At 41.7% G+C, this 72,089-nt stretch overlaps 2 protein-coding genes across 2 annotated transcripts; both read right to left on the reverse strand.

Annotated features, from left to right (window-relative positions):
* Nucleotides 1-7,760: 7,760 nt before the first annotated feature.
* Nucleotides 7,761-41,030, reverse strand: CPZ (carboxypeptidase Z). Its single transcript, XM_061468033.1, has 11 exons — nucleotides 40,690-41,030; nucleotides 28,625-28,648; nucleotides 27,375-27,749; nucleotides 25,811-26,023; nucleotides 23,481-23,677; nucleotides 22,367-22,528; nucleotides 17,701-17,859; nucleotides 14,035-14,170; nucleotides 12,823-12,962; nucleotides 10,093-10,192; nucleotides 7,761-8,330 (listed from the first exon to the last, which is right to left on the reverse strand). Exons 1-11 carry the CDS (start codon nucleotides 40,775-40,777, stop codon nucleotides 7,975-7,977), a joined length of 1,950 nt encoding a protein of 649 aa, XP_061324017.1. The 5' UTR covers nucleotides 40,778-41,030; the 3' UTR covers nucleotides 7,761-7,974.
* A 16,693-nt stretch (nucleotides 41,031-57,723) lies between these two features.
* On the reverse strand, nucleotides 57,724-64,627 carry GPR78 (G protein-coupled receptor 78). Its single transcript, XM_061468045.1, has 3 exons — nucleotides 63,663-64,627; nucleotides 63,113-63,226; nucleotides 57,724-59,220 (listed from the first exon to the last, which is right to left on the reverse strand). The coding sequence occupies exons 1-3, from the start codon at nucleotides 64,328-64,330 to the stop codon at nucleotides 58,983-58,985; spliced, it is 1,020 nt and encodes a 339-aa protein (XP_061324029.1). The 5' UTR covers nucleotides 64,331-64,627; the 3' UTR covers nucleotides 57,724-58,982.
* Nucleotides 64,628-72,089: the final 7,462 nt, after the last annotated feature.

The raw sequence follows: 72,089 nt of genomic DNA on the forward strand, positions 1-72,089 counted from the left end.
GTTGGAACTAGATGATCTTTAGGTTCTTTCCAACCCTTACTATTCTATGATATCCCCCCTCCCCCCCCCACTGCAGGAGAACAGGAGCAGAAAGGATGCTAGCACCAACAGGAGGAAAGCAGAAAAGCCCATGACCTTTACTCCACCCCAATATGTGTCCTTAATGAAATATAAGACAAACTTATCACACAGGCTGGTGCAGCCTGAAAAAATTCTCACAGTCTAGGGGGCCAATACACAGTATCTATTCCTTGTCCACCCTTTGTCAAAATCCAATAGCCCATTCCTACTCAAGAAAGCATTCAAACTTATATTTAATGAGGGACAAATGGCCAGCTCCCACCAAAGGGTTTTTTACATCACAGTTTCTGAAAGTTGCTCCTAGTCTCAGCAACAGGGTGTAGCTTTATTTAGATAGTAGGCTACAACATAACCTCAATGAAAGTAAGCATTAAAATGTCTGCAACCTGTAGAAATCACTGCCTCAGAGTAGACACGAAGTACTTGACAAGAGTTTAACAGAAGAGTTGACATTAAATAGCTCATGAAGACACACACTACTATATGTTAAGCGGCTATTTTAAAGGAGATACTATCTTTTATATATCAGAACTATATGCCTTTATTTAAGCTCACAACTTAAGATTTCCACCACTATCCATTACCACGTTTCTTCCCATAAAGGAAAATTTCTAAAAAATCCCTGAGCAGACAGGTCTTTCAAATGAACTATTGTTGTGTATCATGTTGCTGTTGTTTGCCAGCAATGGATAGGCAGAGGTTGAATGAGAGGAGGGTGGAGGGAGAAGTGTGGACCTGCCTGGAAGCAAGCATATGTAATGCATGGGTGGTGTTATGAGACTGCAACCTATCCTACCTTATTGAAGCAGTAGCAAGGTAGACTTGATACTGGAATTCTCATCTGGTTTATGTAGAAAGTTACATAACTGTTAGTGACCATACCCACAAACTTAAAGGCTAAGAGCTGTGAAAAAGCAGACATTTTAGGCCTGATGATTGCCCCGTCTCTAACAGATTTATCTATCTGATGAATAAAATGAAATGGCCTTCTGGTCAGAAACGAATTTTCATATGTCTTTTACACAAGTAGGACAAATGTTTTCTTAGTGATTTCAACTGAATGTGGTGATTTATTTGCTAGAGACAGCATCCATTTTTTCAAGCAAGTTTCTCCTTTCTCCCTCTCTTAACATTAGTGAAAAAATAGAGTTTTTGTGAAAATAAACTGATTTCCAAATTACCTACTGGAGGGCAGAAGCATTGCCTTGAGCATTGCAATAGCCACACAAGAATGTCTGTTTTGCTGGCATGTCTCTCTGTTTTGTTTGCTTCCTAGTAGCCCTAACCACTAAGCATTACTGCTGCTTTAACCAGTTCAGATATCACTTTTAATTTGTTAATAATTCTGTTATTGAAGGCTTGCACCTTGTGAACTGCCTAAGTTTGGTGTTTTACATTAATAAAAGCAGCAGAACTAGCAAAATCACTTACACAGTGCTCATTTTTGGCAGAAAACTGACATATTCATATTCTGGCCACATCAATGTTTCATTCAATTTAGGTGATAAAAAATTAATAAGCTAAAATACCCTACATTTCACGACCTACCTGCTTTTAAAGTGCTTATTATTTAAATTGAAACAAAACATATTTATCAAGTCTTCAAAAATCAGAACCAATTTAAACAAACAAAATATTATGGTTTTATTCCTATTGGCTCAAATATATTTTTGACAGCAGTACAAAATAATAAGTAATAGATTATGCAATTTATAATCTATTGCTGTTAATATATTCATTGTATAAAAATGGACCCCCATGTATGTGCGCGTGCATGTGTACTGTCAGCTTCAGGGAACACCATAGAGAGGTGACCACTGGTCTGATCCAGACCAGTGTTTCCTGTGTTCCTCTCTATTAATCTGGCTGTGTCAGGAGTAGGTTTGACTTCCAGTTAGTCCAGCAAGATTTTTCCTGTGGATGTTGGTCAAAATGAGCCAGCCTGGATAACAAGTCTGTGCCAGCTTGGTTCGTGTGGGACTCAGCTAGTGTTTCAGAGTGTGTTTCAAACTCAGAAACCAGCCTTACCCATGTCTGATAATCCTTACCATTAGATGGATTTAATCCACAGTAATTCCATGCAGTCCATTTTTTTTAATTTCTCCCTTAAGTCTGTAGTATGCTTATGAGTAGACTGGGTATCGCTTTCTCTGGACTACACGAAGGATAACGTATTCTCCAAAGTTGAGTAGCAGTCATACCATCCTGTCCTCCAATACACAAGCTATGTTTCTTAGAAGTCACCTTCTCCCTGGATTATTTTCATGTATAAAAATATTTTGCCTATATTCCTTTCTTCATACACATAGGTTATCTATCTTTGTGTATGTATGTTATCTATCTCACAAATATTTACTCTTTCTACAGGGTAACAGCAGTTTGATTTTTTTGGTAGATTTATGGACTATTTTATAACTACGTTTGTGACTGGCATTAAGGTTGACTGAGACATCCACGGTATGATTTAATGTTCTTTTGAATACTGGACTATATGGTTCAAATATATATTTAGCTGAAATATTATTACAGACATAAAATGCTACTTAATGTCAATGTAAGAGCTATGCTGCTTTATTTTGGTTTAGTTAGCAGTACATTGCTTTCTACAAATATTGTTTCATACTTGTCTGTGATTTTTATCTATGAAACTTTATTTATACTATCTTTATTCCTATTAAAGATGAATAAAGCAGTGAATTCTGAAGTAATTTTTTATTAATCTAACTTACATGGGTTTCACTGGTCTACTCATCATTAATCATGTATTATTGCTATTATCTGCATTAGCTCTTATATGTGTAACTTTAATAGAAATTCTTATTTTAAAATGGATCGCTGCTGTTACACCCAAACTAATACCACTGTGCAGCTGGGGAAAGCAGGCTACAGTAAGCTGCTGTGATGTTGTGCTGCTCCCCTTCCAACCTTACCTTTATTTTCTGTAACCCTGCTCAAGTGATAACCACTAGTGATGGCTGTAATGAATGCATCTTGTTGTGATGGTTGCATCAAACTCAAAGATAAGGACACCAATTACTGTCATAGGCAAAACCAAACTAAAAACACCTTCCCCACAACCTCCTTCCCAGGCTCAGCTTCACTCCTGACTCTTCTACACCCTTCCCCCTTGAGCAGTGCAGGGCAATGGGGAATGGGGGTTATGGTCAGTCCATAACACTTCATCTCTGGTGGTCCTTCTCCTCATGCTGTTCCTTTGCTCTGGCATGGGGTCCCTCTCATGGGATACAGTCCTTCAGGAACACCTGAACTCATTTAAGCTGACTCATTTAAGCTGACCTGGACCCAGAAACAACATGGTCACCAAAAAGTGCCTACAGAGAATCCCTTCTTCTGGTGTCCACTTATGTGTGATGGGTGGCAGGAAGCAGCACACGTCCTTGCAGAGGTCTGGCTGCTCCATCAAAGAAGCCAACGTGAAGCCATTTGCAGCACAACTTGAGACTACACAACATCAGAAAAGATAAATGTCAAATGGGATCTCTCCTCTGACATGCTGTGAAGACAAAGACAGCAAGGGAAGTATACTACAACCTTCCCATCCACTCTTTTTACATTGTGGTAGCTTCAAAAGACAGATCTTGTACAGCAAAGGAAGACAGCAAAGAGTACCTCTGACATGAGCTTTGTAAGAAGGTGTATCAGCTTCAGCTCACATTTCCATCCAAGCCGCATGGACAGCTCCATTCTCTGTTGTACCTCATCTCCTGAAGGCTGAATCTTCAGTGTTTCGTTGCTGCAGGGGGGATGTCCAGCCATCACAGAGATCTCCCAGTCTGTCTGCAGGCATCACCACGGAGACAGAGACTTGTCTCACTTTGACAGCTGCTTTCATAATGGCTAAAGACATCTTATCTTCCAATTGCACTGCAATACTAGAGTGATGCACAAAAAGAAATGGCACTGGCTTGGCAAACTCTGCTTGACAGCTGGTTCACAGGACTTCAAAACAGATTGCAATATTGTTTTAGGGTGTTTCCCTTTAGATGTTAAACTGAGGCATGAAAAGGAGAACAACTGTGTAAACACAATGGAAAATGATAGCAGGAGGAGCTCCTGCTAGCAACTGATTTTGACACATTAAAGTTTTATTTTCAGGCACTTAGCTTAAGATGCCTTTCTTTTCTACCTTTAGGGAAATAAGGATGCTCCTTCCTATATGTGGGTGGCCCAAGACTGGGGCATCATTTTGTTACAGGAGCTGAAGTTGTCAACAGCTGCAAACTTTTCTGCCTTGATTTATTATAGTTATTTTTGATCTGACAAGTTTTTATAAACAAACAGACCCAAATCTTCTTTGGTATAATTCGTGCACACCAGTTGTGACTGATCTCCTGATATTTGTTGTACGTGGTGTTGACTTTTTTCTGCCATACGAATGAAAGGTGAATTGCATGCATGACATAAGCAGACCTTTCTCTTTGCTCTTTATGGTTGTAATGTTGTTAAATTTGCATGCTTTGACTGCTTGGTAAGATTCATTGCTGGCAGAGCGATGAGGTCTGGCCAGTTGGCAGGTCAGAACAGTTATTAATGAGATTGCTTTGTGCAGATGAAGTTTGGCTCCATGGTAGAGAAGCTCCCCTCTGAAACAAATGTGGAGACTAGGAAATCAATTATTAAGGAGGATGTTACAAAAACGTATATCAATATTGTTCAATATGTGGTTGGAAGGTAATTGAAAAAGATTATGTAGGCTCTGGCTTAAAAGGAGAGGGAGTCTCATGAACATGCGCTATAATTCCTGACAGCACCGTCTGGCTGCTGAACCTGTCACGCTCCAAAGCAGCACTGGAAAAAGGCCAAACCCATTCTGTAAAGCATGGTTTGAGCATGATGGAGACTGCCAGGGAACTTTGGCAGCTGGTTTTCACTTCTTCCCTATGCTCCTATGATTCTATGATTCCTTCTATTTCAGCTGTAGGATTGCATGTTTCACTGAAGCATTTCAGCCCCTCTTCAGAAAGTATTTAATATGCTTCTAACTTTATGTTCTATTAAACTTTGCACACAATCATCTTCCAGAGGGGTGCATGAGAGAGCTGATCACTGTACTTATTTTCATGTAGTAATTACAGAGCTGCCTACAGCTGCTTAAATTTCCACCAGTTACAACCGTTTTAACCTTATTACAGTTATGGGGTGGGTTGTTTTAGGGGTTTGGGGTATTTTTTTTTAAACAAAATTATATGATCTCAAACACATATTCCTTGATTGAAATAAATATTGAAGATGATTTATGTAATCCAGTCCAGTAAAAAAATTCAAGCCAATGTTTCCTTTCCTAGATAAATGTAGAACTGAATCTTTGTTAATCTCAAATTACAATGGAAGGGTGACGCTAATTTTGATTATGTTGATATTTTACTGGTTACGACCAATCCTTCCTTCCTTCTTTTCATTTCTTTCTTTCTTGCTTGTTTTCTTTCCTTACAGCACCAATAAAGGTGTCCTGAAATCTAATGTTAACTCAGATTTTTGAGAGCTACCCAAGAAATTCTGTCACTTTTCCATCTTCAAGGAACTGAAAATTGGAGATTTTATCTTACAAAAAAAGGAGTAGTACCAGAAGACTGAAGCATACTTTTTCTCAGGAGCCTCATCATTGTTTCAATGCACTTTAATATGTCCCATTTCTACAGGCTGTGGCATGTGAACCAGTGGAAGTCTGATCTTAACTTTCTCTCTGCTGGACACCTGCTTTTGTGTATGAGATGGAGAGACACAGGGAAGCTACTGTTGCACTATCATACAGGTTTAACATTAACGGTATAGGAGCACAGAATACTAGCTTTTCACACCTTTATGAACTTCCCAGAGAATAATCTCTCCCAAATCTTGCTTGCCATAGGCTATTCCAATGTGAGAATCCAGGAAAGAAGTGGATTTTCTGCATTGTCATTCTGTTTTGCGTTTTAGCAGGCTTGGGTTTACTATGATTGCTTGAAAAAAAAGTCTAAATAACCCTATGAGAACCTAGGAAATACTTATGGAAAACATCTTTCTAAGTGTGTAAGGCATTATGTGCATAAAAAGAGCAGCTAAAAGCCAGCAATTTGGCATATTGTTCTGCTTTTCTTAGCTTTACCACTGGTTGGTGGCTTTGAAAAAATAATCACAGAAAGTAGTACTACCTATTACTGGAAATAGAGTCTGGAGGTGTATCACTTGTTCACTTATCTTTGGTATATTTAGGATTCAGAGTTTATTTAACTTTGCAGGCCTGGCCAAGGAACACTTATCCATGTGCATGCAGTACATTCACTCCCACATAATTACTTTGTTAATGCTATGAAATCGTTCTTTAATTTTTACATAGTCTCCAGCCCTGGAGACAATCAAGCACATGAATAACAGACCCCTAACTTCAAATCAGATTACAACTGGGAATAAGGTACTTAGGCATATGCAGCATCTGGTCATAGAATTAAGATCGTTCATCTCTTGGGTCTTCTTAGGCTATTATAGTATGAGATATGGGCACATGGACTATGGGATTCATGCAGTTTGGGATTCTTTACCTAATATAAACAAAAAAGCTTTTAGAAATCAAAAGGCAATCCAGACAGCTAATCCAGCAGCTCCTGCAGTAAATACATCAGCTCCCAACAATCACATTCATATGCTGCATCATTTAGATCAGGAAATACTGTCAGTATATACAGTTCATTAACAACTTCAGGCCAAAAGGAAGTCTAGGCCTTTTTTTTCATCAAAAATATGGATTTTTTTTTGAATCACCCTAAAACCACATTACATCTGATGTCTGAGAGAGGACAGCATCTTGTAAAACCACTATTCAGCTAGCTTTACCCAACTATCTTGAAGGAAGTTTATGATTTCCTTGGTGTCTACGAGTTTCACTAACAAGTATGTAGATTCAAAAAGTGCATGATTTTAACAAATTTAATGTAATATGTCAGATTTTAACCTCAATTCATCACAATACTCTCCTGTATTCTTCTACATCATAGGATATGAGTATTACCAGTAGTAAAAGTATTTGTCAGTACTTTGCTGAAATACTTTTAAAATCTATTTGCTTAACAGATTAAAACCTGTTATTAACACTTAAACATCATAAAGACTGGATACTCTGACTCCCTGGAACAGAGTTTACTTCCCAAGCATTTTTCTTGATTGAATGGGCCTACTCATGATTCAAGTTTCAAAGGAGGAAGCTTGTGAAGATTTAACACTTTTAATACATGTCTCCAAATGATAATTTCTGAAAATTACCTGCAAAAATGTTGTTCTTAATACTGACCTGCCTATAAGCAGCCCATCCTACTGAACATATTACTTATTCAGATGCAGATTTATTTTCAAATTCCTAATTCCTAGTGTCTGAATCCACATAATGGATTAAAAAAGAAAATCAAAAAATCACAATGAGCTGTATTAGAAGAGTTAATGAACTGAATTAGAAGAGTTAATGAACTGAATATGCCAAAATAAAGTAAAAAGAGGAAAGAAAAGAGTTTTCTGCATGTTTCTGAAAGTTGCTTTTAGTATATAGTCATTACTGTGTTAAGACATGTACAAAAATCCCAGGAATATTTTCCTACAGGTACTTAGAATCTAATAAATAATGAATGTGATGATTAACTATATAGGCAGAAGTACAGAGCATTACCAAGGAAAAAATTGCATAAAACCTGTCCTTTGAACGGGTGTGCACCATTGTTTTTAATATATAAAACCACTTGAATATATTCAGTTGTGTGTAAAGAGAAAATGAAAGAAGTAAGCAACGCTTGAGTTAGCAATGTATTTTCAAGTTAAACAGATTTAAATATTGCCAAGAGCAGTGAGGGCATCTGGAGTTGGGTGGAAGGGCAGCAGAGCTAGGTGAGCAGAGCACCATGATGCCCCTCAGCGTTGTTTGAGAAGCCACAGAGGTTTGTGTAGGTCTAGGGAGCTGAAGTAAGACCACCACCAGGGCTTCTCCCTGCCCAGCGATGACCCACCTCGAGCTTCAGCCTGCCCATGTTGGGCATGAGGGTCATATAGTTCCAGTGGGTCATATGGGTCGTATATGTCTTCCATTGAGCGGCGGAGGAGTTTGTTGGGCCAAGTATCAATAGGTCGCAACACAAAATCTACTCGTCCAGCCTGTTTCATCTTGGTAGGCAGGGTGACCCTCTTCATCACCCGGCTGTATCCTGGTGCTTGGGCGCTGATTACATATGTCCCCGGAGGCAGGAGTCTCCAGTAGTCCCCATCAGCAGCTTAGGAAAGCGGAAGGCACAACAAAACTGAGTTTAGTTTTCAGTCTTGCATCCCTTATAGTTACATACTCACATACGCCTGCATGCACAGACAGCACAAGCATTAAGGGGGCAGGTTTTGAAAAGATTTCAGATTTTGATTTTGATTTTGAAAGAAGTTCAGATGAAAGCTCTTGAATAACAACAAGACTCAACCTGTGAAAATCTGGCCTTTGGGAGCTAACAGAGTAAAATTCACACACGAAATGTCAGTAACTGCTGTGCCTGTATCATAGAGAAGGGAAGCTTTTCTTTGTCTGCTTTCCCAGGGGTACAAGGAACAACTCCAAAGAGATCAAAGGAATTTAGAATTATGTGAAACTGAAGAAAGTGAAAGCAGAATCCAGGCTGCAGATGTATATATCACATGTAAAGGAGCTAAGAAATCTCTGCTTTTATTATATTACATTCAATTACTTTGTAGACATTATAGCACATAAGACTTTGGAGTTAGAGCTGCAGCTGGTATAAATTGCCATTAGCGTAAAATGGGTGTAAATTTCCTCCAGATGAAGGTTAGAGCCTATAGCAAAAAACAAGGAGTCTTAAAATGGAATATTTACTCTTCATTTTATATTTCCTTTATTTTGAATGTTAAGCTTCTTAAATCAGTTAATGTTGCAATAATGTTATTTTCTCATGGAACTTCTCAGTCTTTTTTAACACTGAAATTAAGAGACATTTTGGTCATATGACATTCTTAACCCCATCTAACTCAAGACCAAATACTCCTTTTTCCTTCAATGTAAACACATTTTGTATTTACTTCTTAATTCTTTAAAGGTCCACTGCCAATGGAAAGCCATTGTCTGGGAAGAAGTTTGAAAAAGACCCTAATTCATGCCAGAGTCTCCCACCAGCCTCAAGAATCTGCATCATCTCCACTATTGTATCCCCTCTAATATTAGTTTTTTTGAAAGCTGGAAAGCATCCACTACATTATAAACCATTCTGCCTTTCCGAATTGATTCAGCAACTATCATTAGAGCTAAATGTTACCATTCATGTATTCTATTTTACATTCCTATGGCCTACCCTGTTCTCACTGAAATCAATAATAAAATGAGAGCATTGATTTCCCTGAGAGCCTAAAAGCTCAGAACTTTATGACTGTGAAAATTAACAGTTGCATATGTCTCAGTACATGTTTACCAGCTGGCGACAGGTATAAAGTGAACATAATTCAACATTCTAGTTTTTTGCATTTGATATAACTGTTGTCCAAAATCTGCATATACTTATGTTTTTCCTTATGAAAAAAAAGGTTGCAGGCCTTCAATCACTGTGGTTATTCTTACTGTTAAAATCCATGTGGATCCTACTCTAATGACTATATGTCATGCTTACAATATTTCAACTAACTTATTCTATCAGGGCTGTGCACCTCCGTATGCGGAGTTGCAGCCCCTGAGCAGGGTTATTGCCATATTTGCCCAAACATGAAACATAAATGTGGATTTCTGACTCTCAATGAAGACACATTGGCTTTGATGGACAACAGACAGTTCTAGGTGGAAGTTTTAATACAAGTACTATGTCATCACAGAGACACACCAGACTCAACAGCCAGTTTAACATGTCTTCTCTCTTGTTATTGAAGAAACAAGCTCACAGGTGAGCCTTCAATTCTGCAGTAAGGTGCCACTTCTATCAGATATGACAAGGCTTTTGCTGGTTAAGCTCTCACCCTGTCCCATGATAAAGCTCAAACTAAAAATATTACCTGTTGTGACATCATGCTGGATGCCTCTGACTGAAATACGAGCATTTTTTATAGGGTTGCCAAACTTATCAGACACAATTCCTTTTATTCCCCGGTGAACCTGGCAAAACAAAGTGAAGTTAGATGGGAGTCATTTATGAAAGTACAACCTCCTCCACTTCTACAAGGAAATCCCTGCAGAAAGGAAACAACTTTCAAGAGGTTCAACTCATTATAGAGGCTGTCAGGTGCTAATGCCCCTTCAGATTGCATCTTCTATTTTGGGAGCCCAAAGGGGGTGGAGGGAAAGGGATAATTGAACAAGTGCTTTTCAGGGCTAAGTGTGTGGCTCTTCATTGAGAGATCCTTCTCTGCACAGATCACTGGCACCTCATGATCTGCCCACAGTATTTAAAGACAGTTTAGGAATGTCCACTCTAGACCCAGAACAACAAAGAAATTAAAAGTTAAGGCTTTAAAAAAATAATCCGATGTTCTATACACAACGAGAAGGCATCATGTTAGCTACTTGAGCTTGCGACTCATCACTCTGCTGCCTACACTTCACTACATGTCAGAATGTCATGATAGCAGTGTGTATAATATCCTTTTTCCCTTCTCTACAAGCACAGAACCGAGCTGCTTGAGCTGATGAGAAATGTGGTTGGTGACAAACAAAAGAGTGATGTGAATTCTGACATGCAAGGAGGTGCACAAGCAGCTCACTATATTTGAAATTCAGTAAACCAAAACAAAACTGGAGAAAATCACAGTATTTAAACACTAAACCACTTAAGGGTTTTTTTTTTTCAATCTTCTGAAATGAAAATATTTTCTATTGGAAACTCTATATGACTTTTTTAAATGAAAAGTAATTTCATTCTAATTTTCCCCTGAACTGCTATCATTCTTTCCCTTCCTTTCATCTTTCCCTCCTTATTATCCTTTGACATAAAAGTAGAATAGAAAAAAGAACAAAGCATCAAAACAATGGAAAAATATATTTTTCTTTTTTTGTAGGACTCTAGAGATGTTTAAAAATACACATTAAAATATCCAGCTTTACAGTCATTCTTCTTCTAGTGACAGCAGGTTTTTATTTAAGATGAGGTTGTGTTTACACTGGTCTTGTTGAACAGCCATACTGTGTGGCACTATTCATTAGAGGGTTTAGGAAGAAAGGTGTAAGGTGTAAGGTGTAAGGACTTGAAAACTGTCCCTTAAGAACTATTATGATGAAGCACTGTAATTTGCTTTTCAGCATGGACTTGAGGATTTATCATATGGATAGTGGATAAATCTGGTCATAAGAGTCATCTCAGACCCAAATTTAATTTACAGTGTAGACATACTCAAAGCAGTATGACCTCATCCAAGTTCAATAATAATTTGCAATTACAACATGACGGGATGAAAATGACAAAATTGAAATTTCTTTAACAATATTGATCTGTTTTGTTGCAGTAAATACACTATTTTTCATTTTGCCTCAAGTCTGTGCCACGTAAGTTTGGGAGAGTGCCCTGATATCACTTCTGACGGGGAGAAGACATCAGCGTTTATGAAAATGAATTCCACTTCTGTGTGTTAAGCCAAGTAGATTTGTACACACACCAAACAGTCTGGCATATATCAGAATAAGAAAAGTTTGAATTGGTTATGGCAGACTTAATCCTTATCAGGAGTAATTCAGTCATCCTTATCTACAAAGTCATTTTGCTTACTGTCCTGTGTTTACTCAAAAAGCTTTTCTGACATAGACTTCTACAGTATCTCACACTATAAAAATCTTTGCATCTTGAAGACTTCAATTGCAATATATATGGATTTAACCCAGCTCTATTTGGATTCACTAAAACTCATTTTCATCAGACAGCTGTAAAACGAAATGAGTTTGGTGGTCTGTACTATAGACTTTATTGAATGATAATACTTACCACAAGTAGCAAGAGGTTGCTTAGAAAGGCCATAAAAACACTCCTAACAATTTTAGATTACTGAATACTCTATCAAAATAAGGCATGACAGAAACCTAATTTACTAATGGCTGAGAGAAAGATGAGCAACTTCTGTTTTTGTGTTCACTTACTTATTGTCAATGAGGTATTCGTTTTCTGCTGAGCTTAAACTTATTATTAAAAATTACTTTGAAATGGCATGTTTTAATGCTCACGGAGAGTTGTTCCTTTAGAAGATCAGGCTTTAGATCTTTTTTAACTGCTTTCATACAGAAATCAAGCTGAAGAGTGCGGAAATGGAATTTATAACAACATACTTAGAATCTTCCCATTTTAGCTAAATCTAAATCTGCTGCCATGCAGTAGGGTTTGGGCCATAAACATGGAATACGGAACAGAAAAAAAGCCAGGAAACTCTCTGGACAGCAGATCTTGCTGGTTTATTCTTCAAAAGAAAGGTTGGTTCATATTTTTCTGAATATGTGGGTTTTTCCCTAGCAATAAATTTTGGACAGTTGATTTATAATGTTGCACAAAGCATTTACAGACAATTCCTCTTTACTCTTTTTTTCAAGGCTTTTACAGTCTTCGGTCTCCATCCTTACTGCAATATAGACAAAATATTATTCCTGTGTCCTGCTAGACAAACCAAGGCACTGGGGCCCCTGGTATAGTGTGATGATTGATTTGGTGCTAACTTAATAACCAACTGGGGAAATAGGAAAGAAACCAGTATTGATGAAGAATGAAGAAGAAAAACTAAGCACAAAGGTCTATAAAAGCAGAGCCATACCATTTCCATGTAATTCAGAAGAGCATCTCTGTTTTCATGCCAGATTGTAAACAGTTCTTCCTCCAAAGGAAACTTTTCACATCCTACCTCCACGGTAACTTCAAAGCAATTTGTGTGAAGGTAATTAAAATCTGCCATACCTATATGTTTTAAAAAAAAAGGAGAGATCATGAAAAAGCCCTGTCACCCTTAACTGGAGCTTGGCTGTTGCAGCCAGCTGAATGCGGTCCCTGTGGGTGTGGATTAATATATTGTAAAGAGTGTTTGCCAATATATGAAAACTATTCAACAAATTCAGAATCCTACAATGCATTTCAACTTGAAGTTAACTAATGACAATGATGCCTCTTTCAGGGCAAACCCCATAATTTTAAATTATTATTCACCTGACCACGAATCAGAGATAGAGAGATAAGGATTGGTTAATCATGGTAATTGGATAATCGGCTGTATCAGAGGTGATTGCCAAGGGTCATCAGCAGAGAGATGACCTTTTGTCATTATGATGTTCAAAACTGTTTCTGTACAAAAGACATTGGATATAATTTTCAGAAGAATGTAAGCCAAAGATATTTAAACCCAATTCTCACTCATGCCCTAAAGCTTTCTAAATGCCTGGTTTCAACATAATTATTTAGGGATCCAGCTGAGTCCTATTTGAAAACGGAACTGCTGGAAATTTATGAACACTGATATTTCATCCATGCCAATATTTCAGAAATTCTGAAGAAAACGAATACTTTTATTGGGAAAATCAAATTAGCAACTTAAGCACAAATGAATGGGATGTTTGTCTCTGTTAGAGTTTTCCCTGAAAAAGAGTTATTTTAAACTGACTGGAAAAGCAGCACTTGCATAGTGTGTGAGATGGATTCAAATTCATGCCACTAAGGAATGAGAGCATAGCATTAAGCATTTATTTCTACATTTTGGATTTGAAAACTAGAATGGTATTATATGCATTAAATTTCACCCTTGTATAACTTGTTAGCTTTACTCAGGTTATATCAGAGCTGAACACGCCCCATGATATTTGAATAAAAATGTTACCAACATACATTTTGCTACTTAAATCAATTGCAAGTTACATTTTGCATGGGTCTGACCTAAAGCAAGCTGAAATTAATGAGATGATTTCTTTCAAACCCTTGTGTCTCATAAAGGTCACATAGAGGTTTTACCTCACTCGATATGATGGTAAAGTGATTTTACCTCCAGTGAAGCTGTACCACTCAGCACCATTTATAATACCTCCGCGTCTGACAAAATTTCCACCGCAACGGAGTTCGGATCGGTCTGAGATGACTGGATGTGCATCTGCATAGGCTTTTGCCAGCATTTTAAATGTCTGTAACAAAAGGGATTGAAATACATTTGTTTTTACAAACTCTAAACACTGTCGTTGCTGTTGGTAACTAACTATTGCTGTTGCAAGCTCAGGCAATGAGCCACCCTGGGTCCTTGAGGTTGATGGAGGGGGTGAACCTCCATTGTAAGTATATGCTGCAAGGAAGTTTTCACTTGTCTTCTTCAAGGTCCTCCTCTGCAATTCAATACATTTAGCCAGAGACCACATTAAATACCAGTGGATTTTGTGGTATTTGGCTTTAACCTGTCATCTGGGGCAGGAGTAGAGGGCTTGTTTAGTTGTACTTGAAGTCCCAGGTTTTAAAGCAGAAATTGGCTCTCCCAATTACATTTAAGCTCTTGCTATTTTTACCTCTTCAAAAATACTTCCATCAGCCTCAACCCAATCAGATCTTCACATTGGCTGCTGCTGTTTTAAATAGACAGTGTCAATTTGCTTTGCACTTGTCACTCACACAGAACAACCTGCCAGTTTGATTTCAATGACAGTTGCTTCTTTGTGGGGGCAGGAACCACTCCTAAAAAGTGAAGGATAGGATGTCGTAATGGAGGATGTCACCATTGGTTTCCAAAGAGTGTTGATACTGATGAAGTGCAGAGGAGTCACCACCCAGAAAGGAAAAGTGACAGGTACATGTAGTGAAGACAGAAGAAGCAGCAGTGATCTGCAGAAAACATTTTTTTGAATCAGGCTCCTGCCAGTTTCCTCCAATGCTTATTCTAACCTTGTACGGAAATTCCCCCCTTTCCTTTTTGTTTATTTGAACCTCATCTACAAAAGCTATAGTTTCAGGTTTCAATATTGAAATGACACCAATTATCAGATTCTACTACAGCCTCTTATTCAGCATCATGTGTTTCATTGCATATTGCTTAGGACAATGTGCACAAGAAATTCAGTGGCTACAAACCTAGTTTTAGGAGAGACCCTAAAACTTCATCCTTGATGTTATCAAAGATGAGGGCCAAAATGACCAAGGACACAAATTTGATCTAATATTTAGAGCATGTTCCTCACTTTTCCTGAAGACATCTGCAGATGTTATATTTCCAGTAACCGAGTCTTCTTGTGTTTCACACCAAGAGGCATAAGACTTTTTCCTGGCTGCTAGTGCAAGTGAACAAAGATGGGTGGTAGTGAGAAGAGAAAGTGAGAGGTACAAAATCAAGTAAACTTGATTAAAAAAAGAAAGTTAAAATGTCCTTGGATAGCAATACATTTATTCTCACATAGCAACTAATGTATGACTACTCATGGATTTCAAAAAAATTAGACATTTAGGTGTCATACAGCAGACAAAAAGGGCAAAACCTCAGAGGAATTCTTGTGACTTTGGAAGCATGATGCTTCATTTGGTACAATGTGCTCAGTGGTGTTATTACCTTGGCCAGCACGTTCACCCCACTGACTGTCACAAGTTGGGTTCTTCAGGGGGGGGAAGGGAGTGTTTCTGTTCACCAGAGGGAGAGATCTTGAGCAGGTGTGCACCTTCCTGCTCGAGTGAGTGCAAGCACCAGTGCAGATTCTTGTGTAACACAAATCAAAAAAAGCCTGCTAAAAGGCCCATCTCCACAAAAGCAAAAAACCTGGAAAGTTCTGGATCATGTGGGCTGAACCAGATGCAAGAATGTGAGCGTAAGAACATGGTCCAGGGTTGAGATTCGTTGGCCTCAGCAGGCACCAGACCATACTAAAAATGCAGGCTAAAGAAGCTTGAAATCCGCAGTGTCATCGAGAAGGTGCCAAGAGGATCCTTGTGCTACACCATGAGGGACACAGGGACTTGTTAGCACCCAGGTGCATTTTCAAACAGGGCAACCTGGTTTGAATATACTTGCAGAACTTGACTCTTTAATTCCAAGCCATTATCTGCACTGCAGCATTTCACACTGCACTGCAGCCAAGGGTGCAAAAGGGTTATGGCTAATGTATGGCAGCTAAAATAAGCTGCTGTATTTCAGGATGCAGGTTCCCTGGCAGCAGCAGCTGCAGAGGACATTACTTAAGTGCGGGTCACTTCACAGGTACAAGTTTTATAACTTTCTGGGTAAAATCTAAAGTGGCTCTGATAACATTGCTAAGGTTCTTGTGATGACTCATTTGAAAAATTGGCTGTTATTGAGGACATCCCCAACCCTTCCCCATTGATTTAAACTTCCAGATTTGCACCTAACTTTCCAGGCTTTGCAGCCACTGACTATGCAGCAGTCACTGATATGAGGTCTTACACTGTCACAAACCAGGGATGTCATTAGGGCTTCCTCAGCTGTTGGCTGCATTGGGACAGAGTGCTTTGTCTGTGTAACTTCATCATTTCACCCAAAACACATGTGTTGTCCCTGGATGGAGACAGTGGAGGGACTGCTGTCTTTCCATCCCACACGTGAACTGCTTGATAAGGCACATGCGGTTATATTCCTCCACCATCTACACATAAATCAGGATACCCTTAGCCCAGCCATGGGATATAGGTGCACAGGTTTATGATTTCCCCTAGTCCTCACCAGGAGCTTCTGTAGCATTCATTACCATTCACCAGGTATTTCTTACATGGGCTTTTTACTCTGCAGTGCCTGGTATATTTCACTGCTAAGTCATTGTCATACATATGTAGTCAGTACCTTTTGCACAGCTCAGAAGAAATGGATTGATACAGAAAACATTTAACAGTCATAAATATTTAAATATTTAATATGTGCTGGTGAGAATTGTCACTCTGGGAGAAGTCAGCCCAGAGATGTGCTTAAAGATAACACACGCTTCAAGTGAAAGATCAACTTTGGGCTATTTTCAACTGCTGTTTGTTATATAAAGAACCACTTTTTCTTAAGAGGCCAGGGATACCTTTAACGTATGCTAGAAGGCTGAAAAACTAGCTGTTCTCCTAGTGGGCATGTCGGCAATGAATACTAGATTGAGGAAACCAAAGGGAAACAGGAAAGATGGCAAAAAATTTCACAGAAGATTTACAGTGAGTCCCAAATGGGGAACTTTCCAGGGACAAGAGGAGAAAACCATTCCTGTTATCTGACCTGGAATAAATGTTACAAGGCTGCCACCATATGGCAGCCAGACTTTTTTTCTCCTACAGATTTCAACAGAAAGTAACTGCTGGTCAGGATTGTTCCTTTCTGTCTGGAAATCAGTAGTAAAAATATCACAGACTGCACCATTTAAATGGTAAAAGGCTGTCTTTTTCTAACCTGTACCCTGTGAAATTATGTTTGGCCTCACAAAACATGGGTTGATCTTTACAAATCAAGCTGGTAGTATGTAAATGATCCTACATTTTAAAGCATGTTGATTAACTGTATAGATCATATTATATATGTGTATATATACATGTATTATATATATGTATGATTTATTACATATTTAATACATACATGCATGCATATACACACATATGTGCAATCTAAATAAGTAAAAATTTGTTACTTGTTAAAATTTTCCACATTTCCACATGTGGAAACCACATTGATAAGCTCACCCTGCAAAACCAATATTACCTTCTCGTCAGGTGTAGGGGAGAACATTTTTTCTTCCATAGGATGCCTGGAATAGTCATAAGGATAGGTCACAACCAGCTCACCCCCATGGAGGCTGGCAGAAAGCACAAATGGGATAGACCTCAACCACTTCATCACTGCTTTTGTCTCAGGGGCCACCTGAAATCCAGAAGAAAACAAAACAGCTATGAGTAGTCATGCAGCTCCAACAGGATTTGATCCTGGGCAGGATGACACCCGGTGGAGAACGGGGTGTATCAGAGAAGAGAGTGCTCTTTGGCTCTTCCATAGAGTCACAGAATGGTTTGGGTTGGAAGGGACCTTAAGGATCATCCAGTTCCACACCCCATGCCAAGGGCAGGGACACCTTCCACTAGACCAGGTTGCTCAAATCCCATCCCAAAGGTTAATGGAGGGAGAGCATCAGTTTGCTCCAGGGAACAGATGAGACACACTGCTCACTGTGGAAAAACCTGGGTGGGGGGAGAGAAACGGAGGGAAAGTGGAGGGATAAAGGAAGAGGAAATTTGACAGAGGAATAACTTTTCAGTACAGTGGCATTTTCAGCAGTTCAAAGTGATGATGGCAGCGTTTTAGGCTTGAAAAATCGTGGTGTTGTACCACTACTTGCAAACCAGCTCCTTATCTAATTTCATTTCTGAATCAGCAGAACTGACTTTGGACGGATAGAGTGGAATATGAGGATCGGTTTGTAACTCTCGCACTCACTGGAATTGTCTCATTTGTTACCCTCTGGTCTGGGTTCATCTGCAGATAAATGAAAACTAATGTATGCAATGCACAGCAATGGCTGCAGTTTACCAGCAGAGAACTGCTGCAGATGAGACACAACATTTGTTTTTCCAACAGTCGATGCTCAGTAAGAGTAGCCAATGGAGTGGGCACCGGACTCCCAGAGATATTCGGGCACCCATGTTCCGCATGGCGTGCGGGAGGCTCCTCCATCCCCTTTTCCTGAGGAGTAATTTCACGGACCTGCTCTGGAGTTAGTTAATTCTTAAGGGTAACACTGTCATCTGGTGGCCAGTCCCTGCACGCCAGGCCTGACGCACTCCACTCCCTCGGAGGCGGTGAGGTCCTGCTCCTTGCAGCTTGTGAAACTAACAGGGGAAACACTGCATACGGCCCCTTGCTTTGGTTCTATCAGCTGTTAGAAAATCAGCCAGCCAGGATCACGGAGTGACTAATGACCAGTAACAGTGAATCAAGTGAGCAATGTGCAGGAAATAGTCACAAAACAAACAAAAAACTCTCAACCAACAAACAAGAAAACCTAAACCCCTATACAACCCATATACATTAGGTTACAATAATATCTCTTGTACTGAAGGGCCCAGAACCGAATACCATATTCAAAGTGCGGCCTCACCAGTGCCAAGTACATAATAGTAATGCTTGTTTTCTTTGGAACAGTCCCTATTCTGCTATGGGTAAATCGCAGCAGGTAGGTAGCACAAACTTGGTTGTGGAGCAGAGGAAAATGCTGTGAAGTAGAGGTGCACCATGGATGTATTACAGCTCCCAGCAGTGAGGAAAAAGCCACGTCTAAATACAGTTTTGCCTGGATTTTTTTAAGAAGATATTACCCTACCTATTCCTGACCTAGGCAGGAGGCTACCTCCCTTCAGGTGCCATAGTTATTAAATGAATATCCTAGTTTCCAGGTTTCCTTAAAATGCATTTCTTCAACTGAGCTGAACTAGTGCCTCCAACCACTGCAGCTGTGCTATTTGAAAAGGCTGTATCTTGCACTTGGGAAAAAATAGGAACCTGAGGGTTCCCACTGCTGTTAAGGTAAATCATTAAATCAGTAGTCTGTGGTTAGCATATGGACATGTCAGATTGTGCTGCTTGTCCTCAGGAGAAACAGGTCAGGCCAATTTTGTCTATCAACCCTAATGGAAGCCTCTGAATCTCTGTGTCACAGCCCTTTCAACCTTGGCATTTTAAAGAAGCAACTAAAATGTAAGTTGAGATGTAACAGGTAAGTCTGAGCAGCTCAGGAGCACACAAAATGCACTTTGTAGACCAGAGTTTTTAGCTCAGTGGGGAAGATTAGACACAGAGTTTCCATGAAGAGCATGACCCAAACATCTTTATACAGGTAGGTAAAGGGCACTGAAAGAAAAGGACAAATGCTCTGCACTTTCTGCAGTCTCACACACCCTGTCACACGAGGGGTAGGAGAAGACAACAGCCCATCAGGCTCCATAATAAGAAACCTGGCAGTGTTTGAAGAATGCTACCTACAGCAGTCAAAGTATTTGCTTTTCTGGTTTTTGTACAGTGCCCTAGGATGGGCTGATAATGACCTTTATCCCAAAGTAATTTGGGACTGAATCAGCCACTCTCACCTGAACTCCTTTGAACCCATCTATTCGAAGAGCAGAAAACCTTACAAGGTGGCTTGTAAGGGGCTGTGAGCAGCACTGCCTGCCCCATGGATCCCTGTTAGGTGGTGAACAGCGTGGCTGAAGACCTGGCACCAAGCTTGCACTCTCTAAGCCACAAAATACCAGCATTCCACAGGATGCTGCTGCCCTAGAGTCTCAGCAGCTCTCTGCCCTGCCTGTGCTTCCCCAGCTCCCACTGCCTGGTGCCAGAATCAGCTCTGCTTTCAAACAGTAGTCTCAGGCTGCAATTCAGAGGGCAAGGGAGATATACACAGTTTTACCTGAAGAGCTCCTAAATTCAGCCCCTCCTCCTGACTAGATACCTGCACAAGCCATGAAACTGCTGTGTCACAGAGGCAACATCCTGCTGAAGTGGATGTTGTGGAAAATCAGGAGTTTCAACATCACTATTTTTATCCTAATAACACTTCAGTGACATCATGGATGGAGATTAAAGGTTTGCAATGTGCACATCCTGGTTCAGCTCCACTGGATGATAGCAGATGCTATCTGTGTCACTCTGGCCTTTGACTATTCACAGGCTTTTCCTTTAATGTGGGGATGATTCGCTATTTTTTTCACCAGGACTGTTGTTTTTTCAGTCAGAAGAGATCAATTCTAAAGTGTTCATCGCACAAGAACACTAGGACACAATTAGAAAACAGCTAAAATATTTCTGCATGAGCACAAGGAACGGTCAATATACTTTTAAACCTGAATCTCATTTCTGTCGATTATACTACAATTAGTCACTGACTCCTTGGCTTTCAAAGATTTCTTTTTTCCCTTTTAGAAGCAACCAGACTCATTTTCCTCAAGACTATGCCAGCCGCCACTGGCACAGACTTCCAGATTCTGGTTGAATCAAGCCAGTCTAACACAATTTCAAATAAAGCCTGAAGTCTCTCAGTCTGAGCCCTCAGACCACTTATTACAATAATTCATAACTGTGGGGAGCAAAATGTGCTGTACAGCAAGGGTTACGGGCAAGCAAGAGGTCTCCTGAGTTTAAGGGATTGGCTGGGAGCTCGCTTTCATTTTCTGATCTTTATACAGTCCCCTGCAATACTTGGATAATTACTTTAATAAGGCAGATAATGAACACTATTAAGTAAATGAAAGCTCAGAGGCTGGTGCTGAAACATCTAATCTAATGTTTTTGCATGTGCAAAGATGACTACAGTAGGAGCCATGGGTTCATCTGTCTCACAAAGCTGAAGCTCATTAAGGGAGAGCTGATTTGGCTTTCTCATGGTATCACTGGCAGAGAAGAGAGATGTGGGGCTGTGAGACCATATACTGCCAAGTTACTGATCCATGTGAAGTTGCAGTTAAGACTTTGTGGTGCCATTCAGGTCACAGGCAAATTGCTTCCTCATCAAAGCATAAGGATTTGGAGACGCTTTGGGCTACATGCATAAAATAGAATAAACTTCTTGAATTAGTTATGTTGAAAAATAATGGTCTAATACAGTGAATGTTACCGAGTTTTCACAATCTTGCTTCTTCATGTGTACATTATCCTGAGGAAGTGAGGTGATTTTATCCAGATTTCACTACTGTAAAATGGAGTACCAAAACACTGGGGCAGCATCAGAGATGCCTGTGGGATTTAGACCTGGCCTCAGGTAGGATGGAGCTTTGCATTCCTGGACACCACATAACGTGAAGCTTAGTGATGATGCAAACAAGGCTCTGCAGAGCTGCCTGCATCCTGCTCCCTAGGACTGGAGGCAGCAGCAACTCTCCCTTCCAGCACCACTGCAGCTTCACAGGCTGTTGCATTTCTCCAACTGGTTACAGTCACTTTACAACCATCCTTTTTGTGGAAGGTGATGCCACACTTTGCATGAAACCTGTTTACATTTTCCAAGGCAGAAATCACTGTTGCATCAAACCTGTGCAGAGCTTAGTGCAAAGACAGCCAAAGCGATAAAGTCTTTAACATGCTCCCAGAGCTTATATCACTAATGATGAATCATTACACACTTGTGACCCTCTTCCAAAATTCATGATTCTTAATCTAAAATAGCAAAATCCAAATTATTCACAAATTTTCCGAATTATTTGTGACACCTGCCTCTTTGGCCTGACCTACACCATGATTTTTCATGTCAATTCTGAGCCTGTCCAGTTTAGTCCTACTTATAGAATCTGATTACCGGAGAATAATTTCAGACCAACCAATCTCAGGTTCTCAATTCATGAGTTGCTCTCTAGTATATGTGATTCATAAAATGTGTAATTCATACCTTACCCCACCAGTAGGACTGTGGAATGGGGATGTGATCTAGGCGGGCCCCACGAATCCCAGCTCTTCTGTAAGCCTCAGATGTCAAATCAGGGAAGTTTCTGTTCAGGTCCAAGTTCTGAGCTGTCTGCCGTCCGACGACCCACCCATTGTAACCAGCTCCCTAATTTATAACGTAGAAACCAACCTCAGAATAACTTCTTGTCTCAAAATATCACTTTCTGGCAATTATGTAAAATGCCATTTTAATTAAGGGGAAGTTTTAAAAGAAGTAAACTGAAAATGTCCATACTGTTACAAAAACACACTTATTAATCTTTATTTTTTTATCCCCAAAGCAGTAACTAGAATGCAGGAAGCATTTCACTCACCAGTGATGTGACTCATGAGAGGAACACAGCAACTTCTTACTAAGCAGAGAGCAGCATGCGGAGCGGGTTAGACGAGGAGAAAAATGGAAATACAGATGATAGTCCAAGACAGGATCATGCAGAATGCAATAACCCCAGTCTCATACAACAAACAGAACTCATCATATGAGCAGTGAAGAAAAAGAAAGGTCCTATTTTTCATGTTAATGGTGCTAGCGATAAAAATGAGGTGAAAAGAAGAAGAATGTCAGGTAACACATAATAAAACTTTTGCTTTTGCAGGTCTCCTTCAGACACCAGCTAATCTCTGAAAACTGCTATTCATTATGGAGGTGTGACAGTACAGAAAGTATTCGCATGTTATTATTATACCAGCTCTCCTAAATGAGGAAGAACATCTATTCCACAGCGTTAAACTACATTTCCTTATAAAATAATTAACAGTGATTACAGTGAGTCAGTGGGCATTCTGTTCTAGAACTGATAGCAGAGCATGCTAAATGCGTGAAAGAATAACAGTCATTCCCACGTCATTGCATGCAGGCAGCAAAAATGAAAAACATGGTTCTTAGGTCTATTCACATCATCTTTGGAAAGAAACCTACCAACAAACAAGCCTTGGATTCTGGCTGCTGATTATTAACACTCCCTCCCATACGTGTTACTCCCTTCCCACTTTGTCCTTTCCTATGGGGAATTTTAGAAACATGAAGCCCTAAACATTGCTTATAAAAAATCTGTTACCTCTTCTGCAGCCAGTTCATACCCATCAGGGTTCAGGGAAGGTAGGAGATGAATTCTTGTGTTATTAATCAAGGTCTGGATGCGAGGGTTCCCGAGAAGATACTCCGAACACAGATACTGTGCAAGGTATATTAGTAGTTCTTTCCCCACAACTTCATTTCCATGCATATTGCCAACGTACTTAAATTCTGGCTTGACTGTGGAATATGAAGTAATGAGATATACTTTAATTTGATTATATCTGGATGACTTCCAGAAGCAGAGTAAGCCAGATAGCTTACTGATGAGTCAGAAAGCTTTATTTACACTAATTCAATGCATACGTTCCTGTAAATAGCACACCAGTTCCAGTCAGTTCAACAACTGAAATAGTGTGAAATAAAGTAAGTCCATACTTTCAGGATCGCAAACTGTATGAGGCATTCATTGCTCCGAGCGTCTGCTGAACTCATCATTAATTGTGAGCAAAGAATGCTGCAAACAAAAATACCAAGACATGGCTGGAAAGGAACAAAACACACTCCTGGCACCCTTATTTTCCTTGGGTAATTGAATGCCTTATATTGTCACAGATCCTAGAAATGACCTGCAGATGCATAATATATTACCCCTTTATTTGGAAAAGAAATTGGATCGTGCATAAAAAGTGGCTTTTAGGTTAAATAGCCTTGAAATAAGACTATTAGAAATATATAACTTCACTATTCCCCACAGCTATTCTCTCAATCACCATCCTTCCTTAAAGACTAATGGAAAGTGTAAAATAGATGCACTTTGGAGACACCTTCTCCTGCCTATCCCTTTATCTTCATCTTTGACCCTGGTCAGCCTCGAGCAATAGACACTGGACAAGGGCTGGCACAAAGCTATTATGTCACTTGCTCAGGCTGGCAAAACCTCCAGCTCTAAAGCTATTTCCAGCCTCTTTTATGCTGTCTTGAGCTGCATGAAGCAATAGATTTAGAAGGAAATGCTAGATAATGTGTTAAACTACCACTTTTTATCATGCCATATCACAGCTTTAATTTAAAAGTCTGATTCATAGGCTTTTTGTTTTGCTGGCAAATGGAGTATCAGCTTAAAAAGACACCTATAGCTTCTTTTCTTTACACAAGAGAGGAAGGATGGTCAGACAGGAAATAGTTAATGTAGATTTTTGCTCTGTGTAAGATGTGTAAGACTGGGACCTTGATGAAGTTTAAAGGCACCTCAAAATACTTCTGCACCATGTAAGGCAACATGGACAAGAGTAAACAAAGGTAACGCCAGTCTTCTCTGCCTCCCCTGCAGCATAGCACGCAGAGGACACAGTCACTTGACCTGAGATGATAATCATAGAATCATAGAACAGTTAGGGTTGGAAAGAACCTTAAGATCAGCTCTCAATAAAGTATTAAGTCAGATATGGTTCCATTCTGCTACACTGCTGAGGTTGCTTTGGTGCTGGAGATAGCCTGATGAGAAGCAGCCTGAGGCTTCTGGTATGCTGCAATAGCCATAGCAGTCACCAGATTCAGTTGGGTACTATTTTTTAGCTGGGAGCTCTTAACTGGAAAATACTATCTAATACTTCCTAAGAAAATGATTGGCATTTAAGGATTTAAAATATTTAAAAATCTGTCCCTTCCTGTCTCAATGATGAATATACAAAACAGAGATCAGCACTGGTCCCCACTGAAAAAAAGCTGTGAGGACACGTATACCAAAGGTATTCAACTGCTATGAGAACATAAATTCCTGGTATCATTTACCCACTACACTGACAAGTATTGCACTGACCTGAATCTCTGTTCAGGAGGACTGTTTTCTGTGCTGCTCTTGCTCTTTTTTGACGTCAGTGTCCTCCTGTGTCTGAGGGCTTCTCACAAGTTTTACATATTTTAGGATGTGAAGGACTAGAGAAGAACAATACTTGTAGGAAGTGTGTAGGGTTTGATGGTACAGTGATAAATAAAAGGAGACTGAGGAAGTAGTAGATGAGGGAGAGGGCAGGCGGGTCAGTAACAGAAACCAATTCCAGCTTCTTTGAATGCTGGTCACAAATAAATAATAGCCATATCACTGCAACCAAGTGCAGGGTCATATATCTAGAAACAAGGAATGTCATCCACAGCCATAAACGGAGGTCATAAAGATATGAAATTGCACCAGGACTGTAACTGCTACAATAAATCATCAGCTATCACTTCAATTCAAGAACGTAAATGAGGAGAAAAGTTTTTGAATCAATGTTTTTCAGAGTTTAAGTGATATCCCATTAAAAAGACCTGTTTTCACTCAGATAATCTGGACTCCCCTCAAGCAACCTGATCAACACTGATATAACTCACGCAGTTCATGGTGTCCAGGCTTGGTTGAAAACTCAATCACAAAAAGGTCCTTCCCTTCAAAACTGCGACCTATGCTGTAGGTTGTTGCAATATGGGAGCACTTAGAAGCAGTCTTCTTCAACATGCTCACCATTTGGGAATACGAATGGTGTTCGAACTGGATAAAAGTTCCTGGCAAGTCTGAAGGCAGATCTTCCTCAACAACTACTTCTCCTGTAAAGAAGAATTGTAACACAGTGGTTAAAACCATGATGCACAGAGGACTGTATGAATGTCTGCACTTTTCTGCAAAACACCTTTTTCATCACTAAAAGTATAAAAAAAAACAGCTGCAATCAAAACCTTCAATCTATGCAGCACATCCCACACTGTTTATTGTGGCATACTTTGTTTGCAAAATCATACTAATGCATATGCATACTGACAAATAATTTGTGCAACCTCCAGTTATAATTTGGACTTCAGCGTGCTTAGCACATTTTAGTAACAAAATGTACAGATTTCTCCCTTTGAATCTAGTGGATCAAATAAATTTTTTATGAGATTCAGCTGTCTTCAGTTATTTGGAACTTCATCGAAGAAAAATCTGTGACAATCATTAATGAGATTATTTTAATGAGCTTGTCAAGTAGTCGTGTATTCATGAGTGCATTAAAGTTCCAGTTTTTAAATAATATATTTCAAATATATAGATAGCTATCACACAGAGCAGGGCTTATTTAAATGCACATTGGCAGTCCAAACATCGAGCTCTTAGCTGCCTGTCTTGATGTTCTTATTATATGAGGGACAGAAACAGATGCTTCTTGAGCCCAGTTTTAGTGTTTAAAATATATGGAGCAAAATGAATCACACCTTACAGCTGAGATGACAAGCAGAAAAGTTTTGTGACATAGTGTTACAGTTTAACCCCAGCCAGCAAATAAGTACCGCACAGAAGCTTGCTCACCCACCCCAGCTCCCCACTGGGATGGAGAGGAGAATCAGAAAAAGGTGAAACCCATGGGCTGAGATATGAACAGTTTAATATTTGAAATAAAGTAAAATATACTACTAATAGTAATAATAACTTTAATGATAAGGTAGACAACAAAAAGAGAAAAGGGAATAAAACCCAGTAAACAGTGATGCACAATACAATTGCTCATCACCAATATTGACTGATACCCAGCCCATTCCTGAGCAATGGTCAGCCCCTTCCAGCCAGCTCCCACCACTTCATATATTGTGCATGACATGCTGTGGTATGGAATACCCCTTTGGCTAGTGTGGGTCAGGTGTCTTGTCTCTGCTCCCTCCTGGCTTCTTGTTCTTCTCGCTGGCAGAGCATGAGACTGAAAAGTCCTTGATCAGGGTAAGCACTGCTGAACAACAACTAAAACATTGGTGTGTTATCAGCATTGTTCTCAGACTAAAGCTGAAGACACAGCACTGCACCAGATACTAGGAAGGGGATTAACTCTATCCCAGCCAAAACCAGGACACATAGACACATCAAGCTGAGTGAGATGAGACCCTTCCCATCTAGATGAGTAAGATGCATCAGCAGCGCTTCCTTCCTTACCTCGCAGCTTTGCCAATGGGTCAAAACAGCCCTCTTCTTCTCCAGCAAAAAAACGATCACAGTCTAAGAAGTAGGGCCAAGCCATGTCTATTGCATCAAAGGCATGGAGGCAATTCTTTTTCAGTTTTTCACAGACATGCCTGCAAGGCTTTATTACTTTGTCCTTTTCGCACTGTGGGGCCAGCACCGAGCAGCCCAGGAGCCTCAGGTCTGGATTGCATTCTCCCTGGAGCAAGTTTTGCAGCACGCTGATGAGGATGTACTCAGAGCTGTACTCAATCACTTCTCGAGATTTCTGATCCAGAAAATTAGGATATGACATTTGAGTATAGGTAACATCAGTGCAAGAACTTAAGGCAATGTCCACGCATTTGGCTATGAAAAGGAGACGAACATAAGAAAAGTCACTTCACTGATACTCTGCACAATTCAAAGGCAGCATAACAAATAACATTGCAATGAACTTATTTTTTTTTTGTTCACAGATAAACTGGAGGCAGTTTGCAATACTCTCAAATGAATCTGTTGTCTAAAACCATTTATAGAAAGATGATGGAAAGTATGCTTGGTCTGGAGATTGATTGTGAACAGTCTGATGCAAGTAGATTTCATTCAGAATTCAGATGGTCTCTGATAATTTGATAGGGCATCAAAGTTTATCTGATTGATAAAGATTGTTTCTAAAATAAGATTTATGTTGTTAATTCAATACCTGAACAGCAATGAAAGAATAAATACCTGACCAGAAAACACCGGAGTACTGGGCAACATGAGACTTCATTTAAAAAATATCTTGGAAAACATCAAAATCAATAAAGCGTGTTTTCTGGAAACAAAGGCTGTCTCATACGCATAGAATTATAGAATGGTTTGTGTTAGAAAGGACCTTAAAGCTCATCTAGTTCCAACCCCCCTGCCATGGGCAAGGGACAACGTTTTAAGAAGGATAAATGTTAGTAATATCTTCAACCCACTTGGAAGTGAAAAGGGAGTAGTAAGAGAGATGTCTCTTTGTAAAATGACTGGCTATTATGGTAATAGGCCTACATTTGAGACTCCTCTTGCTAATGTCTCTGGCTGGTAAAAAATGCCATTGTCACAGCAGCAAAATCCTGCTTTATGTGAAAGAGATCATCTCTCTAGGAACAAGACCTACTATAGCACCGACATTAGAACACTTGTCAGAAATAATTAAGAAATACTTAAGGTTTTGAGATTCTCCAAGGACAGCAGGTGAAGTCACAACATACCTTTCTGTACAGTTTGGCATTGACCTGCAAATAAAGAGGAAAAAAAAACCCAAAACATTATGGGGCATGTGTCCATTGTGCTTCCTTATGTTAAGAATTGTCCAATCTGGTAGCCCCAAAAGGGTTGCTGCAGCAATATGCCCTGAGGTCCAGGCATACCAGGGACAAACATGTATTGCCAAAAGGGACATATCACATAGATACACAAAGAGAAAACACAGTACAGGCAAGTACACCAGCTAGTCACTATGAAAGACCATTAATAGGAACGAAGTACAGGCGGATCCCTCCAGTAGTTCATCCTGGACACACTGAGACCCCAGTTGCTGTCCCCTGAGGCCATTGATCTCCCAGTTGCCTCATGCACTGACACGTATGCTGGTCTCTCTGACAGCTGGCCCAGATCCAGGGGTTTCACTGGTAGCCAAGCCCCAGGACTTGACAATATATCTAAAGTGTGGTTGTATAAGAAATCAGGCCTATATTTGAAAAAGACACTGAGCTGCCCAGCCCTGACAACTTGTTAATATTTCTAGGTGTGCTTAAAAACTGTAAATTGAGTGCCTAGGAAATGTCAGTAATGTAAATGTAGGTCTTTAGTAATCTGTTTTAATCTAACAGTGCATATGAGTCCTTCCATACGTACTAAGATGCCTTATGGATCTTTCCGCCATAACACTGTGCATACCTTTTCTGTAAAGCAATTAAGCCTTTGGTGGATATGAGGGGATGTATTTCTTCCCCATCCCACTTCATCCTATCTCTAGCAACTGCATTTTTAATCCTTTTAATAACATCTTAAAACTAATTATTTTCCTGCCCAACTGCTCTCAAGGGAAAGCTTTTCCAAAAGCTCGCTCCTCTAATGGCTAGAAATTGCCTTTTAATTTCCTGCCTAAAAGTATTTGTGGCCAGTTTATAACCATCTGTTGTTGTGCCAGCATTGTCCTTTAGCTTAAATAGTTCTCTGCATTCCCTGGTGCATGCTTTCATTATGTGATTGCAGAGAGCAACCAGATCCCCTTCCTTAGCTTTCTATTTGCTAAGTGAAATAAATGATGCTCTCTGATTTTGACGGAACATGGTTTGATGGCCAAGGAGAGGTCTCTCTTGCTCATCTGGCCAATAATCCTATATTGCCCTTCTCTTATAACAGCAACTAAAGAAAAATATTGCTACCAAGGTATCAGAGCTCGTTTTCACCATTGCCTCACAGGAGCTAAGCCACTATGCACAAGTTTTTTAAACACCAAGAGGTCTGCATTTCTTGTGATGTACTGGGGATCTAGCTATGTTGCTCTTTCTTGTAGCTCTCACTGGGGGACAGGAACATAGCATCTTGCTCAGTGAATTGAGCATTTGCCTTCGTAAGACCAAATTCATTATATATTTTTTTCTACCAAGTTTAAACTTCTATTCCTGGCATGTTTGTTTAAATATAATCATCTGCATATGTGTTGCTAACGAGCTGATCCTTCTTTAGCCAAAATAAAATCATTATAATGAGAACAAAATTAAACCTGGAATTTTATCTTGGAGGGAGACATTTAATTGGAAATTCGTCTGGTTCTATATTATGAATTGTCATTGATCCACATTACCTCATAAAACAAATGAGAGGTCAGACCTAGCAGAAACAGCCCATCTCCAACACCAGCAAGTTCTGGTAAGCAGCAAGCTGGAAAAAATTACATCGATTCAAAGTTCTTTCCTGACTTGGTACATTATGTTAACAGCAATAAACAATACCTGGTTCATCAACAGTGCCTTCTGTTATAGATTTCAGTGTTTCCCTTAGTTAGGCACAATCCCCTCAGTGAGTTAGTTATTAAGGTTAAGGCATTTCTAAAAAAGCTTCATCTCAAATGGATACTGCAAGTACATATGGGGACAATCAAGGAATAGCCTTTTGTACAGTGCTAGCTGAGAAAGAGGAAGGAGTGATCTCTTGTTAGTAAGAGCTCCAGCAATTATCCTGCTGATAGAATTGTATGCTGCTACCTTTCTGAATCTGGGTAGTCTTATATCTTAATGCCATCATACCCACAACAGCTTGTGAAGCCTTGGATGCAAGTGTGGAGCCAGCCAAACATTCCATCAGAGGGGAAAACTTGGTGTGGATGGGATTGCCTTGAGTTCAGCCACGTCCCAACGAGATGAGTGACACTCTCTCTGGTTATCAGCAGGGTTGTCAGCAATGAATCTCCTTCCTTACATTGAAGGGTGGCTTAAGGAATACTTGCTATTTTTTTTCTCCTCAGCAGAAAATTACTGTATTGTAGCTATTATTTTAGACTAAAGGCTCATGTATGCCAAGTATAGCTTTTCGTGGGATTATTTGGGGAGTATGAATGGTCTTTCCACAGTTGCTCAGGTTTCCTCAAAGGTAAGAGTCATTTCCCTTCTGCTGGCTCCATGACCAAGCTACAAATGTCCTTTTTGTTTATCCCTCCAGCATGCACTGATCAAATCACAAAAGCAAAGCACACACCATATCCCAGACCACTACTACTGTGGAGGAGTGCTATAGCCATCAGTCATCTGACACGTGGCACAAAACTGCTTTCAATGGTGTCTCAGTATTCTGCTAATTCAGCTGGAGCAAAAAAGGTATTTTAGCAACAAGCTGGAACAAGCAGAGGAAACCAAAGGGAAAATGCAGCAGGCAGGGTCTGGGCATGGTGTTGCTGCTTCGCCCTGCTCTGGCTCTCTGAGAAGCAGCAGCAACCTTACTGTGTTTAGCAGATGCCTATTTCTGCTCAGCTGGCCAGGAGAGGTTCCGGGAAGTAATGGATAGCCATTGGAAGAGATACATAAAATTTATCCAAGTCATACGCTGTAGCTGGGTTCATAAGAGGACTGGGTCATTTCGTGAGCAGATGTTAGTACAGGAGAGGTAAAGGCAGCTTTGGTTTCAGACTGTCTGCTACCTGGCTTCTACACTTTATTATTTTGATCAAATTAGGGAGAGAGGCAATCTATAAAGCAACATGGCTATTATTAACAAAGATGCTGACTGAAGAGGACAGATTAATTTTTTTTGGATGAGGAACCCAAATCTGTATAAACCTTTCCCATGGCAACTAAAGTTGTTCATCTCAGTGTATGATAATCAGGGGTGGTTCTACTGCACAAGATAAAGCTTTTCATTACTTTTGGCCAAGGATGTCCCTCACAAACTCAGAGCTACGAAGACTCATTCATTAATTAGCATCAAAATTGACTCCTTCTTTCTGGGTCCTAAGCCTAGATCTAAGTTTAGGCTTAAATCTAAGCCTCATGGTTTTTTTTTATTGCACTGTGTTGTTTTCCCTCTGTATTTCTCTGCTAGAGACTTCTTCACAGCTTCGTCTGCTTTCAGATGTCAGTTCTGCCCTAACTATAACACTTCTCCCCACCACAGTACAAGCTGCTATATGACCTATTTGTCAGCCACAGCTCTGTCTGTGAACACCCATGATTGAAAATGCTTATCAGCAGACAATATGCATAAAAGCAAGAGAGAAAAGTTCTGTGTTTTCCAGACCTTGTTTTATAGCAAGTCTTAAATGTTGTGTGCTGATGTGGTGCTTGGACTTCTCCTATGTGTCCTATTGCCAATGCTTGCATATGTTTTGGAGGGTGCGGCTCTGTGAGGGCCAAAGATAACTGTCCAGTATGTGCACTTATGTAAATAAGTGTGGATGCACGTAGCTGGGCCAGAGCCTGGAGAGCAGGCAGCAGGAAACCCTCCGAGGCCAGCTCCAGAGCCACAGCTGCGTGCTCTATTCCTGAAGCTTTGCAACCATGGCTTTGTGTCTCTGCACATAGAAAGAACCAACAAATCCCTGTCCCTACCCATTATAGCTCATTTTGTAAGAGGTCTGGCAATGCCAGAAGAGTTCAGCCGCTCACTGTCTCTTTAAAATGGTATACAGAAGGTTTCTCAGGTCTCCAGATTAGCTTGGCAGGCTTCAGTTGCTGCTGCTTCTGTGTTTGAAGGAGCTTACATCTCTTCTTTGAGCAGAGGCTTCCCTGGGCTTAGAAAGAGACAACACTGCCTCCTCTCACAGTCCCATCCACAGACAGGTTGGTACAAAGAGACCTTTTTCTTCCTGACCCAGAACAGCCTTTTCCATTTTTTTGTGTTTATTTCTGTACTCTGTCTATTCCACCAGGGCTACAGAAGTGCTTTCAGTAGTACAGCTTCTATTTAAGATTATGGATAAAACACCTTATTGAAGGGGAGAAAAGCCATTTCAAGCTTTCTGAGCCCTCCGTTTAATATATTCTCCTGGTTTTAATTTGCAAAGGCAAGCTTGAAAATCTACAGTGCAGCACATACATATTTTACTGCCAAGCTTACATTTTTTCCCCTTGATGATTCAGCACTGAAAGAAGCAAGCCACTGTGATTAACCCTAACCCAGACAATAGAGCTGAACAACTAATTCTACTGCACATGGCTTGGCCACTTGCCTTTTCAAGAGCAAAGCCAACAAGAGACTTATGTGCTTGAGCATATGGAACAAGCCCAAGGGCCAGTCTTAAACTCAAATATATAAATCATTCAGTGAGGCTACACAATTACATTGTTATGACTGACAGATCTAGCAAGATTAGATAATATATCTTGTACAGACCAGCACACCCCCTACCAGCTTTCTGGGTTTTTGTACAATACTGTTTTAAACTGGAAGACATTTGTATTCATTTTAGAGTATTCATAGCCAAACCTTCTACTTTTCTAAACTAAGCATTTTGGTTTCTGATCATATTAGTGTTACTCGTGGGTTCTACATGCTTCATTGAGTCAGCCTTTGCAACTACAAGCTGCCTTGTAACACTAAAAGGACAAAACTCAGTATCAGCAATAATATGCAAACACTGCTGGGCTGTACCATTTTGCTCAACATCGCACATGACAAACCACAACCTGCCTTCGGAGCCAGCTCCCAACTACAGCACGAGGACAAGAGGAGATCCATTACAGAATACTGTAATAGAGCAGAATTGCCAGGAGAAGGATGCAGAAGTAAAAAAAGTAATGGAACTGGTGGCAGGGGAATGAGCCAGCCGAGTAGCTTGGCTAGGTGGAAAATGGTTAAGCAGAAAAAGCAGCAAAGATGACAGCTACGTATCTACATACATGCAGGGGCAGAAGTGGAGAAGATCACAAGCCACACAGAAGAATTCCAGGAAAACTGGAGGAGAAGAGGAATGATTGCAAAATGCAGACCATGTGGTTTCTTCTGTTTCTGGATACATCAAAGCTTTTGTGAGCAGAGGACTGAATTCCTGTTACTAATCACTCACTCCAGCAATTGCTGAAACTGTCCCAGGGGAGTGATGTGGTTGCAAAGGGGCAGAAGCAGTAGGCAGGGCCTCGATGTGCAGGAAGTGAGACAAGCCCTGCTTTAGCCCTGCTCCTTCACATGAAGAAGCCTGAAAGCACCTGAAAGAGATTAATGCCTAATCTGCCTTCACTTTGCAGCGCAAGATCACAGCAGGAAGACACAAACCAGTGTTTGCTATTAATCATCCTTCTTTCTGACCTTCCTTCTGCCTGGCATTTAGTCAAACACCCATTTTTACTGAATTACTGAAGGTGTTCCCAGAGCAATGACACTGCAGTTGGCTCTCCTGGACTGCTCCTTTCACGAGGCTGTCTGGAGACTGCAAGAAGATGTTGCAGCTTTCGCATGGGTGATGGGAGTTCATGCAACCACAGGTCAAAATACCTGCAGATGCACACCAAGACATTGCCACTCAGCAATGGCTTAAAGCTGGCCTCAGTGGTGGCGAGTTATTCTCTCTTGTTTCTAATTGTCCAGATGCAATCCAAACAGGACTGCAATTGTAGGAGCCTAAAAGAACTGATGCAGAGCGTTTTTTTCTACCCATCTGTCATAGAATCACCGAATAGTTAGGGTTGGAAAGGACCTTAAGATCATCTGTTCTACCCCCATGACATGGGCAGGGACACCTCATACTAAACCATTTCATCCAAGGCTCTGTCCAACCTGGCCTTGAACACTGCCAGGGATGGAGCATTCACAACTTCCCTGGGCAACCCATTCCAGTGCCTCACCACCCTCACAGTCAAGAACTTCTTCCTTATATCCAATCTAAACTTCCCCTGTTTAAATTTGAACCCATTACCCCTTGTCCTATCACTACAGTCCCTAGTGAAGAGTCCCTCTCCAGCATCCTTGTAGGCCCCCTTCAGATACTGGAAGGCTGCTATGAGGTATCCATACAGTCTGTCCCTACTGCATGTCTTGGTACCTCTAATGACAAGATCCCTGCTGTCACCACATAGAATACATCTGTGTCTCTGGCCAGTAAGTGCTGCTCCAGGGAGTCCTGTGTGCTGAAAATCTTGAGCATAAACATGATTCCCCAAACAAAAACCACTAGATGCCCTTTTTTGGCCTCAGCTGAGATATTTTCCAAGTTGTGAGGGAAAAATCACAGATTGGGCAAATAAAACATGATGAAGACAATGACAACAAAATGGCCCAACAGTTTCCAAGTTGGCTGAAGGCTTGCTGGGCTGCACATGCAGCTGCTGCTGAACGTGCATTTGCTGTGTGCCAAGATGACCTGGAGACATTTTGAGACCATCTCCCGGTGTCTGGTCAGTGAAGGAAAGAGAAAGCTGCTCAGACCTGGACGATGTTGCTGTTAAACCAACAGCTGGGGAGAGAAGGTGGAATAGGTTGGGAAATCTCTACAACTGCCATCTAAGGGATCAGGGTGACTAAAGAAGGGTGAAAACACTTATTAGGCCTGGAGCTGTGATGCCTTCATAGCTTACTTTGTGACTATATACTCTGTATAGACCAGTTCCTACTGCCTAAGGACACTGTACTCTCTACTAAGTGCTGTGCTTTAGTCAGCAGTTTACCACAGAGTCAAAAGCTTACCTTTGAGTAATGTTGAATGCCATGGCACAGGGGATCATATCTGAAAAATTGTGGCTTTTATCTTGCATGCTACAATCCTTACAAAACGTTTGCCAAAACATCATTCCGTCCTTTATAAACACAGCCTGTGCAGCCCCCTAGCATAACAGTCTTTTCATTAGTTCAGATGTATGAGAACTATTGGAGTTAACATTGCATCTGATTCTTCTGCAGCTGGTTGAGTTTTAGCCAAATGTGGTACTTTTATGTTATGAAAGATTGACAGTTAATTCAACAGCCTTGACTTAAAAATGCGTGCTTCAGTCTCGTACTGTCTCCTGGATAAGGGTGTCCTGTTATAACCCTGTAAAACTGGGGTGACAAGTAAATCAATGGAGTCACAACAGGATAAACAAAGGGATTGAAATTCCAGTTTTATTTCTGAAATAGGTTGAGCAACCCCAAGTCCTTGAACTCCATTCACCTATGACAGCTGTATCCAGCTAAGGGGGTGACTTTGTCCAAACAAGATTCAGTACTCATGAAAGCCCTGGGTCATAAAAGCCCAGCAAACAGACCAGGATGTGGCCCACCAGTTTCAAACACCATGTTCACAACATGATAGGCAACTTCTTCATGCTACCTCTGTGCTTACACCTCCTCAGACAATGGCATCTGTGACATTTATCCAACATTTGGTCCATTCTTGAGAAGGGGATGGCTCTTGTATGGCCTAGGCTACTCAAAAGGGACCACAGTAGCCATCAGCCAGCCAGCACCCCCAAACACCTCTTGACTGTGTGAAGGGAAAGGCAATGTCTACAAATGTTAAAGGGGAACAACCATCAGTGTTACTATGTTTTGCTAAAAGTCTAGCTGCCCCTTAGGGGTTTTGCTCAAGTTTTGACTTCTATGTATTTACATCTTAAAAATGTCTGAACAAGTACTCTGAAGAAAACTTTGCCTTCAGATTAAAATCATGCATAAACTGCTTCAGCAATAAAAGGATATACCTGTGTATTGTATTTTCAATATAAACTTCCCCACGTAAGTGGCTGTTTCTGATCCCATTTCCCATGTTAAATGTAGCAGAAGATCATTGCTAAAATAATAACCGTGTAGAAATAGTAGAGTTAGTGGCAGGAATCCAGAGCAGCTCACATGACTGGGTGATGACAGCTGCTTTTACAAGAGCTGGAATTTCTCATCTTGTGACGATGTAGATGCTAGTTCTGCATGTTTTGCTTTGTTTTGAAGAGACTGGGAAAAACCCATCTTGGGTGCAGCAGGAGATATTCCTACAGCTTGGGCTTTCCCACATGTGGTGGCACAGCACTGTGGCCGTACTCGACGTCTGTGCCTGCCCATGCTGGCCATAGCAGGATGAAGGACCCAGCTGGCAGTGATAGTCCTGGGGCAGAGGAGCACACCGCTGCCTGGGCACTCAGTGCAGTCACACACGTGAGAGCAGCAGTAGCTCTGTGCGCACACAGCCATGGCTTTCACCAGGAAACAAGCATTAGAAATGTCCGCAGGTGAATTAACATGCTCAGGTCCCATCAAGTTGGGGCCAGTGTGAAGCTTGCAGAAGAAAATGACTCATTTAGCAAAAACCATGGCATGCTATTGAGTTAGGAATGGCAGAGAAGGGGGGGGGGGGGGGAATGCATAGCATCTACAAGCAAAAGGCTTCACAGTTATATGTGAAGCCATTTTTCTGTCAGTCTTAGTGTCACAGCTTAGAGAGGAGCCAGTGCCACAAAATTTGGGCATTTTCTCTGGCATTATTTCTGGCAATCCAGAAGAAATACAGCACCTGTCCCCTGCTTCCACCCTGGTGGATTTTCCCTCCCCGTCTCTCTCCCTTATCACAGAATCAACTAGGTTGAAAAAGACCTTTAAGATCAAGTCCAGCTGTTACCCTAGAGCTGCCAAGACCACCACTAAACCATGTCACTAAGGGCCTCATCTACATCCTTGAACACTTCCAGGGATGGTGATTCCACCACTGCCCTGGGCAGCCTGTTCCAGTGCCTCACCACCCTCTCAGCGAAGATTTTCCTCATAGCCAATCTAAACCTTTCCCTAGCACAGCTTGAGGCGGTTTCCTCTTGTCCTATCACTTGTTACTTGGGCAAAGTAACACCACCCCATTTCCTCCCATCTCCTCCCGGTTAAACTCAGGGATGGGCAAGCTCAGTAGCAGGGCGAGCCAAGAAGATGAGGAACACCAAGGTGCTTGGGCGAGGAGTAGACCCACAGGTGACAAGCGTGCTAGCCTGTGCTACCTCCCACCTCCACAGCCTCAGCTCCGACAGCTCCGCTCCTCACCAGCAGCATCCGACTGGCCACGTACCCGAAACACGCTTTAACTGCTCGCGCAGGGAGGACAAGAGGCTGGGGCACACCCTTGCTGCTCAGAGCCGGCCCAGCTCCGGTGGCCCCCCGCCGCCTGCTCGAGCCGAGGAGCCCACACGGTGGCACTACAGACGGTGGCCGCTCCGCGGCAGGGACCGTCGGGAGCGGCTTGTGCGGTGTCACCTCCCCGCTCACCCTGCGAGTCCCGGGGGGTCGCACACCTGCCTGAGCACAGCCCACCCCTGCGCCAGTGGTCGCCAGGAAAGCATTCTCTGCTCATGAGTGTGCAGGAGGGGTTTCATTGCTATTACATTACAGCCTCAGACTGACCCCCGATAGCATCTCAGTGCTAGAGCTGGTCCCGGCTGCAAGGGAGTCACCTGCTTTCAGCATTCTGAGGTGTGCGACTTCAGCCTGCTTCTACTTTATTTTTTGCTGTCAGTGCTGCATTTAACTCATTGCCGCTGGAATGCATCAGTCTGCGGCAGAGATCAGCGCCGCTCAAAACAAGAACCTGTGCTATTACCTCCCTCCACCAAAGGCTGCCCATCTTTCAGGAAAAAAGTGCTAAGCTGTACTTTTCTCTCCCAAACTAGAGGCTGAGAGGCCAGTAAAACTCATCAGGGTCTGGAAGTGCTGCTTCACAATGGGGCAATGTAGCATCTTATCTTGGGAAGGCAGTGGCTTACTGGCTCCCCGGGGATACAGGACACAGCTGGGGAGAAGGATCTGCCCTCTCTCAGTGGCATGGTTCCCAACCGCTGCTCTAAAAGCTCCCTGCAGCATGTGATGCCTGTGTCATATTGTGAACCTGGATGACAGTAATAATTTCCTTATTTTTCTAAACAGAAGAGCACAAAGCATTTTGTAAGGATGTTGATATTTCATTTTAGTTTCTTATTGAAAAAAAGCAAAATGAGTCACAGCAGAACGAATATCACTGATAAGTCCAGGCAGCCTGCAGAAACCGGCTCCAGCCCTGCTGGGAGTCAGGCAGTGGCACTGGCTCCTGCCGCCCTTCTCTCTGGAATGAGCAGCTCCAGGCTGGTCTCCTGCAGAGCACCACAGGCCTGCCCACTGAGATCTGCACAGGGGATCCCAAAACAGCAGAAAATCCCACTGCTACAGCTGAAGACATAACCTACTGCTCTGGATGCTGAGAGGAATTCTCTGCAAGATCTGTTTCTGAACACATGCAGCACCACAGTCCCCTTTCTTTTCATGTGGCCTGACATGACCTTATCTCCCCTTTAGAAAAGGAAGACCCTTAAGAAATCTTGCACGTCTCTCAATGTCCAAGTTGCTAGTTAATCGCATGGTCCAACATCCCTCCAAGTGTAAAGTGTGCCCCATCCTCATGCTACACACCATGTAGTGACATTAACAGCTCACTTTCCCTACCACTAGACATCCCTTTAGGGACTATTCACTAGAGATCCCTCTATTCAGCAGTCCAGTCCCATCACTTGCAAGGCGTTTCCATTGCCCGCCCTTCCTCAAGGTCTTCCCCAAAAACAGCGCAGTTCCAAACACAAAACATTCTGCTACAGCAGTTACCACTCAATAATCCATATATTTGCGGTTGCTAGGTTTAGTACCCCATGGTAAAACTTTGATCAGCTGGAACTGGAGCAGAATCATGCCTCACAGAGAAAGGGCATGTTGCAAACCACAACCTGTAATTGGCTGTAAATAGTCTACAACACTTCTTTTTGTACAGCTTTATCCAAAAATAAAATCCCTTTAGGCTGTGGTAGACCTCACTTTGATGTTCATGGGAACAGCACTCTCAAATTATATGCAGTATAAGGCACATGGACTGCACTGTGTAGCAGTTCAATGCCAGTACAGTCTACAGCTTATATTTAAGCACTGAAATAAAGCTAAATTTCCTGGAGTAACATTAAGGTCAGTTTCAGGTTAACTTATCCCTTCCTGTATTCCCATAAAATAAAGATTTTCTGAATCATTTTGAGTTTGAACTCTCTGAAAATAGTTTTCCTGGAATAGACCTTGTCACTACACAGGAATTCACCTCTCCACTATCCCCATATAAATGAAATTTGAATTAAGCCCATCCACTTGACAAAAAACACCATGTATTTTTAAAATATACTGTTAGTGTTTTTTATTAGTCAACTGGTTACTGAATCAAAAAGTTTTCAATTCATTTGGCAGCATGTTCCTATCTAACCTTTATTTGAATGGGTAAATCTGCCTTTCCAGCCAATCAATTCATACAAATTCCATATTGCTTATAGCAAGCTAAAACACACCCTACTGCTGTCGGAGCCTAATAAATCTTCTCATACTTTGGACTTGAAATAAGTGACCTAAAGCTAAAAGTAAGGAGAAGATGCTTTTCTTCAGCAGAAAAGCACACAGAAGGTCAAAAGTTCACCTTCCTGCAATCTGACTACCACATTCCTAGAAGGCAAGGCCAGAGATGGGAGAATCCTTTGCATTCCCCAAAACAGTGAGGGGGATCCTACCTACTAAGAACTCCATAAATTGACAGAAAGACACTTCTACACATGGCCTTAAGGGATAGTGATGGGGAAGCCTTACATTCCCTTCCATCACAGACTTGCTTTTCTGTTGCAAGGCCATGTCACCTCTTATCTTCCCATCCACACTTCCCAAGCACAACCCTAGTTTCATCACAGGCACTCTGCAGAGTTCAAAAGAACTGATCCCCTTGTCTCCAGGGGAGAGTGACAACTCCCACCTCCCTCATCTTGGAGCTGGAGCCCTTTGCTCTGCTCACCTCCAAGAGAAGGAAGGAGAGAAGAACTGGTACTTTTGGGGTGGTTAGCCTTACCTAAGGTCTCCTGGCCGGTTTCACAGTGGGGCGCCGGCTTGGTGGCCCTAAGCAGCCCGCCGAGGAGGAGCAGGAGCTTCAGGACCATGCTGGAGCTGCTTTGCGCAGGCAGCACAGTGATGTGGCACTCGCTGCCTGATGGAGCGGCTCCTCGCTGGGAGCCTCAGCTCTGGCTATCCAAGCTGCAGAGGAAATCAGTGCACTGCAAGGGCATGCCCACGTCTCACAGTATAAGCAGTCCAGGCGTCAGATTTCAAATAACATTTGAGCTTGGAAAGCAAAAAGCTTTGAGGCAGAGAGGGAGGAGGAATGAGCTCCCCCTCCCCTCTGCCTCCCGACCTTCCCTCTCTTCCAGCCTGGTTTACAGTTTCATAAACAGTTTGAGCTAAGGGAGGTCCCGCAAGGATGCGCCTGCTCCTCCCCGGCGGGTCTGATGCCTCTGCTCTTCATGCGGTTTTCCTATGGGACACGGGAGCTTCTTTAAACTGTGTCTTGAGCAAGAGCAACTGTCAGGAAAGAGCAGGGGGGAAAGAGACAGAGAAAGCAAACAATCGAAAGCAGCTTTCCTCCCAAAGAATGGTATTTCATAACCCACTTAACTGCAAGTTTAAGAGACAACAACAAAGGGGCTTTAAGCTGCATCCTCTCCAGCACAGACAGGATGGCAATCCACAAAATACTCACCAGGGTCCCCCTTCCAAATGCTCCTCCTGTTCATATTACTTAAGACCCAGTTTACAGAACCAAACTTGGAGGCACACCAGTATTTTCATAAAAAAATCCCTTCACAAAAACATAGATAAGATTCCAGAACATCGATGCAGGCTTTAACTGGATGGTAAACCTACATTAAGTTCATTTTAAATTGATATTTTTTTAGTTTTTTGTTTTTTTTTTCAGGGAAATGTGTGTTTTATGTTTTTATCACTATGCAACAGGTATGGTGAAGTTAGTCTTAGACTGGATGTGAACTCCTCGTTTCTTACCTACACATAAAAAGAATATCCTGCATGACAGGAAAATAGATTTTTCTTCAAAAATCTAGACCAAAACAGACCAAAGCATCCTATCTTTCCAGACAGTGCATATTCCTTTGAGGACAGATACCTGCTTAGACAAGAGGGCAGAGAATCTGTCCTTGCAGTTGGAGCACATTGGCTCCTTCTGATCACTATCAGAGAGATAAGTAAAGAGTTATGTTCCTATATGATAACGTAAATAACCCCCCCTATTGGGAAACACACTGAAGAGGCTGACAGGACAGGATGTCTGAAAGCAGCAGGATGTCTAAAAGCGTGGTCTCCAAGGGCAGGGGTACTTCATCTTCTGCCTAGCCCCGTGCAGCCTGCAGTCAGATGTTCTGAATACCAGTCTGCCACATTCGTACCTGATGTGCTCAGGTACAGCTGAGGGCACATCTAAGACCAGTTCCTGCTGCGTGCCTGGGCTGTGCATTTTGTGTTAAAGGAAAAGAATGAGGCTGTCCAGATCTAACCAAGTGATGTGGCTGAATTCCTTACAGCAAAAAAGGCTGCAGAGGTTATACAAACAGAAGCTGACTCTGTCCTTGCAAAAGCTGATGTTTTACTGTAAGTTTCTGCAGCCTTTAAGAGTATGGAGTGACATTTTTCCCATACATCCCAATGCTTTTGAGGTGAGCTCTGCTGCAGAACAAATCCTTCACTAGTTGTAATCCCATCATTTTTCCCCTTTTCTGTCTTTTGGTTGTTGACTTTTTTGTTTGTGCATGTGATTTCTCACTTGATTTCCCACCCTTCAGCCCGTCCTATCCTCATGCATATCTCCTCCCTTCCTCCACATTTCAAGCCTCCATCCCCAGTTTAGGTGCTGCATACTTTAAGGCCACACATTTTAAAATACCAGCAATCATAAGTTTTCTTTACCAGGATCCCACAAAACATTGCAAACCACTGACATGTGCTTTCAACAGTGCTATTTAGCATCACTGTAATACTCCAGATTCATATTGTGCTCTATACTTTGTCTCAAGAACTTAATTAATTAAATGATTGTGGTTCATATTCTATAATTTCTTGTTCTCAAGATTATTGTATCCATCTAATATTATTTGTAGCTTGTGTATGCATTGATTTCCGTACACCCCCCCCCAGTTCAACCATCCTTTGGGCCGTTATATCTTACTCATCAGAATCAAATGGGGACAGTATTTTCTCTGCCTTGCACAAGGCAGTACAAACTAGTGATTAACTTGGATAAGCTGTGGAACAAAAAGAGTCTTGTGTCTCATCATCATAGCAATACGCTCAGCATAATTAGCCTTGCCAAGAGTCAGGACTCCTTGGACTCAGTTCAGGCCTTCCAGGACCAGAGCTACTGCCTTTACACATAGCTGCAGTGTGCTATACTCGCTCCTGTGAGTCACCCTGGGTTTCCTAACAACATTGTCTAGAGCTACAGCAGGGCTTTAAGGGGCCACCACCTCAAATGACAGGAGCAGAGCTGTACCCATTCTTTGTGCTTCCAAGGTTATATCCTGCCCCAACAGCATCGTTGTCAGAGATTACCAGTACCCGAGTGTCCTGGGTTCAGCAGTAGCAGTCATTTCTCTCCTTCTTGGTAGCTGGTGCAGTGCAGTGTTTTGACTTTCGGCTTGGGAACAGAGCTGATAACAAGGATGTTTTGGTTTGGCCAAGGACTTTGTGAGCCTCATGCTCTGCCAGGGAGGAGGGGAAGCCAGGAGGAAGCAGAGACAGGACACCTGACCCAAACTGACCAAAGAGGTATTCTGTACCACAGCACGTCATGGCCAGGATGTAACTGGGAGTTAGCCGGAAGGGCTGGGAGACTGCAGGGTTGGAGGAGGTATCGGTCAGAACTTGGTCAGGCTGAGGGGGCTGAGTTATCGGTCGACTGGTGCTGAGGTGATGTATTCTCTTTTGTTATTTCATCATTATTATTATTGGTGGTAGCAGTAGTGATTTGTGTTATACCTTAGTTACTAAACTGCTCTTATCTCAACCCGGGGAGTTGCATTCTTTTCGATTCTCCTCTCTGTCCCTCCGGGAGTAGGGGGAGGGCAAGAAGGGGGTGGGGAGTGAGTGAACAAGCTGCCTGACTGGTTTTAAACCACGACACCAAGTTTGCACATACAGGTTTGTTCTAAACAGGAGAATGGAAGAACTGGCCTGGCTCAGCTTTAGCTCTTCCCCTGCAGCACCTGGGGTGTGGTGGGCTGTATGGCTCCTATACACACCAGCCGAGTAAGCTCTTCACATGTATGTACAATGAGGAAGCACTCAGTTCCTTAAGTTGTCTGGTTAAGGATTATTCAGTATAACAGAATAAACAAGTACCAAGGAAAGATAAATTAAAGATAAGGAAAGATAAGGAAAATTAAAGACAAGGAAAGGTAAATAGACGCTCAGGAATTAATAAGCAAGTGATGAACTTTAACAGGAGTCAGTACATGTTGGTCTCTGACGGGCCATTAAAGCAATGATTTGAGCAGTGTTGAAGAGGTTAGCCTTAATATTGTTCCGTATATGAAACATGGAATGTGATTATCATTAATATTATAGGATACTAGAAGTGACTCCTGGGACCTGAAGACACGCAGGGAAACTTATGCAAAACTTATTACGGCCTGCTTGGGGGAAGGAGCAAAGGGGAGGACAGGGGTGGATCAGGGAAGCACAAGAGTGGGAAAGTCAGAAAGGATGGGTATAAAGGGAATGGCTATATGCAGACAGGCTGCTGGGCAGCATGCTTATCTGACTGAGTCCTGCTCCTGGCCCCTGAAACCTAGTCTGTTTTCATATTAAATCTTTCCTTATCCTTTTTTTCGCCCTATGTATTTACCGCCGCTGACCTAAGTGTGAGTGCTGAAAGGTCAAAGTGCCAGCAACTGGAGAGAGCTGGATGTGTTCATAGTTCCCAAGTGAATATAATCCTAAATCTATCATGTGTGCATGTGTGGTTTACTGGCTAACTCCAGTCTGGATTAACAGGCAAGTAGAAAATGACTTGCATCTGAGAAGACTCAAAGTCCGAGTCAGTGGCTGGGTAAGGAGCTAAGGGTTCAGAGGTGTCCTGAGAGCCTGTGCTGATATTGGAGGGCTCTGTGAATACGAGCATATATGTGAACCCAGGGAGTGGGGGCAGGTGTGCTTTCACTAGTGAACCTCAGTCCTGAGCAACCAGAGGGGGGCAACAGGACTGGGCTCTCCGCGCTTACCTTTACATGAGCACTGTTGGCAAAGCTAGGGCTTTTCAGGCATCATGCATGTGTTCACATGTGTGTGTATGCCACCGTGGGACTCATCCTCACTGCTGGCTGAACCTGAAGTTTGGAACTGCAGTAGTTGCACCGAAAGGTCTGGGACAGGGAGACCTCTGGGTGTCAGAGCACACCCAGAAAAGGGGAATTCCAGGTACCCATTGCCTGGATCTGGCACTCAGAGACATCACAACCTTAACAAGCTTCACTGCATCAACTAGATGAAATCCTTAATAGCTGACATCCAAAAAGCTCCATACTTCTTCATTTCTCAGCTTCCACAGAACTTCTACTTTCAAGCAGGATATAGCATAAGCAGGGTAGATGGGTGGCCTACGAATGACATTATGGTAAATAGCAGCAAAGATAAATTATCAGTTTGTCACCACCATCTATGAATGTTTCAGTTCGTCATGGAGAACAGAAGGTATGGAAGGGTTATTTCATTTACTCTTACGTTAGATTGCCTGTTCTATTCCTCCCTTCCAAGGTATTTGATCCCAGGCTTTACTGTGCGTCTTTCTGTGAAGCTTTGTCCATTTGCCTCTACATGGTTGCCACCTCTGGGTTCTCCTGTAGACCCCCACCTTTCCGAGGGGATAGTTGATCATCTATTGCTTCTCCCACCCATAAAATATTTGAATCCATCCAATCTTGCTTGGCTATTTCTCAGCCTATTATCAGTACTCTGTATATATTGTTTACCTTTCTTAGATGTGTGTTAATGCTGACTGTATCAAATAGGACTATTAGTAGGTTCTGCACAAGGCAGTTCCACCAAAACCTAAAAGCATTAAAAGCAGCTAGGAAAGGGATGATTTGGAATAGAGGGATTTCACCTCCTTTGTCTTTTCATTTCTGTGTTTTAGTAAATCTTGTATCCTTTCCAGGGGGTTAGTGTTAAGTTCTGACTTAGGCTTAAATATGATATATTCACCCCAATTCTAAAAGAATCTTAAAAAATAACAAATCCCAGAGTGATGAGCAGATGTAGCAGCATCAGCTGGATTTAATCATCCGCACTTAAATCACTGCAATAAAATTAATTTTACTAGACCTTATTGCTGGCTGCCTCTTTCCTGATCAGACCTTTTTGTCAGCCTACAGTTCACAGCACAGCAGCAGTCCAGAAATCCTCAGACAAGACTAAATACCAAAATGAGTTTGTGTCTTTGGCAAGCACTCAAAGCAGAATTAAATACAGTACATTTAACTTGCTCGCTTCTCATGATTCTTACTATTGTCAGAGAAATTTAGCAGAAGGATATATCAGACTCGGGCTGCTTTTCATTACTTGGTTCTTTTTATTCTGACTCTGCTGATAGGAGGTTGAACAATAAACAGAAGCAGTGCTGTCTAGATAACTTTTCTGAAGGGCAAACAAACAGAGAGCAATTCAAAATGCTACCTCATGGGCCGTTATTCTCTCCTCCACTTGGTGCTGGTGAAGGTGGCACAGCAGTGTATGGCAGCACATCACACTGCTCCAGTACAAAGTCAGCAGGCACAGTTTCAGGATTTTACAGTCATTTATGTTAATTCAGGAGATATTTTCATTTGCACAGCAGAAACTGTTTTTTAGCTCTTTTCAGTTTCTTCACAGGGCAGAGAAGAAGAGCTGCTCTCAGGACAGACAGGGAGTGAATTAGCAACTGCCTGAAAAGCAATAGCAACTTTTCTCTCCAGAAAAAACCCTTATTCTACCTATCTTTGAAAAAACTTTCCCTCCTATGCTCTGATTGTTCTTCACGCAACAGCAGATATCTGAGGAAGACCCACGAGGGGTTTCTCTTCCAGATTCTAAGTGCTAAGTTAAAAGAGAGAAACATCTGTTCTCTAAACAAATATTTTTAGTTCAAATTAACATACATGTAGATAAGAGAAACTGATGTCTCATATAGATACACAGACTATCTAAAGGTACACAAGCTATGCCAAGATTTGCATTTGTGAAGGGGAACAGATATTTTGGGATGTTTCCCGGTGCCTTTTGGGACCATCTACCTTATGCTTGGGGAGCTTTTAACTTTCTCACAGAGAATTTTCTCAGCAGTGCCTTTTATCTCAGCTTTCAATTTGTTCCCCTTATGACCCGCAAGATTAAACCAGCTTTAGAAACTACCACACAAACACTGAGTACCAGAAATTTGATGGGGACGGTAAGAATAGAAAGTAAAGACCACACAAACAAGAATTTTCCTGTTTTCCTACACTGTACCCAATGAGTTTAACCTAAAATGGATCATGGACTGCAACTTTCTACACATCTCAAATACTTCACAAATTCCTTGTAGTCTGTAGCAGTTATTATGTACTTGCACCAGCTCAGAAGGGGAGGAGAAGTAATGTTCTGGTAGATCTCCCCAGAGCAAACCAGTCCAGCCATACTTCAAAATTAATTTTCCTGTATTGGCTCCAATATTTAATTTAATTTAATTTTATTTTTTTTTGTCATTTTGGCATGTTTTACCAATTTCTTTTCTGTTCTTTCCTCGTACACTGGAAACAAAAGAAACAATGAGGGGGTAGAGTATTTTCCCACTATTAGCATTAGAGTCATAGATATATCTTTCCTTTCTGGTTAAATATAATAAATGTAAAAAGAAAAAAAATAAATTGCAGCTCTTGAAAATATTTAAATTATTGAAATTCAATACAAGTACTGCCAGTGATAATTAAATTCTGTTTTCATCTTCTGACTTGTCATAGATTAACTAAGTCAGTGACCCACAAAATTAGTTCCTTACACCACTTCCAGGTGATCCACCGAACTGATCCTATCATAATGCAGAGGAATGCAGAGAAGGCCTTACCATCTCAGAAAAATTCAACTGAATACATGTCTTTCTTTTAGCATTCATGTTTTCTCTGTGCTTGCTTGGACTAATCAGTAAGAAATGAAGCCACTCAGAATACTTTTCATTACAGGAGAAAATGATATCTATTTAAAATTCAGCCATGATCAAAAGAACAAGTGATACATAGAACTGGATGGCAACCTGGCACCAGATGATAGAACAGGAGCACAAAGAGACAACGGTAATAAATATGATTCCACATCCAGAAGAATTTTTGCAAAGTAACATACACCAATCATAAGCACACAGTATTATTTAAACTTCATCTTTAAAAGATAGACCTGACATGAGAACCTTGTTATCCTCTCAAAGGCTGCCTCATATTACTCCCACATGTAAAGCAGCAAAGCAGGATTACTGCTAAAGGGTTACCGGTAATGCATTTTGAGGTTTTTACTTCAAGATGAGGCCTAAAGGTGACTCTTCCTGACTCCCATAAAACAAGAAAAATAATAAATAAGTCTGTGAATCATAGAACTGAATGTATAACAGCTACAAGGGAAAATAAATGTGCTCAAAAAAGATCTGTGCGGAGAACTAAAGGTCTTTCTTTTCTTCTGATCACAGATGGAGTATTAAAAATTAATGTAAGCTCTACCAGAAAAGAACTTGACAGTCCTATTTTCAGACTCGTTTTGCTTCATCTCTTCTCTCTGTCTCATAGAACGTTAATGCCAAAACATTCAGAAGTCCTCCTCTAGGGCCTGCTTTGCACATTCACAGAGGTGCTGGGAAGCATTTTGAAAAAGTGACTTAGAATGCCTTAGTTTGTAGACACCCAATGGGGGAAACGCTTTGGGCCTCCATTCCTTGGAAGCAGATCCTTGGCACTTCCCAAAAAATAAAAAATCAGTCCTTCCAAGGTTGAAGCTCTCCAGAAAACTGGGTTAAAGTCAGACAGCAAGGACCGGTAGTTATTTTGGAGGATATTGGAGGATTTCAACTTCAGAAATAAACTTCCAAGTCAAATCAAGACCCAAGCCTCACTGCAAAAGCCATGAGAAACAGGTGGTTCAACTGCTTAGTTAAAACTGAATGTGTTTAAAGGTATTTAGGCACTTTAAAATTGCATATCAGTGTACTGGCAGTCTATGTCCAACTAAATCTGGTCTGTGATAACTTTCAAGTGTCTTAAGATTTGTTTTGAAAGTTCCAAGTCTTTAGAATGTCACAACCTAATTTCCCCCTAAATAAGGAGTCTTTTAACAGATTATGAGGAATTTTAGTTCAGTTTTTATTTTCTTCTTTCACTCAAAGAATTTACAAACCATGAGTGGAAACTGCAGAGACTGAACAGAAAACAATTGTTGTAAGGTCCATTTTTTCCAGACAATCTTTGGAAGACATTATCTCTAGCCTGTGGTATTCAGGCAAGCTCCACTTGTCATGCTTGGATTGACATGCTGAATTGCCCACAAAGGACAAACACCAAAGGTGCTGGATAGGGTTAGCAAAGGTGGAGAGACCAGGTTGGAGGCCACCCTTGGGATCATGCAGGATTCGAGCAGCCAGTATATTCAGCAGCATGATGCCTGGCTCCTCCAAGCTATTGCAAACACCCTGTCTGCTCGAAAGCAAGCTGACCTCAAGGCTGTTCTCTCAGTTTTGACAAAGTCTCTCTCTATATGCATGACCCATATACAACATCTCAGCTTCCTAAGTTATTGTACAGTCACTAGTTCCTAGATATGGATATATATTTCAAATGTAGTTAGTAACAGTATCTGGGGGGGTTGTCACTGGTTCATGGGATTTGTTCCAGGGTTCATCTAGAGACTTAAAGTCCCACACAGCACTACTACATGCCACCCTTCTGTCACATTATTGTACATCTAATGACATAGCAGCATTCCAGTATATGAAGGAAGCCTACAAGTATGCTGGAGAGAGACTCTTCATTAAGGACTGTAGTGACAGAACAAGGGGTAATGGGTTCAAATTTAAACAGGGAAAATTCAGGTTACACATAAGGAAGAAGTTCTTTACTGTGAGGGCATTAGAACAGGTTGCCCAAAGAAGCTGTGAATGCTCCACCCCTGGCGGTGTTAAAGGCCAGGTTGGACAGAGCCTTGGGTAGCATGGTTTAGTGTGAGGTGTCCCTGCCCATGGCAGGGGGGTTGGAACTAGATGATCTTAAGGTCCTTTCCAACCCTAATTATTCTATGATTCCATGAGTGTGTTCCCCTCAGGAAAAACATTAACAAGTTGGAAGGGATTTGAAGCGAGGAAACAAATAGGATGGAGGCTTCATCATTGACTCATCATGACAAATTATTTGAGCTGCCTTTTTCTTCGACAAATAATGACTAATTGGATATTCAGGATTCTTAAAAAAAAAAAAAAAGGGCAAGTTGTACAGGACAGTCCAATAGGCTGTAGGGTCTTAATTATCAGCCACAGGCTAAACTCAGGGAAAAGGCCCATCAATTAGTCAAATCTTTGTCCCCTCTTTACAAAAAAAGCCATAATTTTGGATTAAATTTGGATTATAAGATCATCTCATGCTACTGATAACATGACATTGCTCTGCTTAAAAGGTTGACCCAGAGCTGCTAAATTTTGTACAGATATGAGAAACACCTTATCATTCACATATCAAACTAATCTCTATGGGAGAGGTTTCATCTGCACATAAGGTTTCAGCACAAGGCCCTTAGCAGCTCAAAAGCTGTCACTGGTTGTCCTAGCTATTAGCTCCCTGAGCTACTACGACAGTGAGCTCCTTACAACAACAGGGGATTTGTATTTTTCTAATTTCCCTGAATTGTTCATTTCCCCAAATTATCCTCTACTCTTCTACTACAATTAAGGAACAAAAAAGACACAGTGGCTCATTGAAAAGATTAACTTTACTTATCAAAATTCTGATTAGTCAGGGCCTTCCTTTAAACCACTGCTAAGCAGGACACCTTAGGAGCACAGCTATGGAGAGAAATACCTGCAGGAGCTGAATGTTTTCTATTTTCCTACAGATTTTCATGTTCAACAGCTCTCAATAGCTCCTTCTGTCTCCTTGAAGTAAGCTACATTGCACCAGGAGGCAAGTCCAACCTCCAGTTTTCCTTTATAAGGAAGTCAGGACGTCGAGAAGCCTTGATAGCTCAGAGCAAGCCATTTACATACTCCATCTTATGTTGGACCTGTTTAGCTTCAAGTTGCCAAGCAACGGCTACCCTCAAGACTCAATCAATGCAGCAGCGATATGGGAAATTACAAGGCAAAAGGTCCTGTGGCACATTTATCTGTTCATATCATGTACAATTGAAAGCCAAAAGGTGACTGACACTCTAAGGGCTGAGCCTGAGAGCATCAGCATTGGAGGTAGAGGCTATGAGCTGTCAGGGCAATAACAGACATCCAGCCACTGCAGAACAAGCCTAGAGAAACCCACTATGCATCCACATTGGAGAAGTTACATTTTCATCCAATCTTCCCTTCATAAGGCTTATTGAGACAGTAGGTGGGAAGAATTTTATGAGGAATTCATGCTCAACACTTTGATTTAGCCATAAATGGATATCTGGTAATTTTACCTGAAAGTGAAAATGTGACAGTTCTCATATTATTACTGTGTGCCACTGACTACAGGAATTGGTAGTCTGTAATCCCAAGGGACAAAATAGATTCAGTAATATTCTTGGTCTGATTCCTTTTCCTGCTTCCTTTGTCAAACACAAAAGAGTGAGTGGCACGGCTTGCTTTCTGCATGTTACAATCCTGCTCAGCTGCACAGAATTGAAAACTGAAAAGGCTGTCACTGGAAAACTAATGAAAACCAATTAAAAAAAGCCCACAGAAAACCAAAAACACAGAAAAAAAAACAGTGAGAATACCACAACAACAGCCTGAGGGAAAGCATCAGAAAAGAAGGGGTCTGAATAGTCAAGCTTTCAGGAGACATGAGAAACCAGGGTAGGTAGAGACTTCAAGAGGTGATAAAAGTGGAGGATATATGGGGATTGACCGAGCTTTCAGCAGTTGCAAAAGGAGGGCAGGGTAGCAGAGGTGGAAGAGAAAATGCTACTGTTCCTGTGTCTGTTCAGCTCTAAGTTACTGAAAGACATGAGAAAGCTTAGGAAAAAACAAGGTTCAGAGGTGTAAGTGAGTGTCAGAGGACTGCAGTGTGGCTTTGTCTATAGCCATACCATCTGCCTTTTCAGTATGTTTAATATCTTTATGTTACTATTTGAAGAAAAACCCCTCTTACATTACATTTCCATTCAGTGCCATTAACATGCTTTGTTAGCATATACAAGAATCCAAGGACTGGTTTGCTTTTATTCTTATTCTTATTTAATTCAGTGTTTAGACCTCTTAACTGAGCTGGTCTTAAAAGGTCTTTTGGAAAGGTTTCTGCAAATTCAGACTTGGACTCTACTGATGAAAACCTTCAAGTAAAATCTTGGCTTATTTCCACCTGAAGTCAGTGAAGTCAGGATCTTACCCTTAAGATATTTTCCCCTTTAGTTATGGCTCTGCCCACTAACAAAATGAGTGTGATGTAATACATAGATCAGGTGTAAGCAGCCCTCAGAAGAGAAGCAAGGGTATCATCTCTCTGAAGTAAGTGCCCTACCCACCGAACTTCACCATCACATACATGGAGTCTATGTTCTCTCATTCATACACAGCATCTCAAATTCTTGATTGTACAGAGGAAGAGCAAGAGGCTTTTCTACCTAACTTCTAGCCTTGCCAAAGTGACTTTCTTCAAGGAGAAGTGAGACACTAAACTGAGCTTTCACACCCAGAGAAGACCATTGAAGCTCTGCCTAGAAAAGCATGAAAGGGAGCTGTGGCTTCAACACGTGCAACTCTGTTTTATGAGTAGAGGGTGTTGCTTTTTACATGGTACTGGTAAGCTCCTCAGGATGGGCAGAAGAAAATCTTGTTCTTGTGTCCTGAATAACTTTCTCCCAGAAATTTAGCTGCACTGTTAACTCTGAGGTATCCCAAGCCATGATGAGATGCACATTTTGAAATGCCTGAGAAACTCATCAAAAGACAAATTCAGGATGAAAGTGTTTGTCTTCCGTTCCTGGGTACCTTCTATAAACTGCATTTCACACAATTTGATCCTTTCTTGGCTGTGTGGTCTTTCATCTGCCTTTGGCTCAGGTCTCCTGAGAAAAACAGTTCTAGTGCTTCCTTGGCTTCCAGCAAGGTAGTGAGAATAAAAAGATAATGAAGTATTCAGACGACTGGTGGGGAGCCAAAAAGGTATTTTAAATGCCTAAAGTAGGCTTCATCCCAAACAACAACAATAAGAGTCTGATTAACTGCAAAGCCAGACTTCAAGCTGAAGGACAGTCTAAGCACCCATAAGGAGTGATCAGCAGTCATTTGTAGAACAAAGGTCCTGCATCACCAATCTACATTTTGTTTTACCACGCATAAGGACATATTGAAACAGAAAACCTGAAAGATGTTTAAATATTCTCATGAAGATGCATACACAAACTCAATATCCAGACCCATGCCATGGAGCAAGGGCACTGAGCTATGTACTGGATTTCAATAAAACATCCTGAAAACATGCACTATTGTTGATGTCTGCAAGCAAAGAGAACAGAGTGATTGGATATGTAATGGTAGGAATTATAAAATTGAGAAGACAGTGGTAATGAGTCTGCCACTTAAGGTCAGGCTTCACTGAAGTGCAGTTAGAATGCCAAGCCTTCAGTTACAAAAGATCAAATTGAGAAAGTGAATTAAGTACAGCTGCTCTAGGGTTAGGAGCATGAGGAGCATGAGTCTTCTTGGAAAGCATCTCAAGGTTTCAATCTGTTTGGTTTAGGAAAGGAAACTTGGAAGATCAAACAGATGCTGGATAATTTACTCCAAGTTTGCTGGATACAAACCTGTATTTGCCACGTGCAAACAGAAGGATGCAGTGAAATGGATGAAATGCACAACAACTTGGGTAATGTCACAAAAGGGATGTTCTTGAGTTTTGTTTGGAGAACCTCTATTGCCTACAGTGGACTGTCACACTTGTGATAGTGGATTGGGATGATAAATGAAGATTCTTCAGTTATGATTTGCAACATTTCTGAAGGCATCTGCTTAAAAAAGTGGTGTGAGTACACTGGAACTATCTGTAGTTCCCAACACTCAAAAATACTTTTAACCATATGTACCCTATGACATCTAACATACATGTTTTGCAATATGTTTCACTGGTGTACAGAATGTATGAGAAGCCTGGCTGGGAGCAACTTATGGTTCATGCATTGCTCACTTACGGAAAAGAGCAGAAGCACCTAGTTTGCACCACAAACCCTCATGTCCTGGGAAGGAAAACATGTTGATAAAAGGAAAGGGCATTATATGCAGAAATGGGACCAGCCATTTGGCCTGTATCACACTCATAAGCCACAGGGAAAAGCAGCTCCAGCTCAGAGAAGGAGCTGGTTGCATAAACTGTGCCAGGTGACATTTTGTTCTCCCAAGATTCTGGCACTGAAAGATATTCCTGTATTTGCAACCTTTCTTAAGGTCATCTCTGCTGTGTCTCCAGCTGAGCCATTAAATATTAATTGAACCTGCTTCCCAAAAATAAAAAGCAAAACCTCTAATTTACTTGTGTAATTAACACCTCCCACAAACCAGGTGTCCCCCTGAAGCATACTGAACAAGCAGTTGCTCTTCACAATCCTGAAATATGCTATGTGCTTTTGAGACAGACACACAGAGTTACTAGTTCATTCTGCATGCACAAGCACATGTAATTATTTGTGGGGGAAAAAAAGCTGTAAATACAACAGAAAATATGCATTCCAGGTGATGTAGTCAAACCTTCCCACTCACACAAGACAGTTCTTTTCTTGGGGTTTTTTCTCTTCTTTTTCCGTTCTTTTTAAGCACTATGCCTCGATGAGTTTGAACATCTTGTCACTGGTCATTTTATTCACCAAGATTCAATACCGCTAAATTTCTCAAAGAGCTCAAATTTTAACCCATAGTTATAAAAATCACAATCCTGCTCTGGTTGTACAAGAGCACAGGCATTAAAGAACTTTGGTTCCCACATGCTTAACCATGGAATACTACTGACATTACAATTAGCTCTGAAATTGAAGTACCAGCATTACTCATGTGAAGACAAGGTAAATATGTATTCAGTAATCACTCAGCTGCATAGATTATTTGCATAAGTTTATTAGGTGCTGATTTTCTCAGATGAATAATATGCCTGCTCTTCAGCATGGCTAAAGAATTTGTGAAGTGAAACTTCACAGAACACAAGGTTCTCATTGCTCAGCTGCCATCTAAGCTCAGAGACACATAAGTTTCCAGTATTGCACAACCCAAGAAAGCAAGTTTTGGTTTTGCACTTGGATGGAAGCACATCCGTCTTGTCAGAATTCAGCAGGCTGGGATACAGCTCATATCTAAACCTTTTGGGAATATCTAGTCTAGGTGCTGCTTCACCTTTATTGCCTCAGAAACTCAGTCTGTCAGTCTCAGAGTTTATCTGCAATATAGGTGCTAGGAAAAAAAAAAGGGTTTATTTCCTTTGAAGAGGTGCCACTCTTTGTGATAAAAACAATCATCAGAGCACTCACCTAGGAAATAGGGCATGCAGACTTCTTTCCTCTGAAAAAGCAGATTCAGAACTCCATTCTGGATCTCACCAGAAAGTATCCAAGTCATCAGGTTTGGAAATACTTTGGTAGAGGTGTGTTAAAGAGTTGAATACCGCCTCAGTTGCAACATGGACTAATTAAAGTTTTGTTGTGTTGCAGAGCTTAGAACACTGCAGTTAGGAGGAGGATGTCACCCAGGTATAGCGCAGCTCTCAATTTCAGCCTACTGCCAAAATACAATTTTGGAGAAGGGAAGAAGAAATGATGCTTCTCTCACACGCTGTTTTAACAACTCACAATCATTTTCGCTAAGCAGTCACTAGGTGGGTGGCAGCTCCTACTCCTAGAAATGTGGTGGTATTGGGTAGTCCTGCTGGTCCCCATGGAATTTCCAACTCCACAACTCACCTGCCAGGTATTTGCCAGTCTCTTGTCTCCCAGCAAAAGCCATTCCAGGCTATTTGGCAGGAAATCCAGTTTCCTGGAGCACTACCTTTGTGTTGTCAAGAGTCCATGTCAACAGCAAGATACCATTTTGGCTATCACACTTTAGCTTTGTTGGAAACCTTCTGATCCAAACCAAACTACAGACAGGATTGCGTATCCAATGTTTGTTTTATCTAAAATGTTGATAAGAGGGAATCCACAACCTTGCCACCTCTGGTGAATGCTCCCTTCATGTAAGATATATGTTCTCACTGCCAGTACAGCACTAAATCATTTGATCCTTTTTGCAGCATCCCCAAAAATGGGGGCAAAGTGTGTTTTCCGCCTACCTCCTCCTATCCCCGAATAAAACAGAGCATGGTGAATGAAGCAGCAAGCTTCATTCAAGTTTTGCCTACATCAGGAACCTGGGGGAATGAAACAGAGACTTCTCACTAAATGCTTCCTGCTTGGTTAGAAAAGTAGAGCAAGCCCTTCTCTGGTGGGGAGTGAGAAAATGAGAGAAAGAAAAATTTACCTGCAGAGCTGGCTGTGCATGTCGAGCAGAGGAAGATGTCTTTCGGTAGGCTAAGCAAGGCAGTTAATAGCAAATCGATACAGATAGGACTACAGCTCTCCTTGCCCTTCCTTAGCTTCTGGTCTACAGCATACTGCAGGTCTTAGCTTCCTAATTCTCTATGAAATCAAATCTAAAGGATGTTCTGCTACACCCAGCATAGGCTTAAAATATTTTCTTTTCTTTTGGTTGTTTGTTCCCATCTAGACCTGAGCACCTCCAGAAATATTCAATGTTTTGTGAGGTTGAGCAGTATTGTAAAGTGTGTGCATGAAAACCATTTTAACTGGCATGAATAAGATTTGTTAATTAATAGCAGATGTAGCAGTTTAGCTATGTTCTATACCTTTATATTATGTTTTATACCTTTAAAATGTGGCTTATAGTTTAATAGCTATAAAGTTGGGTTTTTTTTCCTTTACTATTTTCTTGATTCTAGAATAGAAAAAAAATCAAAGTAAAGCTTTATTTCATTTGTATATTTTGGAGGTGACAATTTTATACACTTAACTATGTGTAACATATTCTATTTGTACAGTGAGCACCATTTGTTTAGGCAGCCAAAGGTAAGCTAACAATTGTAGGTATCATTAAACTCATTCACAGGTAAATGCTCTAGTCTATCAAAACCTTTTGGCACAAAAATGACTAAAAAGTGACTGAAAATTTAGCATCCACCCCCCACAGATATATGTGGTTCTTGTATTGCAGCTGAAATGAAAGACTGAAGCGCTGGGGTTTTGTAGCGGGAGGCATGTGGAGGCAGACAGGAGGGCAGTAAAACTGGAAAGATTCCATAGACGACTTTTTTTTTTCTGAAATACTGTATTTACACAAAATTAGAGAGAGTACAAATACTGTTACTAAGAAGACAAAACCATTCTAGTACATTCAATTTAAACGCAGGCAGAACTATAGATGCGAAACACAGAGGCCTAAGGTACTTGCAAGGAGGGCAAAAAAGTGCCAGAAGGGCCTCAGAGATTAAAAGCAGGACATAAGAGAACATAGTATTTGTCACACAGCATCACCTTTCCTTGATTTCACTGGGCTTGCAATAAGATGCTCTCCTTCCTCATTGTGGGTGGTGAGGAAAACCCTCTTGATGTGCAGACTACTCGACACTGATTTTAAAACACAGTTAAGTGTGTGCTTAATTTTTAGCATGGGAATAGAGCTGTTAACTTCAAATAAAATTAGATTTGTGTCTAATCACATATTTACATGCTTAGTTTGACCAGGAATAGCCTTCTCAATGCTTCAAAAGGTCAAGTCCATTGTTACATAAAAAATAAGTGTTCTTTACCATCTTCTTTTTTTTTCCCCCTTAAAATATACTTTAGAATTTCTTTAATTTTACCCTTATGTAATCAATTAGAAAATAGTAGCTTACTGAATGCCATAGAATATTTTGGTTCATGTCATATAATCAAAGGAATATAGTTAAAAAATAATTCCCACATTTTTCCAAAGCCTGCTTAGATTTCAAAAGAAATAAAAGAGAAAAATACATGTAATAATAAAGCAGCTTTGTATTTCTGGGCATTTGGCAGCAGGTCTGTTATAACATTTCTCAGACATCTCTTGGTATCAGTTAAAATCAACAGATTAATTGATCATTACAAAAGAAAAGATTGTACAATATTATTACAATCCACCAAATATAGCCAATGCATGAAATATTTTACATATTAAGTATCCCTTAAAAAGAATTAACGTATTTTAGCCTGTTCTTTGAAAACACATAGCTTCTGAAGTAAGATATCTTAAACACAGTGGTATCTGTCACTTCTACTGTCTAACTGCTTTTTTTTTTCTGAATAAAAGCTTGTTTGAATAGGACTACTAGCTCAGTGATGGAACTACAGTGCTATTTAACTAAATTCCTTATACATCTTTGTTACTGTTGCTGTTATTGTAATCACATACCACTGAAGTGCTAAATATTAGTAACTCAGATATGTGGACTTTGGTTATGCTTGATAGAATACCAGCATATCAAATGTATGTACCACTTCCTAAAGGCTATGTTACAATCATGATGCTTAGTAATAAATAATAGTAACAACAATCTCAGATTCAAAGTGCTGACTCACTTGAGGCACCAATACAATAAACCAATCAATTAAAAGACTTATTTGTAATGTTCAAAGCTAACAGAGCAGATCCTGGGCTGCTGAGTTATACGCGCAACAAGTCCGACTCTGAACCTCTCCTTCCACCCTGGGGATTCCTGTGGTCCCAGAAGACACTGGAATGTCATGTCTGATGTGGAGTGCTCCAAATCATACAAGTCTTCAGACATGAAACGTTAAAAGCTCTCTAAGCTTCTCTAAAGCCTCCAAAGGCTCTCTTTAAACCCCTCAAGCCTACTCCGTTCACAAAGGGACATGACTTTGCCAGATATTGTACTTGGCTGCAGACCAGGGCAGAGCCTCTCATGAAAGTCCACAATTAAATGCATTGCACTAATGCAGCTTTCATACCCTGAAGACACTGTCACCACTGTTGGCTTTAGAGGGAAAGGCAGCTTTCCAGCAGCAGCAAACACCTGTCTCCCTTGAGGGGGAATGCTTTGCATGTCGTTAGTTTGTTCTGTGCAAGCAGTAATCGTTTTCGGTGTCAAGAGAGCTGTTGTACCCCGAGGATGGATACAGGTCCCTCTTAAGTATTCTATTGACGATGTTGATCAGAACTTTTTTGTACTGTTGACGTAAAAGTGAGTAAACAAATGGATCTGATGCAGCCTTACTGTAGGTGAGGCACTTGCTTATAATTCCCCAGTAGTAATTTATGGTAACAAAAGGAAGGAGCTCTATCAACCTGTTAAACATTAAAGAGAGATGGAAACACTTGAGTGTTATATTCACACTGAGACCAGTGCTCAACTCATGCCTCATGAAACATTAAGGTAGCACTTATTTTCTTACAGTGCACAGTCCCTGAAGAAGAAGGGCCCTGTACTTACTCCTTGTATTCAATAAAGTCAAAGGAAACTTTCCTAGCAAGGCCACTTGGAGACAAGGATTATTCCCTCTATGGAAAGAGAGAAAAAGCGTGTTTTCAATGTTAATGCTCCTGTGCATCAGAGATAAGAAAGTGCTGCAGTTTATTGCTCACTTTCTGAATTTTGAGGGTTGTGCTGACAAGTGGTGAAAATCTCAGTGACATAATTAATTAATTAAATAGTTAAGTGACTTTCCCATGGCAAGCCTGAGATAGGCAAATATGACTTGTGGCATTCAGGCTCACTCAACTCAGCTGCATAAGTATAGCTGTCTATTGACACTTAAGACAGTTGGGCATAACACCCTTGGCATCAGGCTGCTGCTCCTGGAAGTTGTGGGTCTCCTCTGGGTCCTGTGTCATATCTGTCAACCCACATAGAGGTTTTGGATACTATGCAGCATCTCAAATGACACCAGGAACCTTGTCTAGGTCATAGAATCCACCCCCTCAGGTACAGAACAGTGAATCTGCGTTACACCACTGCTGTGAATTATCACATATGCAAAGAGAATTCCTGGTAGACCGCTGTATTATGAAGAACACGGCACCTGCAATCCCATAGTATGCGTAGGAGCACAACTGCATATACTTACCTAGGAAAGTTTCTGTGTGCACTTGTCTTACTGCTAGTTTGGCCAAAGAAAACAAGGAGACAACAGTTTTATCATCATTATATGAACATCCAGATGTCTCCAGACCTGTGTCTCCTACTCTGTGCTTCACGGTTGATTTAGTGTCTTCAGCACCTCGGTTGAGATGGGTGTATTAATCAAGGGGGAAGAAACTGCAACTAAGTTAAACAATTTTTACACAGAAATGAGAGCAAACCTTCAGACTGTTTCAGCAAACATCTGGCACACAGCTTATCTGCAGCAGGCAAACTCTCCAAGAGGGTAGAAAGAACAGGGTGAGAAGTTTTTATTATCTGTACATCTTTGGTGATGTACAGTGAAGCCTTTTGCAGGAGCAAGAATATATTGTTTTGCTATATTCATTCCAGAAGTGAAAAAAAGTACTATGAGATAAAATAAGCCTTTTCTGTAGCCTAAAAAATCACTGTTTGAAGATGTTAGATCAGAAGCTTTCTCGAGGCTTGAAGAACCTTCTGGCCTCTTTCCAAAGTGCAGAGCTTCCAATGTGCAGGGTGTTGACTTTTGAAGCTGTTCCAATCCTTCTGCATGGAAAAACTGACTTACCACCTCTAGGACTGAACATTGCAACAAGGGGTTGAACTCTGACAGAAAAAATTCTCATTTTTATGTGTAAAAGTGAAATCACTCTTATGGCAAGTGCATTTAAAACCTGATGACTTTTGTTTAAAGCTGCTTGGAAAAAATTCCAGTCAATTCAAAACAGAGATAACAGGAAGACACAAAATGTGAGAAATAAATAATTGTATAATAAGTGACACTTGGTTGTTTATCCCATCCTGCATATTGTTCCAATACAAGAAATACACATTTGATATTTACACAATTGATGTTTTTATAAAGACAGTAAACAAGAAGAGTAAGGTATCTTTCAGTCATGGAAATAGATGTATTACTATGTGTTCCCTTTAATGTGTTATGGGCCCAAACATAATTGCACTGAAGCCAAGAGAAGAAAAATTACACAGATTTTAATAAGATAAAGGGCCCGGCCAAATCAAGTCAGCCTGAGAAATATCCATCTGAATACATCTTAGTATCATTTTCTTGTTTTCAGTGCCATTACAAAAAAGATGAAATTCATCTGTCAGCTTTAGTGAACAGATGAATATATTGCTAATGATCCTAATCTCATTCAAGTTTCTGAAATGAGAAGCAAATACTGAGCACAAAACGCAACCTGAGTCACGGGGCCAAAAAGCAAGAAAACAGGGAGGGTGTCTTTCACATTGTCTCCATTGAGATTGCTTCAGTGCCACCCTCCTGGAAATCAGAAGTGGGGAAGGAAGGTGAAACAGGCATGGCAGCAAGTCCTCCAGCCTCACTTCCACCACCTTTTATCTACTGCTGCCTGGAAACTCTCTTGCCATTGGGGCAAAAAGCCTTTGAGGATGTCCTCCCCAGACCCTCGCCCATTTTGCTGTCACTGACCAACTTGGTCCTTGTGGCTGAGATAGAAGCTGTGCCTTGACACACACATTTACGCAAACCAAGTCTCAGCCTTCTCTCTAGTGACACATAAGGAACCAGTTTTTCACACATAGAAAATGCACCATCTCACATTTGCCAAATGCAAGGTCTGAAGAAGGAAGTCTCTTTTATTTTAGAAGTTTATGAAAAGTATCTTCACCCTGAAAAAAGTGGCAGTGTTAGAATTTGCTGAGCTTGGTAATGTTCAGATGGAAAGAAGATGGCAAAATCCACTTTGCTCAATATAATTTTATCCTGATTATGGCAAAAGTGAATAGAAAATGACTCAGAATGTACTGAACAGTGATCAATTAACCTTTTTACTCTGTGATGTAATGTTAATATTTGTAACAACCCTTTCAACTGCAGAAAAAAAGAAACAAACCAGTCATCCAGGCAATCAGTCAAGAATCCCTTCAACGTATAAATGGGAACTGAAATACATGTCATCCTAAAGGTTAAAAAATGTAGTAATTTTTGAGCACAGGCCTAAATCTGTGCAAGAAAAGGGCAAAGGCAAAAATCATAAATGGCGTGTGTGTATGCTGCTGTGTAGGATCAGCACACTAAAACTGGCTGATTTCTATAAGCCAGGGTGGTTGCAGACCCTGGCAGCTTGGTAGCAACCTTGAGGAGCCTTCATGAGGGTTGGTTTGGGGACTAGTGCACCTTCCTCAACAGAAGGAAGTATTTGAAGGTATCTTGCACACACTGTTAAGTGGGAAATAGTGTAAAAAATCACTTGTGAAAGAAGATGTAGCCCATTTTAGTCCAGAGATGAAAGGCTAAACCCTGCGGTGCTGCAATTCAGTGTAGTAACATTAGCTTCCAGCTCACTGGTGTACGCAAGTTATGAAAATAATAGCCATATGTTCTATAAAGACTATACAAGTATGGAACAAGAACAATGCATGACTACTTAAAAAGGTGCAGACCATCAGGGTGGATGCCAGTAACTCTGGACAGTTGAGGCGCATGGTGTTTCCTATACATTTTAAAAATCTAATGATTGGTTTCCCTGGGAGATAACTCTTACACCTCATCACAAGGCCATGCTGCATCATTGGCAATGCATTTACAGCCATTAATGTTTCCAGACACAAAGTTTATCTGACAAGTTATCAGCCTGGAGAAACGTAAATTATGTCACCTCAGCTGCCAATAACAGCAAGCCTGGCCTTATGCCTTGAAAGAGCAAAAAAGACCTGAGTTGATCAGGAAAGCTGTCTGCTTTCCTCTCTATTGCTCAGGTTGTGCTAATAAGGAAGGGTGGTGAGGCTTTTCAACTGCCTTCATCTCCCACTGGCATGTAATTAATTCCTGGTACTTGTCCTAAAAGCCTCTTGCTCTTGGCAGAGGTGCCCAGACCTGGCTGCAATAGAGAAAGGAAAGCCAGAGGCTGGGTGTGCAGGCAGAGTCAGTCTGTGTAAGCTTGTGTGAGTGTATGTGAGTGTGCTCTGCCACTCAGAACCAGCCCCGGGTCTCCACTAGGTTCTGGTACCCCAAAATTAGCTGTAGCCTCCTTCCCCCGGGCACCTGCACATCAAAGCGCATATTAGCTCCCCACCCCAACAGGCGATACTAACCTGGTGATAATGTAAGGACCAAAACAGATCACAAACGACCCTATAAAAATACTGATTTTCTTGGTAGCCCGCTGCCTCCTCCGTTTCTGCTCATTAAGACAGCGCTGCTTCACACTGCGAAGGGAAAAGAGCAGTTGGTGGGTTAAGGCAAGAAGCGGGGAGGCGAGAGAGGAGCCCAGGGGAGAGAGGAAGGACCCGCTCCCGGACCGAGAGCATATGCACCCGGAGCGGGAAAGGCAGGGCAGCCCCTGAGGGCAGCCCCTGCCCCGCCGAGGATGGGGACTATCGCACTCACCAAAGCAGCGATTTCCGGTTAAAAGGGAGCACCCGTCAGAGCGGGATTAGCATTTAAATAAAGCGGGTTACAAACGCACAACCCACCGTTTTCTGGCACTATGAACAGCGTCTGAAAGTAGAGGCAGAAGCGGTCGCCATGTGGCCGTGGCAGGGGAGGGTAGGACGGGGTGCTGGGGGAGTCAGGGCATTCTCTCCGCCCGGGGTACCTACCGGGGGTGCCCCGGGGCTATGCATACGAACACACACGCGTTACCTGGGGTGGATATCCACCAGCAAAACCAGAGTCTGCATGGTGATAATGTCTATCCTCTTGCAGTGGAATCGTGCAACTTTCAGCACCTTTAAATAGGTGAAACACAAGATCACCAGTGATAGCATGAAACTGGTGGAGTGAAAGACGATGGTGAACACTGTAAATCTTCTCCGCTCTGTCTCTTCCTTCAGGTGCAAGGTGCAAGAGGCATAAACGCTGCTGTAGTCTACCCACGAGTAAAACAAGGATACCAAGGGGAACGTGAGGGAGTGGAGCCACGAGTAGCCCATCAGTATCACAGCGTCCTTATACCGCATCTTGCTAGTGTAGCTTAAGGGGAACACCACAGCAATCCATTTGTCGATGCTGAGTGCTGCCATGCTCAGCATCGTGTTGGAAGTCAGGAAAGTTTCCAGGAAACCCACCGCTTTGCAGACGCAGCCCCCGAGGGGTTGCTGGCTCCTCAGGATCCCCAGAAGGGTAAAAGGCATGTTCAGGACGGTGAGGAGCAGGTTGCAAAAGGATAAGTTCACCAGGAAAACCCCGGCGACCTGCTTGCGGATCTCCGTACTGTAGACGAAGCATAGCAGCACCAGGAGGTTGGAGAGCAGGGAGACAACCAGCACCAGCACGAGGAGCAACGCCAGCAGCACGCCTGCCAAGTCCATCTCTCAGCGGGTCGCCGGGAGCGGGCGAGGGCAGGAGGAAGGGGGCACCCGAGCCGGCACCGCAGCCTCACCTGCCGCCGCCCGCGGCCGCCCGCGCATGTTGCCGGCGGCGCGGACAGGGGGCAGGGGCCGGGGCAGCGGGGTATAGGGAGGGCAGCAACGGAAGGGAGGCAGAGCTGAAGGTGCAGAGAGAGGGGCGAGGGGAGCAGGGCTGGCAGAGCGGAGAGGACCCGCGGGGGAGAGGGGTTCCCCGACAGCGGTGCCAAGTGGCGGGGGAGCGGGGTCCGGAGGAGCGGTTTCCGGAGGAGCGGCGTCGAGGCACCCGGCTGCAGGAGCCGGAGGTAAGGGGGAGATCGGGGGAGCCGGCAATGGGAGCCGGAGCTAGCGGGGACGGGGCACCCGGAAACCGGGGCTAGCGGGGACGGCGTGATGCGGCCCGGAGCCGGGCTGGGTCTGGGGGGAGCCGGGGCGCGGTGCTCGCTGCGCGCTGTCCTCGGTGCTGAAGCGGGCGCTGCTCCGACGGCCGCGCCTCCCTGGCCTCAGGCTGCGGTCCGCCTCGCCCCCCGCCCCGGCGCCCGCTCCATGTCCCACCGCGGCTGCCCCTCCGCCGGGCGCACGGCCTCCTTCAGGCAATGAGCATCTTCCTCCGGTGCCCAGCCCCTGAAATACTCGAGCCTCCGAGCCTCCCGCGGCGACTCATGCGCAGACGAGTGGCTGCGAGGCACAGGCTCAGCCAGGGATCGCGGATCTGTCTGATCCACTCCTGGACCGCAGGAGAGCGCAACAGGAAGCCCAACTTTCCGCTAATGCGCAGACCAGGATCAGACCTTGCTGGCAACGAGTTGCTACTAGTTTAATCCCTGCGTAGGGCTCAGGCACACCCTGAGCGCATCGGCTGCTTCCAGCATTCCTGGACACTGGCGAAAAGCCAGCGCCTGTGCCCCTGCTGCGACTGAGGGATCACTTGCCCTTTCTCCTCTTTTTATCTCTTAGCACCTAGAGGAACTATGGTTGCCCACCCCCTGCCTATTAACACTGTTTACCCACCAGCCAGCAGTGAGAGATGTTGCTTGCTTAGAGACTTTGACCACTTGGACTCATTGAACAAGTGCCCACATTAGGGTGATGCTGGCACACTTTGTGGAAAACCGAAGTGTCTCTCTTACCATTCTCCATTTACATTGTTAACATGACAGTATAATGGTTAATTTAGTTATCACATTGTGGCAAAGGCTGAAAAGACAGAAAAGAAAGAGTGCAGAAATTCTCCCTCAGCATTTGCAAGGAAAGTGGATTACACAGCTAATTCCAAAACCCACCATAAATCTTTGCCTTTGATTAAAAATAAAAGAAAAAGAAAAAAAGAGGGAGTAAGTTTTGGTGCATCAAAACACTGGTACAGAAGAAAGCTGCCACGTCTAATCACTATCACATTTTACAGTTGATCGCCAGAACTGACATGAAGAAAAAGGAGAAGAAAAGGTAGCTTTCCCACTATCCAAAATGATTATTAATATCCTAAGGAAATGTTGTATTGTATGTCTTGTCCCCACAATGTAACCTTGTCACGCAAGTATGACCACTGTGTGAATAACTGCACACAAAACTACTTGAAAGAGCCTGAAAGCAGTGTATTTTGTTTTTGTTTTCCAATAGCAGTTACACATTTTGGATCAGGCCCTAATTGAAAATCTTGTTATGGTAAGTTTTGTGTCTTAAGGAAAGAGCAAAGCAGCAAGACACGAGATGTGTTATTTGGAAGAGAACCAGTACTGTATTATTCCTCAGGATGGAAAGAAAATTAAGGTTTTCTTTGATCAGAAAGCTGTCATTTCCGAAGTTATAAAGGAGCAGATACAGTTGGCACTGCTTATGTGTGATGAACAAAAATCCAATACTTATCTGTGTAAGCATTTAAGAAAAAAAATAGTCTATAACAGCCTGACAATACCAGTTCTTTCTGAGTTCAGTTGTTGCATTTATATCATCAGGGAATCAACACTGCAGAGCCAGACACTGCACAGAGGGTTGGGAAGAACTGAATTGTCATGGGAGAAGCTGTCTGTATCTGTGTGGAGCAGAGGTTCTGCAATTACTCCTTCTCTCACATCAGCAATTCTTAAGGTTCCTATTAGTCAGAACCCATCTATGGCTTACCTTTCATTTAATAGTACCACAAGGTTATGGAGCTTTTATGCTAGCCATCTGGGATTAGAGACTGTCTGTGTAGTGATGTCAGGTGGGATAGACGCTATTTTATAACATCACAGAGGCAACCTGTGCTGTTCTCTTACCGTGATAGCTACTTGAGAAGCTATTTCCGGTTGCATGCAGACAGAGGGCACATACACACATAATTTGTCTTGTACAACCTTTTCAGATGAAGAATGCTAATGGAGAAAGAACACATCAAAATAAGACAAGGGGAAAAAAAAAATTGACAAGTGGCAGAATGCCATGAAAGGAATTATGCTGCTTTTTCACATGTACAGTGAATTAATTGTATGTTCCTCTTCAACAATATGCAGGGCTCAAAGAACCCAGCAGGGATGACAATGTTAGATTTTCCCATTTGTTTTCAGTGAACCATTGCCAAAGTGATAAACTAAGCATATACATAACCTCCTGTGGGATGTGGGTCTTCTGCTGATCCTTTCCCATTTACAGGCAGCAACCCTCAACACTTCATACTGGCTGCCTTTCAGTCTGATGTTCAAATGCCCATTTACAGCTTATGAGGCTGAAAATAGTCACTTATGTGAGACTGGAAGCCTTGAACTTGCCACTGTGGGTTTGCAAAAGTAGGTATCTGCCACCTTATCCCCTGAAAACACAGGTAATCCCGTTATCTTTCGCATGTAAGCAGACATCCATAAATCACTGCAAATAACTCATTAAACGCACATATTTTCACCATCAAGATCTTACAGTGTTTACTTTCATAATCAAGGATGCTGTCTTGATTGAAACTGGCGACTGTGGAGACTGCTGCATTACAAATAAGCAAAGGAAAAAAAAGAGGCACTTGTCATTAATTATCCTTTAATAGACACAGACTATTAGTTAACACAGATTAGGTAAATACTTGAGAGTCTTATTCTAAGATCTGCATCATTCATTAAATCTACACATTCATCTGTTCTAAATATTGACTGCAACTTATTGGGTTTAATGGTTAATGGACTGTATTCTTTGGAAAGGAATAGGGGATAATTCAAATTCCCTTTTAGTTTCACTCCAGGAGAGATGTGTCATGCAAATTACAATCTAGATCACAACTGAGCATAATTCATCCTTAATCAATGTATTCTGCAATGACTAGAAAAACATTTAATTTGGTTCTAATTTTAAGAAAGCACTATGAAAGAAGGAGATCTCAACCAAATTATACCAAATAACTTGTAAGCACAGAGAAAAGCAACCCTTTCCCCCAGATTCTCGTATGATGGGTGAAGAGAGGGAAATTAAACTTTATTAACCAATATGGGGGAAAATGGAATGACTCATAGAACTGATGTTAAAAACAAAGCTTTTAACTTCTAGGCCACTTGCTAAAAAGGGACCTATTTCAAAACTGAGCAAGAATGATAATATCCATGAGATTTTTCAGTATGCTCCGTAAACAGCTCTGGTAATTGTAGTTCCCGACAACCACATGGAAATATCTTCTCACCAGCACAACGGCAGTGGGTATTTTGTTGTTGCATTAGTTTTAGTTAATGAAACTTTAGTGAAGCTAGAGCCCTTGAGTCCATTAAGACTCCACAGCAACTTATTTTCTTTTTTAATCCCTTCATTTATTTTTTATTCCTTCTTTCTTTTCAGAGTCCTGCCTTATGATTTGAACTATAGGGTCTTTGAGCAAGCAGGACATCCTTACCCGGTATACAAATACAGCTTTTATTCTTTCTGGAACTTTAAGACAAATAAGCAAGCAGATAGTAGTACTGTGATAACTAACATGCTGTTAGCGTCTTCAGAAAAGATGCAAGGCCTGCCTCAGTCTAATACAATTCTGCAACACTATTCCTGTGGCAGAATTCCAATGGGCACATTTACCACCTGTGGAATAGCTTTGTCATACTCCTAAAATGGAGTAAAGCTGAACTGAAAGGTCTACACATTCCTCCTGTAGACCCTCAATTTGCAGGGAAAAAAAATGGAGTAGTAAAAAACATACGTATTTGTCATAAGTACTGCATAACTACATAACTTCCTGAGAAGGGAGAAAAGAAATATGAAGTTCAACCATGCAGCACTTCTGCAGATTTAAATTACTTCCAATTGCTTAAATATTGTTAGAAGGAGCCTCATAATTCAACAGAATCTTGAAATTATATAACAAAACTTGCAAAACTCTTTTGGCTTGTATTTGTGTTTATGCAAACTACACATATTCCTACAGTCTACAAAAACTGATCTCAGAGTAATTCTAGAAGAAATATTCGATTTTGGAGGATGGAGCTGAGGTTTGAAGAAACAGGTAAAACCACCACAAGAATAGCTGGTGAGACCACTTTTTGAATCCTGTGTTCAGTTTTGGACCCCTCACTGCAAGGCAGTCAATGAGGTGCTGGAGTGTGTCCAAAGAAGAGTAAGAAAGAATTGTCTAGAGAAGAAGTCTCATGAAGAGTAGCTGAGGGAACTGGGATTGTTCAGGCTGGAGAAAAGGAGGTTCAGGGGAGACCTTATTGATATCTACAAGAACTTGAATGAAGGTTGTATCGAGGTGGGTGTTGGTCTCTTCTCCCAGGTAACAAGTGATAGGACAAGAGAAAATGGTCTCAAGTTGTGCCAAGGAAGGTTTTGATTAGATATTAAGAAAAATTTCTTCACTGAAAATGTTATCAAGCATTGGAACCGGCTGCTCAGGGAAGTGATATAATCACCATTCTTGGAGGTATTTAAAAGATGTGTAGATGTGGCACTTAGGGATATGGTTTAGTGGTGAACTTGGCCGTGCTGGGTTAATGGCTGGACTCAATGACCTTAAGGATCTTTTCCAACCTAAATTATTCTATTATTCTCTTATTCTGTTTTTGATATTTCTAATGGAAATGGAAAGGAACAAATACTGGAGTATGAAAGGAAAAGAGCAAAATACTCAGAATTCAAAACAGTTTCAGCTGTGATACAATTCTGAAAATGGATATGTATGAATATGTGTCAATGCTTCCTCTTTCTCCCACTAGTTCATTTTGTCTTCAGACAGAAATACTGTTTCCTTGAACAAATGGCACAGGAACTTGAATCTCTATCTATCTTCCATAACTCAGTGTCAAGTCAGTCAAAATACCCAGATTATGCCAGTTCTTTGCTCAGACTGGTTCTACAGCAGGGTTACCCCTGACTTAATGGAATACTTACGAATTGGGCCATAACTGGATTTTTTCATTTTACAATGGTATAATTCTTCTGCAGTCTGGAATAAAAATAAAATCGTTAGTGGATTCCTATTGAATTTCAGTGTAAAAGAACATGTAGCCTCCTTCCATGTTCATCTATTTTGTCTACTTCTTAAGGCTTTGGTATATCAATAGATTTCTAACCTGACAGGAATAAAGATCAAAGTGAATTTTCCCTGCTATTTTTCCTCAGTGCTTCACATACACAGTGGTTCATACTGGCAGTGCTGTACTACACCAGCTTGTTATAAAACTTATCAAAGCTGCAGGCATGGGGATGAAATTCCCAGGAGTCTTTTACTGGCATTTTCAACAAATGTGATGATGCTTAGCACTTCCAGGGGCCAGCAAACATTAAATGGCATTTTTCAGAAACTGCTGAGGCAATTTATTTATTGTTGCAGTGAAGTTCCAAAACCAGCATATAAAAAAACCAGCATGTGTTCTGCTGTACTATAGAAACTCTCCTTTTCCTGCCTTACTTGCTCAAAATCCTCCCTCTCCCTCTCATCTTGAGAAACAAACTGTTTCTGCTTTCCTTGAATCAGTGCAAACCCAAGATGAGTCCCTTAAAGTCACTGGGAAAACCAATGCAGTGGAAAGGAAAACAGTCAAATAGAAGGCTGTTGAAATAATATGAAACTTCTATGATGGGGGCCATTTTGGTTATAGTTATTTATTATACAGACTACTCTCAGCAAGCATACAACCTGACTCCTTTGTGCAGTAGAAAGGCTGATCTGACAGAGATCATTACTGAGATGCTCAGGGACAGAGATGCTCAAAGCCCTTTCGATAGCTGTAGAGGAAGGAGTGCATGCACACAGACAGGAGCTCTTTCCTAAGCTGTTTGCTCAGGAGCAGTTTAAAAAGCTGCTGAATCAAAGGAACAGAGAGCACTGGGCTTGTGGGATGGAAAAGCCACTGTGGGTTGAACTCAGACATGACCAGAGCAGCCACAGCAAGGCAAATTGCTCTGGTATTATGGCACAGTGCCTCTCGGGTCTGCAAATCCCCTCCTAAGGGGCAGACACAACTTATCTCCTCATGGACATGCAGCACACCAGTCCCCATAATTCAGAAACAACAGCCATGTGCTGTACAAAGCTGACTTTGCCCCATTCTTTTAGCCTTCACGTATTAATCTTTCTGTGTCAGGTTGTTGTTTGAATACCCTAAGCAATAGTTTGCCTTTGCCTCAGCAGTCACTGCAGAGAGGTTTCTTCACACCCCTGCTAACAGGTACAGTTTCTATTGGTGAAGGTAGTCAACTGGCACCATCTGTTTCGAGGAATAAATAGCAGGATATTTTCTACAGCAATTCTGTAATATCTAGGTACTGTCCTCCCATCACACCCATCCCTTTCTCCTGCCTACCCACCCATCCACCCGCCTCCACATCCATCCGTAGGAACATGTTCTTGCAGAAAAAAACACTCTGGCTCAGAAGAGATTCACTCTAAGAAATGGAATTGGCAGGTAATAAACAGGCCTGTGCTATGCAGCTTTCACAAAAACACTCTCTGGGGCTAAGGCTTTTAAATGTGAACACAGATTACTGTGAGTGCACAGCTATCTTGGGTCTCTATTATCATGCACCTTTTACTGCATGTTTCACCAAGTGTACTAAAAAAAGCCCAACACCAAAAAGCCCCCCTTTCATCAGAGTAAAGAAATAAAATCAGGGAACTGCCAGGACAAAATTGACGCTGTATAATACAAACTCTGCACACTAGCATAGCGGGGGTTCCCACAGTAAGCAATGTTGCTTAGGAACAACAATAACATGTAGCCCCACATCATCCCCTCCAATTATGCAGGAAGAGACTCAGTCTCCCACCAGAAGCATAGAAGTGAAGAATAAATATCACACACCTCGTTGGGTCTTGCTCTTATCCTTACCTGGGATGGGTTTTCATCTGGAGGACAAGGGGCAAGTTGGCCCCCAGTCCTGCCAGGAACCTCTCCACAAACAAAGTCAGTAAGATCATCAGAAACACACAGGAACGGAGAATCAAAGCACAAGGTGGAGATGATGTCTGTCTAAAGCCATTCCTTCTACACCTACCTTTGCCCACCTATGCAGAAGGCCACAAGAAGGGCCTTCCTCCCCAAAACGCTATGCTTGGAATAACCTTGCCCTGACCTCTCCCATGTTTGTGGCAGCAGAGGCTGAGGGACCCTTGGACTGGACTCTTGTTTGCCACATCACATTTTTGCATGTTGCTTCCTTAAACTTGGTCCTAAGGGAGGATGATGGGCATGTAAGTCTTTCACAAGTAGGGAAAGAGAAGCTCTGTTGTGCCTGGCCAGGCACAGCTCCTCAAAAGTACCAGAATACTTACCCTGTGCTC

The sequence above is a fragment of the Pezoporus flaviventris genome, unplaced genomic scaffold (assembly GCF_033815535.1).
Source record: "Pezoporus flaviventris isolate CSIRO_AGI_PZ_B2104156 unplaced genomic scaffold, CSIRO_AGI_Pfla_v1 ptg000002l, whole genome shotgun sequence".
In the NCBI taxonomy this organism is placed as follows: Eukaryota; Metazoa; Chordata; class Aves; order Psittaciformes; family Psittacidae; genus Pezoporus; species Pezoporus flaviventris.

What these genes read in the sequence shown, in the direction of transcription:
- GPR78 (XM_061468045.1), bottom strand. Translation starts at nt 64,330, where the DNA reads ATGGACTTGGCAGGCGTGCTGCTGGCGTTGCTCCTCGTGCTGGTGCTG. An exon ending in CTGGTGGATATCCACCCCAG is followed by an intron (nt 63,227 to 63,662) that starts GTAACGCGTGTG and finishes TTCCCTTCGCAG; the next exon opens with TGTGAAGCAGCGCTGTCTTA. An exon ending in GGTCCTTACATTATCACCAG is followed by an intron (nt 59,221 to 63,112) that starts GTTAGTATCGCC and finishes AATGTTTAACAG; the next exon opens with GTTGATAGAGCTCCTTCCTT.
- CPZ (XM_061468033.1), bottom strand. Translation starts at nt 40,777, where the DNA reads ATGGTCCTGAAGCTCCTGCTCCTCCTCGGCGGGCTGCTTAGGGCCACC. An exon ending in ATGCCAAACTGTACAGAAAG is followed by an intron (nt 27,750 to 28,624) that starts GTATGTTGTGAC and finishes TCCTTTTCATAG; the next exon opens with CCAAATGCGTGGACATTGCC. An exon ending in TTCTGAATTACATGGAAATG is followed by an intron (nt 10,193 to 12,822) that starts GTATGGCTCTGC and finishes TTGTTTTGCCAG; the next exon opens with GTTCACCGGGGAATAAAAGG.